At 46.8% G+C, this 60,948-nt stretch overlaps 2 protein-coding genes, 1 long non-coding RNA gene and 1 pseudogene across 3 annotated transcripts; all 4 read left to right on the top strand.

Annotated features, from left to right (window-relative positions):
• The first annotated feature begins 431 nt into the window (after positions 1–431).
• Positions 432–3,522, top strand: LOC136483150 (uncharacterized; annotated as a pseudogene).
• A 75-nt stretch (positions 3,523–3,597) lies between these two features.
• LOC136484106 (uncharacterized) lies at positions 3,598–4,061 on the top strand. Its single transcript, XR_010765764.1, has 3 exons — positions 3,598–3,724; positions 3,808–3,900; positions 3,982–4,061. It is a non-coding gene; the product is annotated as an uncharacterized lncRNA (long non-coding RNA).
• Positions 4,062–14,745: 10,684 nt separating this feature from the next.
• Positions 14,746–17,109, top strand: LOC136483149 (scarecrow-like protein 9). Its single transcript, XM_066480238.1, has one exon. It carries the CDS (start codon positions 14,844–14,846, stop codon positions 16,878–16,880), a length of 2,037 nt encoding a protein of 678 aa, XP_066336335.1. The 5' UTR covers positions 14,746–14,843; the 3' UTR covers positions 16,881–17,109.
• Positions 17,110–18,761: 1,652 nt separating this feature from the next.
• Positions 18,762–28,196, top strand: LOC136481149 (scarecrow-like protein 34). Its single transcript, XM_066478507.1, has 3 exons — positions 18,762–18,969; positions 20,399–21,509; positions 27,410–28,196. Exons 1-3 carry the CDS (start codon positions 18,762–18,764, stop codon positions 28,194–28,196), a joined length of 2,106 nt encoding a protein of 701 aa, XP_066334604.1.
• The last annotated feature ends 32,752 nt before the right edge of the window (positions 28,197–60,948 follow it).

Here is a 60,948-nt window from a genome sequence, read left to right as displayed (position 1 = left end):
CTAGTACTACAAGTACTAGTAGTACTACTACTACAAGTACTACTACTACAAGTAATCCAGTGGGTTCCTTTAGAGTGCTTTCAACTACTACTACTACAAGTACTACTATTACTACCAGTACTACTACAAGTACTACTACTACTAGTACTAGTACCACTACTTGTACCACTAGTACTACTACTTCTACTACTTATACTACTTTTTTTTTCTTGCATCTCTTAGAACAAGGCACGAAATGTCGCGAACATCAAAGAGTGCATCTCGATGCCCCGTGAATGATGAGCAGCCATCCCATGGAGAGCAAGAACTAGATGACCAGCTTACTCAGGAGTAGTTCGATAACGAGTTAGAAAAGGGTCTAGAAGTGATGCTTACTCAGGAGGACCTTGTCGATGATGATGATCTAGTGGGGGGAGCCCAGGGAAGAGAAGGCGGAGAGGATGCCCAACGCGAAGAAGGGGATGATGATGAGGATGACGACACCTCATCAGGGGGATATGTAAGTCCCGAGGATCCTTTCCCACTAGAACCCAGACGGAGGCCAACGGAGGACGAGTTGGACAAGGATTTTGATCCGAACGATGAGGTACGGATAGCCTTACAAGCTTGTAAATTTGGCTAATGCTATGGCTATATGTTACCTCTGCTAACACTTTTGACCTGCCGTAAACACAGGTCGTCCCTACTCAACCTCAGAAAAGACGACGTCGGCCTCCGGCTCATCTTGCCGGACAATACGTAGCGGGGCAAAGGAGATCAGAGGAAGGAGCCACAGATACTCACAATGAGGCCTCCGCTCCACAACCTCAGGACACAACCACGACTGAGACTGCCCAGCCAAAGAGGAAACGAGGGGGGATTAGAAAGCCAAACCAATATCACGACAAGGCATGCTATGTGATAACGGAGGTCGGGCCAGACGGGCAGATCCTTGAGCCATATACATACAGGGTGAAATTCCGTAATCACATCGGGTTTGTAGTTAGAGATAAGTTGAACCCAGCTATCCGTGGCTGGAATCTTGTACCTATGAGCCAAAAGGTAGACCTATGGGAGAAGCTAAAGCAGAACTTTGGGTTTCCGGAGGGAACGCACGAGTTGGTACAAGAAAATGCTTTTAAGATAATGGGGCAGAGCTTCCGACGTTGGCGGTCGGATCTGAACAAGAACTTTATCCAACAGAAGTTAACTCCTTTCCACGAGTATGGCAACATAACTCCTAGTCAATGGGAGGAGCTCGTGGCTGAGAAGACTTCAGAGGCATCATTGGCCCTCAGTGCCCGTAACAGCGAGCAGGCGAAGAAGAACCAACACTACCCTCGTCTAGGCCCCGGTGGCTACGCTGGCAAGCAAGAGGTCTTTAGGAAGATGGACGCAGAGGCCGAAGCTGCCAGGAATACGGAAGTGCCGAAGTTGAAGCCACGCCTCAAACAGTGGATATACGCGAGGAGTGTGGATTCATCCGGTAGTAGCCTCCAGTTTGCTAAGCCGGAGACTAGAGAGGTGGTATCAAAGATACTGAAACTTGCTGAAGACAAGGAGAAGGGCGCATTCAACCCTTCCAGAGAGAGGGACGAGCTTACCGTTGCCTTAGGAAACCCCGAGCACATAGGACGCACCAGGGGGCTAGGGAAGAGGATGTCCTGGAAGCACGGATTCGTAGAGGAGAGGCACATGTACAAGAAACATGGCAGAGACCGAGAGTCTAATCTTGAGCGCCAAGTGAAGGCTCTATTTGAAAAGATGTTGGTGGAGAAAGGACTGTCTACGATGGAGCCACAGACACTAATGGGGCCGCCCGGAGAACTGGCGGTAGTTGGCAGCCCTCCGGATGTTCCTAGCAGTCAAGGTTCCAATGCAACCGGAACCCCCGTCGATCGCATACGGGCACCAACCAGTTGCAAATTGGTGGTTCCGATGGGCAGGCAAAACATGATCATTGAGGTGGCAACGGGCGTGGCACATCCTCCAGGCGACACGTGGCACAATAGGGACATCCCGCAGGACTACACTCGGGTCGAGGTGCATACCGTGAAGCCCGAGTTCATGACTTGGAAGATAGAACACCCTACTTCCGAGGGGCTCGTGTTACTCGGAGACGTCATGAACCAGTTCATCCTCTAGCACAGACGGGACATTGTATTGACCGAGTCTTCACCAACTCCGACTGAAGTTCATCCTCTGGAGCGACCCGTCGAGGACGAGGAGGTATACTCACCGACCCATGACCATGACCACCACATGCTAGATACTTCTCCACCTCGTACCGATCAAGGGCATGATGACATGCCACATCCTTCTCCACCTCGTACCGAGCATGGGCATGATGACATGCCACGTCCTTCTCCAGCTCGTACCGAGCAAAGACATGATGAGATGCAACATCCTTCTCAACAAGCGCAGCCGATACATGAACAACAAGTGTCTCATGAACAACAATTGCCTCGTGAACAGCCGATACGTGAAGAACAAGTGGCCCCTGGAGCAGGTGATGCACAAGTTGACAAGGACGTGCCCGAATGGGAAGCTCGAAACAAAATCCCAATCAAGATAAGGCCATCGTATGTGGGCATTAATGACGTCTCGTCGGTGCACAAGTGGATGGTCCATGACCAGTTCAAGACTAAGAACCAAGTAAAAGAATTCAGAGCACCAGCTTCTGAGGAGGGCACCACTAGCAAACTGCACAAAGGGTTTAAAAAGTATCCAGCTGTTGATAACCTCAAATGGTCAAATGATTGCCCAGATAAATATGAAAAAGGCAAGAACTTCCTACCAAACCGAGTCATACAGTGCTTGCCACGTGGAATGAGAAAGTTCCACGATTGGTACTTGCGTGCTCAGATAATAGAATTAGAAATCTTACAAGCATGGATCCCTGCCGGCACATTTGGAGCCCCAGGTGGGCAAATTGCCGTTGAGTTTAAGGATATCCAGGCATGCTTCCACCTCGGACGAATGGAAATGAATCTAATTCGCATGTGGTGCCTGTAAGTCCTTGCCCTCTCTATATGATATGAATGTAATCTTTTGATTTTGTTGTAACTAACCCGCGCCGTGATTTATAGAATGCAAGCGGACTTTGTGAGAAAGAGGCCAGCTCTGAAACACGGGTATATAGACCCTTCACCTATAGCATCAACAAATTTTAATTACCCTAAAGAGTGGAAACTAGATTGCAAAGAACTAGGAGGTGGAAAGACACTTAAGGAAAAAGAGGATATCAGGAACAAGAAAATATTGGAAGAGTCCCTCAAGGTTGCGGCATACATTGCCCTATGTTTTAAAAATCTCCAACAACACGATAATATATGGATACCATACCACTTTAAGTAAGTTCGACTGTATACTTAGCTTTGTTCAATATACTTTGTTCGATGCAAAAGAGCTTATGTGTTCTTTCTATGACTAAATTCATGCAGCGATCACTGGATTTGCATAGGCGTCTGGCTCTCACATAGCATGGCATGGGTCTTTGATTCAGCGGATTCCCCAGTCGAGACATACAAAGACTTCATAGCGATTGTCAAGATATATACATATCGACAATCCTTATTTTAGCTACTATGTTTGTATACATACTTGTAAGGTTCAATGTGGGATACTAACAAGTTGCATTTGCTAAAACCATTGGAACAGGGCATTCAGGCACTATGTCCAGGAACATAAGGGGAGGCATCATCCAAATAGGAAGGAAAAGTTGTATGTCAAAACTCTATGTGCGGTAAGTGTCATTTACTTTGGTACTCCATATATTACGTGTCTGTCAATAGCATTACTTAACGTCTCCATATGCAAAACACACAGTGCCCCAAGCAGAAGCCTGGGAGTCTACATTGTGGATACTACACATGTATTATGATGAGTACCATCGGTGGCTACAACAGAAATTCCAATCTGGTAAGTTTGAACCTCTTCGCTCGTAGTATGAAAAATTCGCATATGTTGTGATATAGTAAACCTAAACTTGTTCTCTTGTAGTTGGAGAAAGATAAAGACACGAGAAGGAACCCATACAAGGATGACGAGCTCTTAGAGATGGTCGGTGACCTTTGCAACTTTATAATGGACCAGACTGTGTACCATAAAGGCACTTACCATCATCTTCTTTCCGACTTAGGTAGTAATCCTCTATACCAACACCTTCGTGAGACTGATAGGCTAGCCCTAGGCCGTTGATGACAATGTGGACTTATGGTATGGTTTGGATCAGACTTTGGAACGGTTTGGACTTTGTTTTGCACGTGGACTTATGGATTTCTTAATGGACTATGTTATAATGATTGACTTCATAATGGACTATGTTGTAATGATGGACTCTTGTGAATTATGACTTGTGATGATGTTCTAATTAATGGTCTTGTGTTTGTGGATGTATATATGTATATTTGTGGCGGCCAGATTCGAATTTGAATTATATATATATATATATATATATATATATATATATATATATATATATATATATATATATATATATATATATATATATATATATATATATATATATATATATATATATATATATATATATATGGTCAGATTTGAATTTGAATTATTTATTTTTTTGCCTGAAAATCCACTGTAGGGGCGGTTCTTGATTGAACCGCCCTTACAAATACACACAGCAGGGGCGGCTGGTGATATAGCCGCCCTTACAGAAGTCCACTACATGGGCGGCTGATATTACCAGCCGCCCCTACAGAGGTCACTGTAGGGGCGGCTGAAAACACAAGCCGCCCCTACAGAGGCACTGCAGGGGCGGCTGAAAACACCAGCCGCCCCTACAGAGTGCACTGCAGGGGCGGCTGAAAACACCAGCCGCCCCTACAGAGGCACTGTAGGGGCGGCTGAAAACACCAGCCGCCCCTATAGAGGAACTGTAGGAGCGGTCAGGAAACCGCCCCTACAGAGGCACCCTCTGTAGGAACACCCTGGGAAGGGCGGCTGGCGTAGCCGCCCCTACAGAGGCTCTAGAGCCGCCCCTACAGTTAAATTCTATAGTAGTGATTATTTCTTTTGCTAATTTTATTGCTCTGTGTTGTCTGAGCCTTGTTGATTCTTCTGTCTTTTTCCTTCCTGACTCTTCAATCTATAAAATATACAGAGTATGTGTGCTAGAAGTGGCCGATCGAGTAATATTTTATTTTATCAATCGAGATCTTTGTTGCTTTTTTAGAGAATTGTTTGTGCTCCTATTTTGTTGTCAATTGTATTTTCTATATCGTGACCAAATTATAAGTACTAATATTAATTTCTCCACCACCTATGTACATATGGGTTCAATTGGCAAATGGTCCTCCTATATTTTACTTCAGGCTCTGCCACTGGAGCCATGAGATGGAGGTTGCAAGGACCATGGAAATGAGAAGCTTAGAATGGTGATGAAGACGGAGAACACGGAAGCAAAAGCCCAAATACAAAGGTATATGGATCGGGTTTTTGTTTCACCGGCCAACGTGTTGTAGAGAAGTGAATGGTCGGGTGTAGCATAGATAATCATACTATAAAGAGTGCAAATCTTTGCTAAATACATTTATCTAGTGCCACTAGGTGAGGAATAACCTTGCATATGTGTTATACTAATGAAAAGATAATAATGAAGCAAGAGAAAACCTTTGAAAAATGTTTTGAAAATGCTAATAACTCACTACTGAAGGTGTTATTGTCTCATGGGGCACACTTTGGAGTTAGCATATTTGAAAATAATTTGAGAGAGGAGGGTTTTTACCCCACCGTAAAACTTATCTGCTAGACGCAGAAGGGGCATCAGAGGCAGGTCACCAGTTGGTATGGCAATCACGTGGAGGCAGGTGTACAATAGGACAATAAGAGATCTATGTTGAATTTGAGCAATTGTGTGAAATGTAATGAGCTCTGTGATATATTGTATTGTGATAATTATGCCTTAATATTCCCGTGATGAGTGCGAGTACTTATCTATAGAGGGTAATGGCTCTGATGGATATGTGCTTACATGGTGGTGTTAGTTATGGTATCCTACTTACGGGTAAAGTATACAACCTCTGCAAAGTATAAAATCTATCTAGATAGTTGGGTCCACAGTCTCAGATGAGTTATGGTTTGGTTTCAACAACTAGTTGGGTTGGGATGAGTGGAAACATGAGTGCGTGCGTGTGATGTAGGGACCATGAAGCCTAAGAGGAGGTGAATTAGACAACTTATTAAAATCTACTTCTAAAACTAAGGCCTCTAAAAACAACATAGTCAAAACCTATAAAAAAAATTAAACTATCTAGATGCGCAATTAAGGTTTTGCTAGGTGTGTTGCTATGTCTACCACAAAAAAGATATGCAACCTAGGTTCCAATCCTATTAACTAGCATATTAAACTAAATTAGGAAAGTAATCACACAGCCAAGGTACATAAATTAAGTGCAAAAGGTGAAGGGAAATATAGATGCAAACTCGCGTTCGACGACGCTTAGTACGTAAATTAAGTGCGAAAGATAAAGGGGAATAGAGATGCAAACTTACGTTCGACGACGTTAGTATTTTTATTGAGTTATCGAGAAGCTCCTCACTTTCCCTGGTCCTTGTTGGAGCCTCACGAAAGGATGCCCTTGCAAGAGCCAAGCTCCCGGATGGGTAACTCCGTGGACAGCTCCTGAGCCTTCCCCATATGCAAGTGGGTCTCCGAGATGCTCTCTCCTAGACCGCTCCTCACCATCTTCACTATCAAGCTTCTAGCCAAACGGCTACCGGCCTTTTTCCCTCTGTTGAATGGTGGCGGCCATACCACAAACACGGTTGGTATGGTCTCATAAGACTACAAGCCCTTTGGTGTACAAGCATGGTGCGCACAAGTATAGAGTGGTAAGAGGAATCCAAGCCTCACTAAACACTGGGCTTAAACCTAGAGCAAGCGCATTAGCGGTGGTCTAATTAGCCTAAGCACTTCACAAAGCACCTACACTAATTACCTAATGTTTTCCTAAGCACATTTTTTGGCTAGAGCACAAATGGATGAGCCTCAACTCTCCACACACCTATCTTGGCCAAATGAAGGGGTATAAATAGCCCTAACTCCATAAACTAGTCGTTACAATATTTTTTGTGAGCATCACACTTGTTTCATGGGCATGGGACTAATAGGTGTGTAGCATTGGACTAACAGGTGCCACTATTCATTTCAGTTCAGTGAACATAGGACTAAAGGTATGAGCATCGGACTAATAAGCATCAGACTATATGCTACCATGTTTTCAGCATGTCACGCTTTTATATTTTGGGCATAACTTTTAGCTATGAATTCCGATTTTGAAGATGTTGGACTTTTTGGAGAGCTTATGAAAATCTCTACAGTTTTGAGCAAATGTTATTTCAATTTGAGCAGTTTCAAAATCATTAGACAATTCCAGTTTATCCATCTCTTTGTCTCGGCTTCAGTGGCTTCAATTTTATTTATGTCTTTGCATCTGGCTTCTACTTCTTGGTGTCTTAGACTTGTAGCATGTCTTGTAGGTCTTTGACATTGATTCTAATGTATTGCTTGACATATTGATCATTCGGACCACCACTTTGCCAAACTCCAAGTCCACCTTACATCCATTTGAATTATACCTTATATACTAGCAAACGTTGTTAGTCCAAATGGTCATATTGATCATCAAACACAAAAATCCAAACTAAATCGACCATGGGGTCCAATTTCCTTACATGTGATTTTAGAAATGAAGGGTTGCCACCAATATGTTGTGGGAACAGTGTTCAGCAACACTAAATCGTGACAAAGTCGTCGAGTTGCTGCCACACCTAGTGCGCCATCGCTGCGAACCTCCGTTGGTGCCATCTTCATCTGCTTCAAGTGAGGTGACACCAGGTGTCGTCGGTTAGCCCACCTTCATCCATCATCGTCTAGTCAGAACTAGCCAATCATATGCGAGCCGACAAGATCTGCTTCCGCTTCACCGGATTCCAAAGCCTCTGTCGCCCATAGGACAGTCGTCGTCGCTTCTGCTGGAGTCCTCTGTCCCTACCATCGAGGATATCCTCATTCGCCTGAAATCCTAGGCTAGTGCCGCCCCTAGGGCCACCGCTGCCGACGGGATCCGCTCCACCTAGATTCGCCCCTTCCTTCACTCTGCCACTATTGGGGGGGGACTCCTAGGTCGCGGCCCCTAGGACATGACTGCCTATGAAACCACCACCACTAGATTCGCCTTCTCCCTACCGAGACTGGGCGTCGACACTTAGGCCGCCACCGTCCTTCGCCACATACCTGCGGCTACCACACCTCTAGGTGTCCTCGGACACTCGGATCAGCGGGGAGCACTGTCACACCCAGTTTTAAAGAACAAAACCAGGCTCATCATATGTGCGTCCAGAAAGTCGACACATACAACAACAGAGTAAATAGTATCATAACAATGTTATTAAATAACATATACATAACTATATTAACACTTACATCAGAGTATTGCGGAACGATAAAAATCTTCCGACTCTATTCTTCACAGGGATGGCTGACTGGGGGTAACATATGCCTAGCACTCCTGTTAATCTTCTGTAAACCTCTATGTCTTCATCAATCTTCTAAGCAACTTTTACTAGATGTTGGGGTGTGTAAATAGCAAGGGTGAGCACATGTCGTACTCAACAAATATAACAGGGGCGAATGTAGGCTCAAAAGGCTTGACATGGTTGAACTACGGTAAGCACTTTTAGTAGATCAAGTTTTATCATTAGAACCTGAGTTGCTATATTGTGCTTAAGCTCCAATTCCCACACAATCATATACAATGGCAATATGACAATTATGAATAAACATGAGCACCAACACCATGCTACAATAAGAACCCATAATTCTGTCAGTTTTCCAAGCCACTCGTGACCGTGAGCACGACTGTTATAACAATTTTACACTCTGCGGAGGTTGTACATCTTTACCCATGAACCATGATACATTGATACCCATATGCCGGGTTAATTACTCCCAAAACACTTCCAAGGTGAGCGGGCAAGAATCACTATAAAGTCTTTCAAAGGTTCCTCTAATAAGTTAGGGCCGCTAGGTTTCCTTGGCAAGGGAATGTAGAGCTCCCCTTCCGAATGGCACATTCCGCGTAGACTATACACATTGGGATAGAGGCCGCACTATACTCAGCTTGGCAAGCCCCACTTGAGCTATAAAGGTAACCACTAACAAGCTAGAAAATGTCCTCATACTTAACTAAAGTCAGAGCCATATAACACTCATGGTTGTACTGTAAGTCCTGGATTTTCCTAACAGATAAGTTCCTAGAATTCCATGTTGCTAAAAAACACATTTTAAACATCATTGCATGTGCCAATAGCCAATATTATGGAGCTTTCATCATTAAGTAGAGCAACTTGCAGAATTACCCATATGCATGAACCCGGTAGTAGCAAGGAACAAGATAAACAATTGCTAGGATCATCCTTAGTGGTAAATCAAATTAGACACATGCATGAATGTAGTGGCATTAATGGTGTATAGGTATCAAGGAAAGCCTCATATTATACTTGCATTAAACACTTTCTTTCCACTCAAGACAATTGCTCATACAAATTCTTCAATTTCCTTTTCTATAGCTTTCGGCCTCCGGCGCTTATGGACAACTCTTCTTCTACTCGCAGATCGTAGCAACCAAGCACACCAACAAACATACAAGCAAACAAATAAAAGCAACTAAGAACAGTACACCATACGAGAGAAAACAATGTACTAAAACAGAGCTCACCTACGGTCGTGGAAACGTCAGAAACGCCGAAAGCGAAACTACTACCGAAAGATTTATATATTATAAAACAAAAAGAAACCACTACAAGATTGATTGATTTTAATTAAGCAAAACTATGAAAAAGTTATTAGTTCAGTTTCAACAAATCATATCTAACCTTAAAAACCGAATTGAAGCTAATCATATTTTATTCTATAAACGTTGTCACATATTTTATTAAGTAGTTTAAGTTTTATCTTTGCGAAAGAAATAAACATGTGAGGACATCTAATACAAAAATTTATATATGAAATGTATTCAACTAATCAGATTATAATTAGAAACATATTTAATTTTAAAGTTCAAGTTAAAACTAATCAGGTTCTATTTATAAATATTTCAATGTCCTTCATATGCCAATTATACTTTAACTTGCAAAAGCAAAATAACAAGTGAGAGCATCTAATTCAACTTTTGTATATGAACATCCCTAAGCTAAGTATAATTAAAACATAATTAAGTATACAATTAATCATATTAACATGTTATGTATAATAACTGAGATATAAAACCTATATTACTTTTAATTACAAAACTAATTACAAACATATTAGACAATTTAATATTTAGCTATATACGGAAAAGCATGTGACATGAAAAATATTGGTACTACTGCGTAGAGCACGTCTATACGAAACTAACGCAATTTAAACGGAGCAAAACGGAATTAAAACTTAAATTTCTTTTAATTAAAAAGCTATTGAATAAACATTAATCAAATTGATATTTAAATTAATAAATTCATAATTAAGTAACATGAAAAACATTAACTCCGCTACGTAGAGCGCGACGACACGAATCTAACGCAACTTGAACGAACCGAATTGGAACTGTAACGATTAAATGGTGGAATTTACGAACCAGTGACACTTCTGTAAATAAGTCGTCTTCCTCCATGGGGTGCACGTACAGGACCAGAACTTGGTTGTGGGAAGCACAGTCAAGGGCACAGGCTCGTCGGAGGGGTCGTTGGAGTTGGCCGGCGGTGAAAGGAGAAGGAGAAGAAAAAAATCTAATTTACTATACGAGGGATTTCTCAAACCAGGGTCTCCCCTTACGATAGTTTTAGTGTGTTTTGTCTAAAGGGTTGGTACATATATATAGGGAGAAAAACTCCCCACATCCATATCAACTAGCCATATGGTACTAATTGACATTACACAAACCAGCTGTACTAATGGACCTAAATAAACATTAAAGCCCACTAGTAAATATAAAGACATGGGCCTTTAGTATTTATTAGGATTATTGAACATGGACTTTGAAAAACAAAGAGAGATTTTATTATTTTCGGAATTAATTAATTTCGTGGATAAAATAATTTTAGAAAAGTCCAGAATTATTATTTAAGCCGTGAAAAATACTCCAAAAATTTAGAAAAAATTCTCAGAGACGTTTTGGAACCTGAGGAATCCAAATAAAGTATTTAAGCTCATGATAAGATAATTTGGAGCATCTAAAAATTAGATTAAATTCGCGGAAAAGTGAGAATAAGTCTCGGAAGAAGCAGGAAAAATTCCCGTAAAGTTTTGAGAGATAGGTTGATGGCTGATAAACCCAAAAGAGGTGATTGGAGCAGAAGAAAAGAACCTTGGGAATCTCCAAACGATAAGATTAGGATCAGGAGAGCAAGGATTTGATTATGGAAAAAGATAGAGACAGGGCGACGAAAGATAAAGACTTATTAAACGCATTTTTGAAAAATTTACTTACTCACGACGCCAAGTCAAGCAACAAGCAAACCTCACATCATTCAAACACCCGTCAAAATTAGAAAACTTTAAAAATTCATATTTTTGCTATAACTAAATTTGCTCTAGTTCAAACTAAACTTGATAAATTTTATCCAAATATTAAAATCTTTTATTTTATTTACTGCTTTCTATGCACGACCCAAAACATGAAATTTGGGGGTGTGAACCTAGGCACCGGCGTGGCGAGCAGCCCGCTTCGAGCCCGATGTTGATGGTGGGTCCCACCATAGTCAAACGTACCCACGGTGGCGCGACCAGAGATGCGCCCACCCACACCCATGATGCCAAAGACGTACGATGTGGCTGAGCAAGAGAGGCGAGGCCGGGTGGGGGCAAGATCCACTGCTAATGTAGGGCCGAAGCTTGCAGCTGGGACGCAGCTCACGTGGGGCAAGCTTCGCCGCTGTCAGGCCCCTTGGCCAGGTGTTGCTGCCGATGTAGGGAGGCTAGAATGGAGACGTTGGGGGCTGCGGGACCCATTGCCGTCCGAGCAGCACGGATGCACTGCCGCCGAGGACGCAAGGGGACGCCCACTGCCCACGTAGAGGAAAGGGTGCCACCTTGCGTCCCCCGCCCACGTAGAGGAAGGAGCGCCGCCGCCAGCCCTCATGCATCGATCGTAGCGGGACCCATCGTCGTTGTGGCTCGGGCTCGAGCGGTACTCAGCCTATTCGTTTGGCTGTGACATGTGGTAAATGATCGTAAATTTTTAGTTAGAATAGTATTTTTCTCTCACACAAATGAGGTAGCAGTACTTCTTCATAAACCAACAACGATACGAACCAGCCAACCGAACAGGCTGGCTGATATTTGAAAGCAAAAATATATTTTCACTCACCTCTGGTAACACTGAAACTCGCGAAGGAAAGGTCACATCCAAGAGATGCTTCCTAGTTTTTTTTGTTGTTGTTGATATAACTTTTTTTTTAAGATGAAAGAAGTATACAATCATCCATTGGTTAGCTGCTGTGTAAATTGAGAATAATTAGTTAGGCCTTGTTTAGTTTGCAACTTTTTCCAACCGGATGAATAGTACCACTTTCGTCTTATTTGGCAAATATTGTCCAATCGTTGACCAACTAGGCTCAAAAGATTCATCTCGTCATTTCCAACTAAACTGTGTAATTAGTTATTTTTTTTACCTACATTTAATACTCCATGCAAGCGGCTAAAAATTAATGTGATAGAGAGAGAGTGAAAAAACTTGGAATTTTGAAGGGAACTCAACAAGGCCTTAGAAAGAAAAATCATAGGCCCTCGAATAATTATTGGATGCCCCCGGTGCTGGTGGGGACTGGGGATAGTCCCCCACCCAATTTTTTACTCGTGAGTGGACTGGCCACCTAAAACTAAGGGCTGGTTTAGTTTACAAATTTTTTGGCGAAATGGTACTATAACACTTTTGTTGTTATTTGGCAATTAGTGTTCAATCATAGTCTAATTAGGTTTAAAAGATTCGTCTCGTGAATTTCGTCTAAACTGTGTAATTAATTTTATTTTTTATTTATATTTAATGCTTCATGCATGCGTCAAAGATTCGATATGATGAGGAATCTTGAAAAATTTTGCAAAATGAAATGGAACTAAACGTTACCTAAAATACAGTCATTTTCTTTCTGTAGTTAGGCCCCGTTTAGTTCCACCCAAAAGCCAAAATTTTTTGCATAGTAACCGTCACATCGAATCTTGCGGCACATGCATGGAGTACTAAATGTAGACGAAAAAAAAACTAATTACACAGTTAGTCGAGAAATCGTGAGACGAATCTTTTAAGCCTAAATAGTCCATAATTGGACAATTTTTGTCAAATACAAACGAAAGTGCTACAGTAGCCAAAAGCCAAAAATTTTTGGAACTAAACACGCCCTGTTAGTGGAGTATCCAGTTTGAAGTTCTGTGCTCGTGACTCGTGACTCATACTAGACGACAAGTGCAGATCACCTCTGTTTTTCATGCTCACTGGATTCAAATTTTGCGCTGGAAGGAACGAACCTGCATTTTCTTCGTCCTTGATCCGCTGTAATGGAAGACGACAGCTGAAACGGTACGATCGCAGCCGCACCTGCGCCTTCCTCGAGCCTTCTTCGTCGTCGTCGCCTTCAACTGTGCTCATCCCATCACGTCCCATCTTCACTGTACATGGCACTATCTCCATCAAAGCTCTGATTTTTATGCACCCAGACATGAGCATGAGCTAGACAACCACTGACCCACCCATTTTTCGCTCTCGGTCCCTGCCGTGCCATGCCATTCCCGTGAGACCGTGACTCTGTCTCTGTGCTGCGAGACTGTGACCATCGGCCATCGGGTCATGGCCTCAACGCCGGAGGATGCCACGGACCCCGAGCCCTTCTCCCCTTCGGTCTTCCTCGACCTGCCTCCGACGCCCCAGCCACACCACGACGGCGACCTGGCCGCGTCAGACAACCTGCAGGTGCTCCCGTTCAGCAGGCGCATGCTCATGGAGCCCCCGCATTCGCCGACGCCTCCACCCAGTTTGTCCCTTAGTCTAATATTCTGTCCGTTCTAAACTATTAGTTGTTTAGATTTTTTTAGGTATATATTTTTTACTATGTATCCAGATATATATTTATGCGTAGATACTTGAAAAGGCCAAAACGAGATACGGTTTGGAACGAAGGCGGTACGAAACAAACAGGAGACGAGGTGCAGTGAACAAATTAAAACGGCCGTGACATTTGGCAAAAGCACGCAGCAGAAATCGCTGTGGAGGGGGTACGACGTTTCCATTTTTCATTAAATATATATAGGGCCAGTTTGGTTGCTAAATTTTTTGGCAAAACGACACTGTAGCGTTTTCGTTGTTATTTGATAATTAGTGTCCAATCATAGTCTAATTAGGCTTAAAAGATTCGTCTCGTGGATTTCGTCTAAACTGTGTAATTAGTTTTATTTTTTATTTATATTTAATATTTCATGCATGTGTTTTTTATTCGATGTGACGAGGAATCTTGAAAAATTTAGTGTTTTGGGAGGAACTAAACAGGCCCACAGTGACAGCAGAAATCGTTTCAGGCGTGATGTGTTTGAAACCGCATTTCGTCTCGGCTTTTCCACTGTCCACTGTACGTAGTCTACTGACAGGACGACGATGCTGTTCGGTAGCCGGTCACATCTGTCTGCCTTCCCCGAACCTTCTCCTCGCTGTCACAGCTCTTGACTATAGGCCACCCAGCTAGGTGGCCCGGCCCGAGTGTTGTCCCACCTCCATCGACCATGACCCATTCCATTTCCGTCTTGGTTCTTCGTCTTCACCACGGAACGCCACCTCCAGCACCAGTGAAGTGGTGACCGCCGGCCGGCAATGGCAGCCGAGCCGGAGGACATCCCCGACGAGGAACCCTTCTCCCCTTCCATCTTTCTTAACCTGTCCCCGACTCCTCCGCACCCCGGCGATGAGCAGGACCCGGCGGCAGCCTCGTCGTCCAACTCGTACCACCAAGCTCCTCAGACCTCCACTGAGATCCTGTCCATCGTCTCCGACCCGTGCGTCGCCAGCACCATTGATGTCGGAGTAGGCACATGCTTCCCCGACACCGCCCCCGTGTGGGACGGCGTGACCTGGCCCTACGACCCGGTCGAGCTCTCGCAGAAGCTCCTTTCTTCTACGACTACTCCTCCATACCCAAACAGCATTGGACGCCACGGCGGCCTCACCATGGGTGATGCCGACGCCGCCTCCTTGCTGGCGACGCCTGCTAGTGCTAGCGACGTTGGAGAGCACGACGCGCTCTTCTCCAGTGGTGGCGCCGGCGAGACGGCGGCAGCCCGGAATAGGGTAACCATGGACATGCTGAACCAAGCGTTCCTCAAGGGTATGGAAGAGGCCAACAAGTTCTTGCCCACCAACAACACCCTCCTCATCCACTTGGAGTTGGAGACCATCTCTGAGTCCGGGGACAGACACGGCCTTGCTGCTGGACAGAAACGCCATAACCGGGACGACAACAACTTGGAGGTCGAGGCAAGCAGAAAAAGCAAGGTGGTAGCACCGGAGCCAGAGGAGACAGGGGAGATGGTCGACAGATTCATTCTAGTTGGGTACCAGTCGCTGCTTGACAAGATGATGGACATGAGCATCGCCGTGGACAGCGAGGCCGAGCAGAAGAGCAGGAAGGGGAAGAAGAAGTCTACCACTCCCATGGCGGCGAGCAGCAGCAAGGAGGAGGTCGTGGACTTGCGCGCCTTGCTCCTACAGTGTGCACATGCGGTGGCCACAGGAAACCGCCTTGGCGCGACCGAGCTGCTTTGCAAGATCAAGCAGCACTCCTCGCCTACGGGAGACGCCACACAGAGACTGGCATATTGTTTCGCCCGTGCACTGGACGCACGGCTCGCAGGCACCGGAAGCCAGCTGTACAGGTCGCTCATGGTGAAGCACACCTCGGCCATGGAGTTCATCAAGGCCTATCAGATGTACCTCGCGGTCTCCTGCTTCAAGATGATGGCGTTCAAGTTCTCCAACCTAACCATCTGCAAGGCTGTCGCTGGTAGGAGGAAGAAGCTGCACATTGTCGATTATGGCGAGCATTACGGGTTCCACTGGCCAACCCTGCTTGGCTTCTGGGGCACGCAAACCTGGGACGAAGGACCACCGGAGGTGAGGATCACCTTCGTTGGCCTCCCTCAACCAGGGTTCCGTCCGGCTGCTCGGATTGAGGAGACTGGACGCCGGCTCAGTACCTTTGCTCGTCAGTGTGGCATCCCTTTCAGGTTCCGCTGCATCGCGGCCAAGTGGGAGACGGTCTGCGCCGATGACCTCGGCATTGAACCAGATGAGTTGCTCGTCGTCAATGGCCTCTTCCATTTTGGGAGGTTGATGGACGAGGGCATCGATGGCATATACACTCCAAGCCCTAGGGACGTGCTCCTCGGCAACATCCGGAAGATGCGGCCACATGTGTTCATCCTTTGCGTCGAGAACAGCTTACACAACGCGCCATACTTCCTAGGACGGTTCCAAGAGGCACTGTTCTACTACTCCTCGATGTTTGACATGATGGATGCAGCGGCGCCACGGGACAATGAGCAACGCTTGCTGGTTGAGCAGGACCTCTTTGGACGCCGTGTTCTGAATGCCGTCGCCTGTGAGGGTTTTGATAGGGTGGAGCGTCCTGAGACGTATAAGCAATGGCAGGCACGGAACGATCGAGCAGGCTTGAGGCAGCTGCCACTGGATCCTGATATTGTTAAGGCTGTGAGCGAGAAGGTTAGAGACAACTATCACAGGGACTTTGTCATCTATGTGGATAAAAAATGGCTCCTGCAGGGATGGAAGGGACGCACACTCTATGCTATGTCCACATGGGTTGCAAACGATGGTATCTCAGATCCTAGCTAGCTAGCAACACGAGTCATGTCTTTGTAATATACTTATGTGACATGCTTAATTAGCTAGGTTGTACTGTTTTTTTTTTCAACAAGCTTTCCTTGTGCTGCTTCAAGAGAGTCAAGTTGGCGTAAAGCTTCTCTCTCCGTTTTAAGCTTCACTTTAGTCTAACACCATGGAGGGCCTAAGCTGATAGAATTGATACTGATTTGTCACCGATGGTAATGCAATAAAAAAAAGTTCCCCGCAGCCCATCTACTTAGCCTGGTCACTTTTAGTACTAGTCCTCATTTTCTTCTTTTCCTTCTCTGTCTCCTGAACTTTCACAGCACCCCTTCCTGTTTTATTTGTAAGCTGAACTCTTTTGTTGTTTAATAAAAGTGCTGTAGGGGTGGAAACCCCTAAAGATGAGCATTCGGGCCACCCGGCCCGGCCCGGCATGGGCCCGTGCCAGGCATGGCTCGACCGGGCACGACATGGCAGGGCCCGGTGACGAGATCCTAACATATGGGTATGTTAAGCCTCAGGTCCAATGGTTCTCGACCGAAGAAGACCCCCCGACCGATCCCTTCAGGATCGCCCGGGGGCTCGGGGGCTTTACCCATCGGACACGCTCGCGCGCACCCTCTGGCAAAGAGACCCGGCCAAGCCTGACTTGGCCACGACCGCCCCCGAGCCCCAGGCACCCGATCTACAGCACATCCAGGCCCGGCCCTTGGCTCCTGCACGGCTAACGATGCCAGTCAAGGCCCGGGCGCAAGAAGACAAGCCCCGGGCTACCGATGCTGGGGGGCTAACTAGCGCCGCTCCCCAGACGCGGCCCTGCCAACTGCTCCCCCGATAGGGTCACGTCCGGGCGTGACACAAGAAGACAAAGCTTTCTCTCGGCCTCCCGAGGGCTCGAGGGCTTCGATCCCGCACGTTAGCCCCTGGGGCCGACCTCCTTCGCCACCAAGAAGACTCCAGAAGGTCCACCCCGGGGAGACCGGTCCAAGCCGACACAACCTGACATGCAGAGTGTCAGAACAAAGCAGCCAGACGACGCCTAAGGCTTCTTCGACACCAAGACATCGCCACGGTCCATGGCGCACCGTTGCAAGACCCTCCTGGACTCCGGCGCACGTAGACCGTAGACTAGTTCCCCCAAACCGCCATGTAGCTGACCTATCTCGTTATATAAAGGATAAGGTCGGACATAGGAGGGGGGAAGATCCTAGATCGATCACCAGACACTCCATTCCAGTCCATCCGCCTCCACTCCGCACAGGGAGCAGGGCAATCTGGAGAGGGGCACCGAGAGCTCCTCCTCCGTATCCCATCGTCTTCCTCCTCTCCGACGAGGGAAAAGGCTCCACCGGCGGCGAGGCAACCTTAGGATTAGCACCGAGCTAACCCCCTAACAAATCTCTCTCTACACTCTGTTGTAACCCCTGATTTTGAGTGCTCTTGAGTATAAGGATCATCAGCTGCTGGACGTAGGGACCGAATTAGCCGGAACCTGGATAAACCGTTGTGTCTTCTCTACGTGATTCTTGTATTCCTAAGTCCACCCGAGCCACCGGAGACCCATACTCTGACACCGACTCGAGCAACAATGTTTGCCGCGGTTTTGACCCCGCAACACCCGGCGTGCCGCCGGACCATGCCACCTTGGGCCTTCGTGCCTGGCTAACAGCCCAGGCACGGCCTGCCATGTTGATTTTTGGTCTGGGCTGGCTTGATAAGCATGGCCTGCCAAGGAGGCCGAGCCAGCCCGAGGCCCGTTTCAGTAGGGAAAGAGAGGAAGATGGTGGTGCTCGAGGCCGTGGAGGAGGCCAGGCCGCCGGCCGCGGGGTCGAGGGGGGTGTTGGCCGTCGACGACGACGGCATCAGATCCGTGTGCGGGCAGGCTAGATGGACATGGATCCGGCGTCCGTGACCGGCCATGTGGGGGGCGTGGCCGTGGAAGAGTGGAAGACTGAGCTGGAGTCCGGCGTCCGCGGCCAGACACGGAGGTGGCGCGTCCATGTCGTGGAGGTGGCATCGCGCGAAGGTGGGCGCGAGGGGCGGGTGGTGGCGCAGTGGGGTGAGGAGGAGGGTGGCCGGCTGGCCGGCGTCAGCGGTACGGGTGGAGTCAGAAGCGAAGTCGCGACTGCGAGTACGAAAGTCTGCGCGAAGTCGCGAACCAGGAGTACGGTGCGGGGGGATGGGGAACTGGGGATGCGGGAAGTGGGATACTGTGATGAAAGTCAGGGTTACGGTGGAAATGGGATGGGGATGTTGTACAACACCGGGCCTCCACCGGGCCTGGTGCATTTCACCGGGCCGAGCCAGGCCGCCCGCCAGGCTAGAGGTGCGGCCCAGGCATGGCCCGGTCTTCCGGGCCGGGCTGGCCCGAGCCCACTGCCCACCGTGCTAGACCGTGCTTGGTCCGGGCTAAAATAACAGGCCTGGTGCTGGGTCATCGTGTTGCGGGCTGCATGCCACGTTATGGCGATAGAGGGCCATGGCCCCTCCTTCCTCCAAGAGAAGTACTCAAATTAGCACATATATCTGTCATGTATTCTCGGATGGCTGCTGAAAGCATGCAAGCAACTCCACAAAACATCGATGCTGCAGTTCCATTTAGCACTTCTGTAGGTTTTCTATGCAAAACAAACGGACAGAGCCTAATCACGAGGTCTAACCTGTTACCGATCAATGGCACAGTACCCACACAGCCTTTCTTGCATGCATGCAACACCACTGCTGCCTTTCTATTATCTTCTCTTTTTTTCTCACGGATTAGCCATGCTGGAGCCTAGGTGTGAAAATTAATTTGATCTAAAGCAAGTGAAAGACTTTGGTAACTGGCCCCCTCTTGTTTTCATGTCTGGCTCCGCCACTGGCTGCATGCTCATCTTTACAAACCCCTCCAGTTTTCCTTAAAAAAAAGTTAGTTGTGTATAAGTTTTAGCCGTGAGTTCACTTTGGTAGGTGAATTCCTGAAGGTGTAACGTGTTAGAATCGACGTGCAAACGCTCAGGTTGATAGTGTCAGAGAAGACAATGAATGAACTCCATGTCAAGGCAGACCCTTTCTACATTTTCATCAGGTGCAGTAAAACGACCGGGACATTTTTCAGTAAAGAAAAAGCAGAAACCGCTGCGGAGGGGATCTTCAACGACAGAGCGTGTGCTCGGCTGCACGTGCGTTTCAGGCGTCAGTGTTTGGATTGAAACCGCATTTCGTCTTCCTTGGTCTCCATCGTCCACAGTCGTCCGCTCTGCCCTGCTCAGGGAAAAGAAAAACAAACATTTCCTGACTCTGCTGCGGTCACGGATGACCTGCTGCCCATCCGTCCCGGTCCAGCCCCGGCGTCGTCAAGGTCCAGTCCAGCTTCCCCTGTTGTTTAACGAAAAACTCTGTTCCGATCCATCAAATTCAAAGCACTCTTTTTTTAAGCTAGCATAGCGTCCCATCCCTCCCTCCCTCCCGTTGATCCATCCCATCCATGTCTCCCGTCACCAGTGCAGTGAGCGACTAGTGAGCACGCAATCGCCGGCATAAAGATTCAGTTTTTATCGCCTCCCGGCCATGGCTGCCGAGCACCACCACCACCACCAAATCATCCAGCGGCACCCTTGCATTCGCCAACACCACCTGGCCCTACGATCAAGTCGAGCTCTCCCAGCTGCTCCTTTCTAAGGCATACGCTGCCGACACGACAACATACCCCAAAACCGACTCGCTGGCCTTCTACACCTTAAACATGGACATGCTGAACATGGCGTTCCTCAAGGGCATGGAGGAGGCCAGCAAGTTCTTGCCCGCCACCAACAACAGGCTCCTCATGCCCATCGTCTCCGGAGACAGGGACGGTGACCACGAGCACAACAAGTTGTGGCGTGCCCGCCAACCGAAGAAGGTGTGGAAGCTGCAGGTGGACGAAATGTCACTGTTGCTCCAACAGAGTGGTAACCATGGCAGCAGGGGCCGCAAGAACAACAGGCATGATCATTGGGGTGATGATTCGGAGGAGGACGAAACGACAGGCAGGAGGAGCTGCAAGCTGATGGCGGCTGAAACAGAGGAAAGCGAGATGGTGGACGAGTTCGTCCAGAGCGGGTACCAGTCGCTACACGAGCAGATGATGGCCATGACCCTCAGCCCGGACGACGGCAGCAGAGACGCCGATAAAAAGAGCGCCGCCAGCAGGAAGGGTAAAGGGAGCGCCAACGAGGCCGTGGACCTGCGCACCTTGCTGATCGACTGCGCGCAGGCCGTGGCCGCCGGCAACCGCCCCAGCGCCACCGACCTGCTGAGCAAGATCCGGGAGGGCTCCTCGCCGAGGGGGGACGCCACGCAGAGGCTAGCGCACTGTTTCGCCAAGGGGCTGGAGGCGCGGCTCGCCGGCACGGGGAGCCAGGTGTACGGGTCGCCGCTCATGGCGAAACGCGCCTCCGCCGTGGAGCTCCTCAGGGCCTGCCAGCTCTACCTGGCGGCGTGCTGCTTCACGGCGATGGCGTTCAAGTTCTCCAACTTAGCCATCTGCAAGGCCATCATCGGGAGGAAGAAGGTGCACATCGTGGATTACGGCGAGCACTACGGGTTCCAGTGGCCGACATTGCTGGGCTACTGGGCTAGCCGGGAGGGTGGACCGCCCGAGGTGAGGATTGTTGGTTGATCTCCACGAATAGGCCCAACGGTTTATTGGGCCTTTATCTCTGCTCTCTGATCGGGGGAGCCCAATCCTAATCCGGTTGGTGGGCCCCTGTCGCACAACATACATAAAAGGAGGGTGGGGATGAGGGCTCGGACTATGAGGTTCGCCGTGAGCCGCCAGACCCACCTACAGTAACCCTAAACCGATCCAACAGAGATGCTTCCAGCGACGGGATGTGCCCCCCAATGGTACCAGAGCAGGTTGTCTCTGTGTGACTCTAACCCTAATCGGGTAAAAGAAAAGGGACCGGGGTGGCGGAGGTCACTGGAACCCCGGTCACCACCGCCACCGCGCGGGAAAAGTGCCGCACTGACACGGCAAGAAAGAAAAGATCCAATTCGGATCTAAGAAAGGAAAAGAATCCGGGTTCAACCGAACCCTAACCCTAACTCGAATGGAGAAAGGGAAAAGAGAAAGCCATTCGGATGAACTCCAAAAGAGAAAAGTAATCAAAGAAAAGAAAAATCCAAAGAAAGAAAAAGGACAGGGTCGGCACACGAACCCTAACCCTAGATCTTGATTTCGGATTAACTCTGAAACGAAAAGAGAGAAGATCAATCCAATCGAAAAGAACGAGGGGAAGAAGGGAAGGGCTGCCGCCTCGCCGACTTAAGAAGATGAATAGTGAAACCCTAACCCTAACTTCATACCCCAACCTCACCACGGGTTAATCCCAGAAGAGAGAAGGGGACGGGGAAGAAGGGAAAGGGGGAAGGAACAAACCTCGCCGTCGGGATGGCCCTTCGCCGGCGCGGGAGAAGAAGGGCCGAGCCGGGGGTAGCGTTTCGCCGGGCTCGGCCAAGGGGGTGCCGCGGCCAGGCCGCTCGACGGCGGCGTGCTCACCCGTCGGGGAGCACGCGCGCAGGCGAGGGGGCCAGCGACGGCACCATGGCTGCCCGCTCTGCCGTCCTCGCTCGTGGCTGCTCGGTGGCTGCTGTTGTCGCTGCTGGATGCGCTGAGGAAGAAAGAGCGGTGAAGAGAGAGAAGCAGAGCGGCCAAATGGCCTAGGGTTTTCCGGGCGGAGGCCAAGGCTGCGGTTTTGTTAGCGCGAAATCGATGCGCAGCTGTCGGATCGACATGAACGGCAGAGATTGATCGGGCCGTCGCCGGCCTAGGCGGGTGAGCGCGCCGCGGCACTTTGCCGGCCCAGGCCCAGGTTGCGGCCTGGGTGCGGCCTGCGCGCGCGCGGTGAGCTGGGCCGAGCTGGTTTTCGCCAGTTTTGGGCCGACAGAGGCAGATTGAGCCCAAGATCAAAGAAAAGTGATAATTTGAATCAGTTTTGTTTTTTCATTTTCCAGTAAAGATTTTATTTTCTAGAAAATGAATAAATGACTCAAAAGGAAAAGAGAAAAAAGTAATTTTTCCCTGTGGGTAAAATTCAAGAAATTGAGCATACGTTTTCCGCTGCTAAAGAAAAAGTATAGTCTCCAATGATTTTGAACCGACATAATATTTAACTGGAGAAAAGAAAAGTTTTTCGAGTAAATGTTTATTTCCTGGAAATTGATTAATGGATTAAAGGAAATAGAAAATAGAATTTTTCCCTGTGGGTAAATTCAAGAAAAGGAGAAGTTTTTCCACAGCTGGAGAAATTGTTTATTCTCCCGTTAATTTGTATCAACGTGGTATTTAATTGGAGAAAAAGAGATTTTTTCCGCTGCTAAAGAAAATGTTGATTCTCCAGTTATTTTGAATCAATATGGTATTTAATTGGAGAAAAAGAGTTTAGATATAATTATGATGTTGTTGTTTTCTGACCAACGTTGTTAATAACAATATCGTAATGTTAATGATTTATGCATTAATTCTACTTCTGTCCAACGGTGATGTAGAATTAGTGTATAAGAACAGATGTTAATTTTAATGATTTATGCATTAATTCTACTTATGCCCAACGGTGATGTAGAATTAGTGTGTAAGAACAGTTGTGAAAGTTAAAGATTTATGCATTAATTCTATTTCTGCCCAACGGTGATGTAGAATTAGTGTATAAGAGTAATTGTATGTTTTGATTTTGACCAACGTTGGAATCAAGGCATTCAAATGGTGTTATTTTTATGATAAGAAAAGTTTTGACCTAGTTTTCATCTTGTCTAAGGTGGACTGGGTAGTGACCTCACCGTGTTCCACTGAGTTTGTGGCACCGGTGAGGGAGACAAAAGAGAATGATGCCACTTGGGCAACTAAAGAAAGGGATTTTGAATCCCAAAAAATGTCCTATGACTTTTGAGCATAGGAAGTGGGTCACTGTCAACAAGAAATGTTTGGCTGTGATAAAGAACATGATAGAACCTACAATTGTGGGCTCAATCCCAGAATGTGACACGGTCACTGAGTACCTCGATAGAATAAAGAGTCAGTTCACTGGCTATTCAAAGACATATAAAGAGTCAGTTCACTGGCTCTTCAAAGATATATGCCACTCAGCTGATGAAGCAGCTGGTGACAGAGTGTTAATCTGGAAGTGGTGGCATAAGAGAGCTCACGATGCGTTGTCGAAATTATGGCACTGTCGTTTAGGCCATATTTCGAGGGGGAGAATAGAAAGATAAGTTAAGAAGATATTCTTCCTCCATTAGAGCTCTCAGATTTAGAACAATGCAGAGAATACATAAAAGGAAAGTATATAAAGAAGATTAAGAAGCGCAGGAATTTTACAGATTATTTACACAGACATCTGTGATCAGCTTTCCTGTAAAGAGTGTGGATGGTTATGATTCGTTCATAACATTCACAGATGATTACTCCTATTATGGCTATATTTATCCAATCAAAGAAAGAAAAGATGTATTGGATAAATTTAAGATATTAAAGATTAAGATAGTCAGGTCTGACCATGGGGAGTACTACGGTCGGTATACCCTAAAAGAATGGCAAAGTAGCCCAGTATTCTACACCGGGCGAACCTCAGCAGAATAGAGTAGCTAAAAGAATCAATCGCACCCTGATGGATATGGTGGGCAGTATGATAAGATACTCCACCTTATAGTTGAGCCTGTGGATGGAGGCGTTGAAAATAGCCATTCATATTCTCAGTAAAGTATCAAGAAAGTCGGTGCCCAAAACACCGTATGAGTTGTGGACAGAAAGAGTGCCCTCACTAAACACTTGAGTGTGTGGGAGAGCCCTGCTGAGGCTAAAGTATTTAACCCAAACATTGGGAAACTAGATCTCAAAATAGTAAGTTGCCATTTCATTGGCTACAAAGAAAAGTCAAAAGGTATTCGTTTCTACTGTCCAGAATGACATACAAAGTTTGTGGAAACGAGACACGTTGTTTTCCTAGAGGATGAAAAGATGAGGGGGAGCATGGTAGCTCGAGAAATTGACCCTAAAGTGAAGTGGGTGTATGCGCCCACTCCAATGATTCATGAGCCAATTTTCTCACTACATGCTGTCGCTGCATCGACAGTGCAAGATACTATGGTGTCAACACCTATTGTTATTCCACCTGTGGCAACAATGAATGAAAATAAGGAACCTGTTCTTCAGGATCCTATAGAACCTATTGCCACACATGAGGGGGAGCAACAACAGCTTCAAACAGAACATGTGCCAAATGTGAAGGCCCCTAGAAGGTCTCAAAGAGTTAGTAAATCAGCTATTCCAGCTAATTATGAAGTGTACAACACTAAGGAATTTCAAATGGAGGATGATCCCGCCTCATTTGAAGCCAAGAGAAATGATCATTCATCAAAGTGGCTTGAGACCATGGAAGATGAAATGATATCAATGAATGCCAATAAAGTTTGGGATTTGGAAATAATTCCTAAAGAAGCCAAAACAGTAGGCTGTAAATGGGTCTACAGAACAAAACTTGACTCTCAAGAGAATATAGAGAAATATAAAGCGCGACTTATGGCAAAATGCTATAAGCAAAGAGAAGGGATCGATTACAATGAGATCTTTTCTCCAGTTTCATGTTTATATTTTCCTTCAGAATCATAATGGTATTAGTGGCACATTACGATTAAGAATCACATCAGATGGATGTAAAGACGACATTTCTCAACGGAGACTTGGAGGAAAATATTTACATGGCACAACCGAAAGGTTTTGTCATGGAAGGAAAAGAACGAATGGGATGCCGCCTAAAGAAATCCATTTATGGATTAAAACCAGCTTCAAGACAAGTGGTACTTGAAGTTTGATCAGACAATAAAGAATTTTGGGTTTTAAAGAGAATGTAGAGGACAATTGTGCCTATACAAAGTAAAGAGAAGGTAGAGGACAATTGTGTCAATACAAAGTTTAAGAATAGGAAGTTTATCTTCCTTGTCCTGTATGTAGATGATATCTTACTTGCTAGTAGTGATGTCAGTCTACTACTGGAGATAAAGAAATTTGATATGAAAGATCTTGATGAAGCCTCGTTCGTTCTAGGATCGAGATTCACCAAGATAGAAGAAAAAGGGTATAAGGACTGTCACAAAAGGCATACATGAAAAAGATCTTAAAGAAATTCAGTATACACAAATGTAGTCCCTCACCTGCTCCTATAGTCAAGGGCGACAGATATGGGGATTTTCAATGCCCCAGGAACCAATATGAGCTCAATCGATAAAGTGAAAGTGGTTCCATATGCTTCAGCTGTCGGAAGCTTGCAACATGCTCAAGTATGTACGCGCCCTGACTTGGCATTTGTTACCGGGTTTTTTACTTGGCAAATTCTAGAGCAATTCTAGAATAGAACACTGAAATTAGTAAAGAAAGTCTTGCATTATTTGCAAGGAACGAAAGGCCTCATGATGACATATAGAAGATCTGATTCACTCCACATGGTGGGATATTCAGATTCTGATTATGCGAGAGTGAATGAATATCCAGACGTGGATTTTCTATCATCTCATAAAGGGGAGCTATTTCATGGAAATGCTCAAAGCAAACTGTCACTACATCGTCCACAATGTATGACGGTTTGTAGCGTGTTATGAGGCAACGGGTAGGTGAACTGACTAAAGAAGTTCATACCTGGTTTGAAGGTGGTTGACGACATCTATAGACCACTTAAAGTAATACTGCGATTATAATCTGGCAGTACAGTATGCTCACAACATAAGTCAAGTGGTGCTGCCAAACACATTGACATAGAGTATTATGTTGTGAAAGATAAAGTCCAGAATCAAGTCATAAGTCTTGAGCATATAAGTATAGAAAAGATGCTCGCGGATCCGCTTACAAAAGGCTTACCACCCAACATGTTCAGAGGACATGGTGTTCAGAGAACATGTAGCTAGCTTGAGTTTAAGGGAAAGCCTAAAATATTCCTGGACAAAAGAAGGCCTAAAGATAAGTATCTATTTCAGAACAGAGTAGTGAGTTGTAGCTGTTAAGTCTATCGGCAATGGACCGTGACGATGAGACAAGCTCTATGAGCTAATCTGTAATGGAATGAACAAAAGTAAATGATATGAAAGTGAAAGATGGAATGAGATCAAGGGGGAGAATGTTAGTTGATCTCCACCAATAGGCCCAACGGCCTATTGGGTCCTTATCTCTGCTCCCTGATCGGGAGAGCCCAACCCTAATCCGGTTGGTGGGCCCCTGTCGCACAACACACATAAAAAGAAGGTGGGGATGAGGGCTCGGACTATGAGGTTCGCCGTGAGCCGCCAGACCCACCTACAGTAACCCTAAACCGATCCAACAGAGATGCTGCCAGCGACGGGATGTGCCCCCCAACAACCTCCGTCGTTCCCCTGTAGGTCTACACTGGACCGCCGTCTCGCCACCGAGCCGGAGCTGCCCCTACACCGGCGTCTACGCTGCTGCTGTGCTACAACAGTGAAGGCGAGAAGGAGCTTACCCGATCCTACGGTCACAGAGGTACACACATCGATCTAACAAGGATCACCGCCATTGATCTCCCCCAGCCCGGCTTACGTCCGGCTGCTCGGATCCAGGAGACCGGCCGCCGGCTCACCAACTTTGCTCACCGGCACGGCGTCCCGTTCAGGTTCCACAGCATCGCGGCGGCAAAGTGGGAGACGGTTTCCGTCGATGACCTCAACATTGAGCACGACGAGGTGCTCGCCGTCAATGGTCTGTTCCATTTCGGTAAGCTGATGGACGAGGGCGCCGACATAGATAGCTTGAGCCCTAGGGACATGGTCCTCGGCAGCATCCGGAAGATGCGGCCGGACGTGTTCATCCTCTGCATCGAGAACAGCTCCTACAACGCGCCCTTCTTCGTGACACGGTTCCGGGAGGCGCTGTTCTATTACTCTGCGATGTTTGACATGATGGATGCGGTGGCGCCGCGGGACAACGACGAGCGCGTGTTGGTTGAGCAGGAGCTCTTTGGGCAGTGCGCCTTGAACGCCATTGCTTGTGAGGGCTCCGATAGGGTGGAGTGCCCTGAGACGTATAGGCAATGGCAGGTGCGGAATGAGAGGGCTGGGTTGAGGCAGCTGCCATTGGACCCTGATATGGTTAAGGGCATCAGCCAGAAGGTGAAGGACAAGTACCACAAGGACTTTGTCATCGATGTGGATCAACAATGGCTCCTGCAGGGGTGGAAGGGGCGCATACTCTATGCCATGTCTGCATGGGTTGCCAATGATAATCAACCTGTTCGTTTCGGCTGGATTGCTCGTATCTGGCTTATAATCCGTGGCTTGAACAGTATTTTTCTCTCACACTAAATCAGTCAACAGTACTTTCAGCCATGGCTTATAAGCCAATCCAGCTGAAACGAACAGGCTGAATACTCCTATCTCATAGTCACTGGGCCAGTGTTGTAATATACACGCAAGATGTTTGATTAGGCTCTATGCTTCTTTTGTGCTTAGGTTATTAGCTACAGGTTGTGAACAGGCTGCTGCAGAGCCTGTGTAAACGTAGTGCAAACGAAGGCCTTGTTTAGATTGAAAATTTTTTCAATCCGATGAATAGTAGCACTTTCGTCTTATTTGATAAATATTGTCCAATCGTAGACCAACTAAGCTCAAAAGATTCATCTCGTGATTTCCAACTAAACTGTGCAATTAGTTATTTTTTTTACCTACATTTAATGCTCCATGCATGCGTCCAAAAATTGATGTGATGGAGAGAGAGTGAAAAAACTTGGAATTTTGGAGTGATCTAAACCAGGCCGAAGGTTCTGGTTGTGTGTTACTACCCTCATCCTAAAACTAAAAGATGCATGCAATTCTAGAGTTTAGATTGAGCCAGTCTTCCTTGAGTTTAACTAAGTTTAAAGGAAATACTATTAATATTTATGACTCGTACTTTGAAAATATATTTTATGATTAATTTTTAACGATATTTATGTGGCCGTGTTATAAATGTTAATGTGTGTGTCTATATATATATATATATATATATATATATATATATATATATATATATATATATATATATATATATATATATATATATATATATATATATATATATATATATATATATATAGGTCTGGAAAGTGGAAACTTGCGTGATTCAGGAAGAAAGCTGCATCATACCGGTTCTACAAAGTAGTCCTGCTGTCCCAAAAGAATAGTTTTTAGGATAAATCTGTAAGTTTTTCTAAATTTACAGAAAATAAGATGTCTGCAAATATGTTTATACTATTAAAAGGGATAACATGCTGGCGATTGAAAGAAACAAGAGGCCACCTCTAGCAGCTACAACGTAACCCAAAGATAGTTGACTCCTTTGATATAATAAATCTAACTATTTAAATCATTATTTGGAGAGTCATTTACCTAAAAATCGTTTTCTATATCTTTCCACTCTTCAACCGTTTTTTTATATTTTGTTTGCACTCTAGAGATCCATTATAAAAATCGCGTTATATATTTTTCTAACGGCTGTGTTGACAATGACAGCATAACTATACTATTATAAAAATATTCATTCATTATATTCTTATGAGAACAAGATCTCCCAAATCTTCGCGCGCACGCGTGGGTGGGTTGGCTGGAGGGGGAAGGTGGAGCAGGTAGGTGCACATGTTGCTCTTCAATGCAGTCAGTGCCATGTTGCCTAACTAGCAAGAGTATTTTACTTTGTTCCTTTTAAATTATAAGTCGTTAAAGTATATTACTTTTGTTACGCATCTATATATATTATTATCCGTACGATAGAAACAATATATTAAAAAACTTACAATTTACAACAGACCAGTATACGTAATGCACCGTACTCCCACTCAGTAGCGGTGGTTCAATAAAGCGTGTAATAATCTGTCGTGCCTGAGATAAGCTATCTTTTATACGTCGATAGAGAGACAGAGCTAAACTAGTTTTTTTGTTACTGTGCTGCAGGTTCGGGTTCGCTGCCTCTGAATTTTGAAATAGTAAGCTGGCCAACGGCCCACGCCCCACTCACCTCGATCGACGGACGTGGAGGGTCCAACTGTCCACTCCGGCTGGGCGCCGCCTCCGTCCTGCCCTCCGATGATAATAAGGCAACAAGGCGATTTTTTTTTTAATTTTAACACTTTTTATAAACTAATTTTAAATTTAACATTGTTTTTTTTTTCAAAACTAACACTTTTGGTCGTGCCTATTGCCATGGCGCGGCGGGTGGCTGACGTGGCGACGATCGGAAATACTGACCGGTGACGTGGCAGGGCCTGCCGCGCCCTGATCCGTGGCTCGGCAGAGCTGAATAAAAGCCCCGCGGCCAACCCCGCCTGCCCGAGCAGCAAGCCCGCCTGACCGCGCCCGGCCACGCCTGGCCGCCAATCCCGCCACTGCGCCCGCGCCCGCCCGTGCCAGCCGCCGGCAGGACCTGCCCGCCGCCGAGCACGCCGGCCGCCGCGCCACAAACGCCGGCACGCCAAGGCCGCCGGCCGCCCGCTGCGGCCGCCGTGCTCGCACGCCGGCGCGCCACCCCCTCCGGCCACGCACGGCGGTTGCCCGCCGCGCCTCCTAGCCCGGTCTAGCGCGCCACCGCCACGAGGACGAGCGCCGCTACCGCGAGGTACTCCCCTAGTGTATTTGTTGATTGAATCGACATTGGCCCCGTTCGCTGGTCTGAATCTTGGCTAAAACTGGCTGAAAAACACTATTCTGGCTAAATTATTATAAGAGAAAAAACACTATTCCGGCTGAAAAAATAAGCCGAACAACCCGAATATGGGCTAAGCCGAACGGGGCCATTGTTAGTTTAGTAAGTTAGTAAAATAAATAAAGTTAGTATAATTTGTAAAGTATAGTTAGTTTAGTTAGTATAGGTAATATAGTAAGTTAGTATAGATAGTAAAGTTAGGTAGTTTAGTTAGTACAGTTAGTGAGTCTAGTTATATATTGGATTTAGTCTAATTAGTTGTTGTAGTTAGCCTTGTGTAGATGTTAATATTAGATTAGTTACTATAGTTATAGTTAGAATAGGTATTAATATTACTATGGACATTACGTACGACGATTTCGACGACCTGATGAAGTTTCTTGAAATACTTTTGCAGATGGATTGTTGTGTTAGAGTTTTATATGGAGGAAGTGTCAGGAGAGAAGATGGTATGTTTGAGGATATGGAAGACGAATTGGAATGGTTTGATAAACCTCCTAGCTTCAATGACCTTTGTGTCCATTTAAATACAAAGTTTGGCGGTGATTTCACACTGAAGGGGAGGTTTGATACTGGAAAGACTAGGGCACACTATGTTCTTATGCCCTTGCGCGACCCTGCTCACTGGTCCCGCTACACTAGGGTGCTCCAAGGTTCCAATATGCCCATGGCTGAGGTGGTGGTGGAGAATGGGTACAGGATGTAGGGTGTTCAGGACAGCCCGTCCATTGATGGTGTTGGAGGCAATGAACAAGAATTAGGGGGCGAAGGGGAAGCAACTCAGGATAACATGGATTTCGACGGTCAGTTGACGCAGGATCAGTTTCATTCAATTGCAGTAGGCTGTAGAAGCAATGACTTCGATGTGAATGAGTTCGAACGGAAAGAGGAGGAGCAGTAGAAGGAGGACAAGATCGGTGATGTAGTTAGCAGTGATTCAGACGATTCTGATGATGACCAATGAGGTATAGATGCTATGCCAACACCGGTTGATGCCATGCCAGTATCGGTTCATCCTATGCCATTACCAGTACCAACTGAGGTTTTGTATGGTATCCAGGCTCAGGGTAGACTAGTCACAGATTTGGTAGCAGATGATACCCCCTATGATTCATGGGCCAGAATTAGCGAAGCGCAACAGTATGTTCCACCACCACCTTACACAACGATTGAGCTTGAGCAACTAAGGTCGATGAACGTACCTTTCAGGGGCATTCCGAACTATAGGGAAGTCAGCATGACGAATATGGCAGTTTGTGACACCGGTCTCCAGATGTGTAGAAAATCATTGTATGACCATGAGAAAGAAACCCTTAGGAAGGGGATGATATTCAATACAATGTCAGAGATAAAGCTCTTCCTTCAGGACTATGCTGTGTACCATCATAGGCCGTACACCGTCACTCATTAGGACTAAGAGTTGAGGTACCAAGTGATATGTAAAAATTGTTGTATGTGAAGGTTAAATGCACGAAAGAGACAGAGTGATGGCAAGTGGAGGATAAGTAAAGTTGTCGAACCCCACACTTGCCTATCAAATAGGGGGATGGAAAATCATTAGCAACTCACTACATGTTACCTTGCCCGTCATATATTGGGGCTCGTTGATGACAATAATGACATTTTGGTGTCTTCTTTACAACAGTCCATATCTGGATTCATTAAGTACGATGTGAAGTACGGAAAGGCTCGGTGTGCTAAGCAAATTGCCCTGGCGATTCGATGGGGTAGTTGGGAGGAAGCGTACAACAGGGTACCCCGCATCTTATGTGCAATGCATTACTACAACCCTGGCTTGAAATGGTTTGTGGACATCAGAGGGATGTGTTTTCGGGACCCGTTGAGGCATGTCCTCTATCGTGTGTTCTAGTCGTTCGCACAAATGGAACTTGCATTCCAATTTTGTCAGCCAGGCGTACTTGTTGATGGCACTTTCCTGATAGGAAAGTACAGGGGCACCTTGATGATGGCTTCTGCTGTTGATCCTGAGGACCAGATAGTACCCATGGCTTTTGCTTTGGTAGAGGGAGAGAACAATGAATCATGATCATGGTTCATGCGGCTTCTACGTGTACAAGTGCTTGGCCCATTTCACACTATATATTTGATCTCAGACCATCACCCAGGGCTTCTTAATGCTGCAGCTGAGCATATAGATGGGTTCCCGCCTCTAGTGCATAGATGGTGCATGAGACACTTTGTCGCTAATTTCTGGTGGTGTCAGCGGAAGCAGGAGGTATGTGACAATGTAAAGACTCTCTGTTGTGTACGTACAGAGCACCAGTTCAAGGAGACAAAGAGAGAACTAGACAAGATGGTAAATGAAGCGGGAAAGGCCTGGTTAGAGGCGTAGATGGAACAGAAGGCTCAGTGGGCGTTAGCATATGACGAGGGGGGTTTCAGGTTTGGTATCATGACCACTAACTCCTCGAAGTCCTTCAACCGTGTATTCACCGGAGTTCGATCATTGCCTGTGTCTGGAATTGTTGAGTTCTCCTTTCATAAGTGCAACGAATATTTTGTGAAGGTGTGGGAACTTGCGCAGAGGAATGTAGCTGAGCAGGGACATTTTGGAAAGACCGAAGCTGAATATTGGAAGGAGGCCGAGGAATTGGCCAAGCAGCACACCGCCGAGCCATATGGACCCCGCCGCCATATCTTTAGTGTACGGGGCAAGGGTGGCACAAGCTTAGGTGACGAACGTTATGGTGGACGAAACTACCGAGTTGATCTTGAAAAGGTAGAGTGTAGTTGCAACGTCCCTCAGATCATGCATGCCCCTTGCTCTCATATGATCACGGCCTGCAGGGTTCGCGGGTACAACTATGAGGATCTGCCATATATGTCACCCTTATATCTCCGTTCGAACACCATTAGTATTTGGGAGATGAGCTTTGAGCCATACCTTGACCCGACACAGTGGCTACCTTATAATGGTTATGACTACGTGCCGCATCCGGAACTAATGAAGGTAGGGAAGGGTAGGAGAAAGAAGAAGCAACTCAAGGGGGACATGGACGCTATGAGAGGGTACGACGAAGACATGTACGGCGGGGGAGACTTCAACGAGACCCGTGGCAGGAATCTTTGCTTCGTTTGCAAAGAATCTGGTCATAAGGCTAGCAGCCATAGAAGACGAGGGCAGCAGGTGCTTTCATATTGTGTTTGTATTGCATAACAAGTAGTTCAAATTTTGCAATGCTACATAATGTTAATTCGAATATTGTTAATTTGAATACTCTAACCCTTTGTTTATCAATTTATAACAGGATGGCCCCTCCCACGCTGCACCAGATGTACCCCCTTCTTGAGGTGGAGTACGACGATCCCCTTCTTCCACCGGACGACGAGGTTTCCAAGAGGCGTTCGAGGGATCCTTACATTCCTGGGACTTAGTTCGTTACGTTGAACTTATGTCGAATGAATATTGTCGTCTGAAACTTGCAGACTCATGAACCAATGAAAATGTTATGTGGCAACTTGTTGTCCATTTATTTGCTTCATATTCGTTTCAACTTGCGCACGGTCGTGGCAGCACTTGTAGTTGTTTATAGCACCAACAATAGCTCAATTGAGGCTGGTCGGTTTCTGTCCGCATCACTGCCGTGCCATGGGCTATGGCGCGTCACTACCACACCGTGGACTATGGCGCGGCAGGACCTAGGGTATGGCGCGGCAGAACCAGTGGGCTATGGCGCCATATTCGAGATAATTTCACTCGATTATGTTTGTTTTAGAAATTCTCAACGCATGATACAAATGGATGGGATCACTTAAGGTCGACCATGGGTAATCCAAGTAAATGATACATGGGTACAATACATCAATAGTGAAAGGACCTAGGATGCCGCCTAGAGGGGGGTGAATAGGCGTTTCTAAAAATTAACACCTTTAAATGCGGAAACGATTAGTAAAGGGAGTTTTCAAAATGGAAACTCCAAACAAAGAGTAGTACTACCCTTCACAAGTTAGCCACAGAGTATATAAAAGATACTAAATGAATCTAGGAGCCAAACACCTGCAACCAAAGAGTTAGAACACAATACAATTCAGTTTGGCGCAGGGGCTAATACTGGACGTGTCCGGTAGGTATACCGGACGTGTCCGGTATGCACGACTTCAGTGGAACAGCCCCGAACTTGCTCCTTTTGATTTCTATCTTCAATCCAAACTGCAGGAAACTGTTAGAGATAGTAATATACACAGAGAACCTGCAGAATAGCTAGAGCAACACAAATATCAAATGAAAAGTGAAATGAGACACGATATTTGTTTTACCGAAGTTTGGACTCGTTCGAGTCCTACTCTCCGTTGAGGGGGCTGCGGGCGACCCAGCGAAGGTCAGCCCTAGAGGGTACCACGAAGGTCACTCTAGCCGGAGTCTTTTCCAACTCCTTTTCCTCCTTCCACTAAATGATTCCGAGGCGGCGGAATCGACCGTTACAAACTTTCTGAGGCACACCACAATCTTTCGGGTGCTCTCCGGCGATGCCTAGCCGTCTAGGACCGAAGAGTCCAAGAGTAACAAATGCATATCACGAGATTGACAATATGCACAAGTGCTAAAGTGGTTGGATTGCTCTCTTTTTGAATTTCACTCAACCCACAATTTAATTTGGCAAATTTGATCAATCACTCACTAAGAGAGGGTTTGAGAGTGTTTGCAAGGCTCGAAAACGTGGAGGGAGTCAGCAGAATCAGCAGCCTCCAAAGGTGGAGGCTTGGGGGTATTTATAGCCCCCTTGGAAAAACTAGCCGTTTTATAGCCGTTGTAATACTGGACACGTCCAGTATGACTTACACTGCGCCAACGGTAACTAAGTTACAGTGAAGTTGTGAGGCGTCGAAACTCCCGACTTACGTCAGAACTCCCGACCCTCAGCAAATTTGAAAAATATGTAACTGAGTTAAAGTATGTGAGGTGTCGGAACTCCCGACCGTCAGAACTCCCGACTCACGTCGGAACTCTTGACCCTCAACAAATTTGAAAACTAGCCGTTGGCCTCTGGTCGTGCATACCGGACACGTCCGGTATGAATACCGGACACGTCCGGTATAACCAGGACAGTGAACCCTCCAAGTCAATTAAAATGCGAGACGTCGGAACTCCCGATCAATGCCGGAACTCCCGACCGTCGGAACTCCCGACCTACGTCGGAACTCCCGACGAACCAACCCGAGAACAACAATTTTACCACTACTGGCACATACCGAACACGTCCGGTATGAATACCGGACACGTCCGGTATTGCCAGACCAGCAAAAATAAAGTTAGCTCTTTTGTCGCTCAAATACTCAAAACTCACATGGGTTAGCTTGAGCACTTATGAAACATTATCTATCAACATGATGCATCCCTCTTAATAGTACGGCATTCCTATTAACTCAAATTTAAAAGTATAACGGATTTAAACCTTTTGAGTTGATCTTTTTGAATCGAAGCCGTGTATTCCAATCTTCATCAAGTGAGGGTGCCAATATGTTGATATTGATCTTTTCACTTGAGCATAGCCATCTTGAGCACGTGACTTGATTCCATTCATCAAATTTGAATAATCCCAAATGTATCAAGTCACTTTCATCAAATACTTCATTATAGATTTGACCCTTCACATCAATATGACCATCTTAGCTTGATTAGTGCCTCAACTAAATGTAAGTACTTTCTTCTTCACCCTAGCTAGGTTCTTCGGCCGCCAAGCCATCGCTTGCCCTTCACCCTTGCTTAGTACCTCGAAGCCTTTCCTTACTATCTTCACCATCTAAAGCCATCAAGTCACATCTTGTGTTGAATCATCCATTCATATGTATTGTTATCTTTTTCATTTCAATTTAGCAAGCTTCAAATATGAGACCATTCCATATGCAATCCTTCATGTCTCATTAACTAATACTTACGAGCTTGCTTTCACATAATACATGAAAATCCCACAATAAATAAGCATTTACATGAATTTCATTTGCATTATTGTCTTGTGCTTGAACTAGATTGTTTATACAACAACACATTATTTTAGCTTTCATTAAGTACCTGTGAGATACCTTATTACCTGTTCACACTTAGCAAATGGGTTAGACCTTTAATCACGTTGTCATTCAATCATCCAAAACCCACTAAAGGGCTAGATGCACTTTCAATCTCCCCCTTTTTGGTGATTAATGACAACTTGATTAAAGCTTACAAAAGAATATAAACATTTGAAATTTTGGGTTCAATGATTTATGAGAGGCTCCCCCTTAACATGTGCTTGTGATTGGAATTCACAAAATGACCTCAATTTGTCAATTGCACATACTAAAACATATATGAGACTCCCCCTAAATCGTTGCATCCATGAGGTGCATGTGTGTGTGATAAAGTAAAATCGTGATGCATATGACAAGATATATCACACAAGAATAAATATAAAGACATCACATCAAATATTTTCAATCTAGCATGCATAGACCTTATAAAAAATAAATACAACACATGTATACCACACATAGCACTCATTACACATTTTCTCAAGTCGACAAGTCACTGAAATATATATTAAGATCATGTCTCAAGAGATACATAGATAAATCATAAGTAAGTCTCATCTCTCACATGATACAAACTGTCTCAAACTCAAGATACATCAATGAAGCTCAAAGAAACAAAAGAAGCTATAGCCTGCAGTACATATCATCAGGTACAAGATAAGTCAAAATGAAACAAATATCCTAACATTTTAATCAGTCTCTCTCCCCCTTTGTCATCTATCACCACAAAGGTCCAACAATGACAAACTAAGGACAAAAAGGGGCCGCAAGCTGTATCTAATCTCTGGCATCACTCATCATCATCATCTTCGTCTCTCCCAGCATCTTCGTCATCTGAACGTGTAACACCAACTGGACGAGAACCACCTACACCAGATGGGTCATAGCCACCAGAGCTGTAGTAGCCACCACCACCAGTGAGGTCACTCCACCAGTCTAAAGCATAATCGTCTGTAGTGCTGGGACGTGGCTGAGAGTGAGTAGGCATTCGAGCCTGTAGTGGTAGAGTATCAGGGTGCTCTGGTGCCTACTGCTGCTGCTACTGTCGCTAAAGGAACTCAGCATACTCTCTGTCGTATCTGGTCTGCAGCTGCTCCTTAGTCTCTGGCTCACTAGCAGCCTCATCTGATAGTGGAGACCTAGGAGGAACAAGCTCAAGTCTAGAAGCAATTTGCTTCAAAGTCCGAGTGTCCTTCCTCCTAGCCTCCCTCTCCTTCTGCTGCTGGGTTTGGATGTCTCTGCACATCCCAAATATGGAGCTAAAAAGCCTACGGATAGGCGAGGGAGGACTGCCACGGCGTGAAGTAGAATGTGAAGGAGCACGTGGTGAAGGTGAAGTTCTTGCTGGTGCACCACTCTCAGGTGCATCTGCCTCTAGTGCTGCTGCTGCTCCTCCTAGTCCTGCTGGAGGTAACCCTGTCTTAGGAAGATCTGCAACAATCTTCAGGGCCTTATGAAGCTTGTCATACTCGAATGTGTGCCCTGTCACCTGCTCGATCATATACATGATATAGGGAGCAAATCCATAGCCCTTGAGGGGCCTCTCTCCCACACTCCTGATCTCTGACCATATGAAGTCGAACACGCTGAAGGGTCGAGCATCAGGTGCCATCCTATGGAGCAGGTTCCTAGAGTAATCTGCGATGTTGCCCTTGTCTCCACTCTTGCAGTCAATAGTCTTCCTGAACATCCTGTCCAGGTATCTATAAGTGGGGTGAAGACCTAGAACCTTCCCCACTGCTCATCTCTCACTACCTGGAGGATACATATACGCGAGCTGCTCAGGAGGTAACACCTGCTCGGTGTGGATCCTGTCCCTCTAGAGATCATCCTCTGAGAAGCCAAGCTGGGCGGCAAAAACATCATAGTCAACACTATACCACTGGCCCTCAAGCATCCAATGCATCCGCCTCTCATCCTCCTCAACGAACAGAGTAGCATAGAACTAAGCTACTACCTCAATGTTCCAGTCATGCTGGAACTCCATGATCTCATGAACCCTAGTGCGCTGGCAAATAGCAATGGCATGATCAACTGAGGCCTTCTGCAACTCTCTGACGTACTTCTAGTCAATCTACTGAGACCTGGCAATAACTAGGTTCCCAGTGAGAATGACACTGGAGTAGAAGTCTAGGTGAAAAGCTGTCTGAAAGCGGTGACCAAACTAGACCTTAGGTAAGCCTCTCGGATCAATCCTTTGCTCATCTCTAGCTTTCCTAGTCATACCCTTTCCCCTGTAGTCAACTCTAGAAACATAGGAGGGCACATTGGGCAGACGTGTCTCAAGGAGACCATAATGCATCCCCTAACCAGGCTGGTGCTGAACTGGAGGAACTGGCTCCTCCTCCTCAAACTCCTGCTCCTCATCTGAGCTATCACCATCTGATCCTCTGTGAGTGCTCTTCCTCTTTCTTTCTTCTCTGGACTCCACCCTGAACTCATCAGTGTCAGTGTCAGAAGAAGAGCTCCCTGACCCCTCTGCATACTGAGGTGCTGCACTAGAGGTAGCTCTGGTAGGCCTCCTGCTGCTCGGCTGGAATTCAGGATGCATCTCCTATCTTGCCTTCTTATACTTTTCTAATCCTGGATCATGCCTGTGCTTGGACCTAGGCTCCTGTCGTCCACTCATGGCTACTGCCCTGTATCCAAAAGATTTCCAAGGAATTTTAGATACATGCCCATAGCTTAATCTCGAATTGCAATTAGACCTAGATTCTTTTATCCATGGTTTTACAATCACCTTGACATACAATTGTCAAAAAGTTTGCAAAACGTAGATACAAAAGAAGCTAAGACTAACAAATAATTCTAGGATAGGATTGAATCAAAGGAGAGCTGAGAGCCTGCTCTGCTGGGCCATACCGGACACGTCCGGTAGCATACCGGACACGTTCGATATGGGCGCCCAGCAACCCTAACCAGGGTTTCTCGATTCAAACCATCACATATCAATTCCAAACTTTGGGCATTGCTTCTATATCACCAATGCAGCATATTGACTGAAGGAATTTCAAAATCATGCATTGACCATGTAGATCGGACAAGGTCCACGATTAGGGTACCTTGAGAGGAGAGATGAGAAGGCGATGAGAAATCCAAATCCCCAGGCCTTCAATCTTGATGCAAGCCTTCTCCAATGCGATCTCCCTCTCTCTCTATTCTTGGTGAACTCAACGGTCGCCCTAGGTGAGGAGGAAGGGCATCGGCTAGCTGGTTGGAAGGATATAAACTGACTGGGCCGAAGGGGTATGCTCTGTTTTATAGTCCCGCTCATACTGGACACGTCCGGTATACGCGGGCTGGCCCAAATAATTCCAAAAAGTGTTTTCTCTCTTCCAATCCCCTTTTATGTTATTTCTCAGTCCAAAAAGGTATATAATCTTGATCCAAACTGAGTATCATCACTTTTCTTATCCAATGCCATAAATATCACTTCGCTTATCCAAATCTTTGGCATATTTAGATTTGATTACTTGAGAGAGATATTGAGATACATAGTAGATTGTGGACTTAAGAAAGCCATGTCATGTGTGATTAGCCAATCAAACAATCAAGGAGAGCTATAATCATCACATGACAAGGCTAGGTCACAAAGACCAAGATTCAAATTGTTTTTCAAATTCACACTACCTACACATGCTAGTTAGGGGTTTTGAAAAACATCTCTCCTATGTCACACAAATGCACATTCTAACATATAAAGGGCCTTAGATGCACTTACAATGCATGTATGTAAATACATACCTTTGCCTTGAGCCCACAATATCACCACTGAGATAATACATGGCATGACATCATCATGTTGACCTCACTTGTCAAATAATCATACCATATATGAAATCAACTTTCATCCAAAGGACTATAAATAATGCTAGATAAATTTGTTAGTCCACAATGGTGCAAAATAGAAATTTAGCTCCCCCTAAATAAGTGCTTCAAGTAATTTGAATGACTTTCAACAAGCACTTTTATTCTATTAAGAATTTGAGAGCCAATTTTCCATTTTGACCATGAACCTAATAAAATTGCCATATTTACAATTGAGTTCAAGAGATGCTCACAATCCACTTAGTTTTGATAAATCACAAGCTTCTGAGTAAGTTAAGGATATATGAAAATATATGGATCAAAGACTCAGTTGCAATTCAATTTGTGTTCTGATTCCTATAATACCGGGCACGTCCGGTAGGTATACCGGATACGTTCGGAATACTCAGAACAGAAGCATTGCCTTTCTGTCCCTAGCCATACCGGACATGTCCGAGAGTAATACCGAACACGTCCGATAGGTGCAAGAAAAAACCAATTAATTCGCTGCTTGTGATTCTTCGTTTACCTCTATTATTTATTGTATACTTGCATCTCAACAAATGATTTGCTTTACTAGAGAGCCATTAAAAACATCATATGGCAAAGTAAAATTCTTTTTAATTGAATCTAATTAGCCACTTTCATTATTTCACAAATGTACCTATTTGTGAACTATAGAACACGAAACGAACAAAGTGACTATCCTATAAGGTTTAGGTACTTGTTACCAATGGTGTGGATGAAATATATGATATATTCATTGAATTATCTTTGAGTCAACCATATAAGGGATTATGATAAGAATTGGTTGATAGATTGAGTGAATATTGTCAAATTGCTTGCTCAACCACCCCGAAGCATTCATCTCATCACCAAGTATCTACATCATTAACCTAAGCACACTTTGATACCCAACTCTTGTTGGGTCCTTTTGGGTTAGTCAACAAGTGCTTAGGCACCCAAATGGCTTTAGCACTAGTTTGTGGTGAACACATCACCTTGCTAGTGCTAACTCCATTTGTGGTCTTCCTAAGCATATCATTATAAACAAATGTGTTTGGCTTAGGAGTTTTACCATTTGGACATTCATAGCTTAAATGCCCCTTTCTTCTACAAGCATAGCATATGCGGCCTTTGTTTACTCTATGCTTGTTTTGCTTGTATGGACATCTATCAACCTTGTGTCTTATCTCATTGCATCCATAGCATCTTCTTGTTGCAACTTGGGCTTCCTTTCTTGCCTCTTTGTGCATTGGGCATTTCTTGGTAAGATGCCCCAATTTCTTGCCCATGAGACAAGCACTTTGTCCATCACTCTTCACTTGCTTGGCCTCCTTGGTTGAAGCCTTTTGATTGGCGGCTTCAACCTTGTCGGCCCAACTCTTGTGTGGACACATAGCCCACTCATGTCCATACAATCCACAACCATAGCACATTCTTTTTCCATGTTTCTTGCTCTTGGTTGTGTTGGCCTTGCTTGAGATGTGATTCCTTTGTTGGGTTTTGGAGGAAGCAAGGTTTGAACCCTTCTCAAGCTTCTTCACCATGTAATCACGGTTATCTTGAGAAGGTTGTGCTTTCTCCTCACCCTTCAACCGAATCACATCTTTCTTTAATCTTTTCACCTCTTCTTTGAGCTCTATGTTTTCTATAAGATTTAGCTCAATCAAAGATTGGCTTACTTGAGGAGCACATTCATTAGTACAAGAAATATTTAATTAAGATGGTGTACTAGTGAGTGAATGTGTAAGAGGTTGAGAAAATTTTATTGATGTGATCATAACCTCATGAGCTACCTCAAGCATGAAGCTTGATTCTACTGCTTCCTCATGAGAGCACTTTAGATGAACATAGTTCGCTTGTAGCACATTGTACTTGCTTGATAGTTCATCTAGCCTTGCCTTGAGCTCCAAGTTTTCCTTCTCTAGTTGTGAAACACTAGAAGAGGTGTTAGTAACTAAAGCATGCTCAATTGACAATTTTTCATACCTCTCATTTATTGCCTTTAGCTCTTCCAATTTGGAGATGAGAAACTTTTCTTGATTTTGAAGTGATTGCTCTTGCTTCTCAATCTCTTCTTCAAGCTCATCATTCTTTTCAACTATCTTCATTATGATGAACTTGTCTTTGTGGTTGAGATGATCAAGGTTGTAGTTGTCTTCAACTTCAACATCACTCTCATCTTGATCATCTACTTGTGCTTTCTCCTTTTCTTGATCTTTCTTGTTACTCTTCTTCTTGCTTTTCTTGGCCATGAGACACAAGTGATGAGTATCATGAGATACTGAGGTTGACTCATCACTTGGTCGTCACCGGGCTTGAACATCGTTGCAAACAGCTGCTTGCTGCTCTGCTGCCTCGGCCATACCGGACACGTCCGGTATGTGCAGGTAGACAGCAGGTCATGCGCTGCTTGCACTTCTTGCTCTGGCTCAGCGCTCTTAAGGTCTTGTGAGGCTTCTTTGCTGTATGAAGACACAATGGACATGCTTTCCATTGACTCAATCTCAAGTGCATCATCACAATTGGATTTTCCTTATAAATCACAAAGTTGAGTCCAAATGAGATGAGCACTCTCCGGAGGTGGTTGTCCATTAAATATTGCCTCATCTTGAACCTCTACACTTAATGTACTCAAAATGACATTAATAGCTTGAGCATTGAGTTGCACACATATCTCTTCCTCTTTTGATAAATTTTTGTAGTTGCTCCATTCAACTATAGGAAGAGGTATGCTTGCATCCACAATATGCTCAACAAGAGGACTAATATCTCTAAAAGCATTGAGTACATGTAATGACCAAGGTAGAAAGTTTGAACCGTCATTTTGGAGAAGCACTGGCTCCAACTCGATAGGCGTCGACATCCTTTTCTCATGGCGGTGAAACTTTAGGTGAGAACATCACTCTGATACCAATTGAAAGGACCTACGATACTGCCTAGAGGGGGGGTGAATAGGCGTTTCTGAAAATTAACTCCTTTAAATACGAAAATGATTAGTAAAGGGAGTTTCCAAAATGGAAACTCCAAACAAAGAGTAGTACCACCCCTCACAAGTTAGCCACAGAGTATATAAAAGATACTAAATGAATCTAGGAGCCAAACACCTGCAACCAAAGAGTTAGAACACAATACAATTCAGTTTGGCGCAGGGGCTAATACCGGACGTGTCCGGTAGGTATACCGGACGTGTCCGGTATGCACGACTTCAGTGGAACAGCCCCGAACTTGCTCCTTTTGATTTCTATCTTCAATCCAAACTTCAGGAAACTGTTAGAGATAGTAATATACACAGAGAACCTGCAGAATAGCTAGAGCAACACAAATATCAAATGAAAAGCGAATTGAGACACGATATTTGTTTTACCGAAGTTCGGACTCGTTTGAGTCCTACTCTCCATTGAGGGGGCTGCGAGCGACCCAACGAAGGTCAGCCCTAGAGAGTACCACGAAGGTCACTCTAGCCAGAGTCTTTTCCAACTTCTTTTCCTCCTTCCACTAAATGATTCCGAGACGGCGGAATCGACCATTACAAACTTTCCAAGGCACAACACAATCTCTCAGGTGCTCTCTGGTGATGCCTGGCCGTCTAGGACCGAAGAGTCCAAGAGTAATAAATGCAAATCACGAGATTGACAATATGCACAAGTGCTCAAGTGGTTGGATTGCTCTCTTTTTGAATTTCACTCAAGCCATAATTTGATTTGGCAAATTTGATCAATCACTCAGAGAGGGTTTGAGAGTGTTTGCAAGGCTTGAAAACGTGGAGGGAGTCAGCAGAATCAGCAGCCTCCAAAGGTGGAGGTTTGGGGGTATTTATAGCCCCCTTGGAAAAACTAGCCGTTTTATAGCCGTTGCAATACTGGACACGTCCAGTATGCATACTGGACACGTTCGGTATGACTTACACTGCGCCAACAGTAACTAAGTTACAGTGAAGTTGTGAGGCATCGGAACTCCCGATGAATGCCGAAACTCCCGACCGTCGGAACTCCCGACTTACGTCGGAACTCCCGACCCTCAGCAAATTTAAAAAATATGTAACTGAGTTAAAGTATGTGAAGTGTCGGAACTCCCGACACATGTCGGAACTCCTGACCGTTGGAACTCCCGACTCACATCGGAACTTCCGACCCTCAACAAATTTGAAAACTAGCCGTTGGCCTCTGGTCGTGCATACCAGACACGTCCGATATGACCAGGACAGTGAACCCTCCAAGTCAATTAAAATGCGAGACGTCGGAACTCCCGATCAATGCCAGAACTCCCGACCGTCGGAACTCCCGATCTACGTCGAAACTCCCGACGAACCAACCTGAGAACAACAATTTTACCACTGCTGGCACATACCGGACACGTCCGGTATTGTCAGACCAGCAAAAATAAAGTTAGCTCTTTTGTCGCTCAAATACTCAAAACTCACATGGGTTGGCTTGAGCACTTATGAAACATTATCTATCAACATGATGCATCCCTCTTAATAGTACGGCATTCCTATTAACTCAAATTTAAAAGTATAACGGATTTAAACCTTTTGAGTTGATGTTTTTGAATCGAAGCCCTGTATTCCAATCTTCATCAAGTGAGGGTGCCAACATGTTGATATTGATCTTTTCACTTGAGCATAGCCATCTTGAGCACGTGACTTGATTCCATTCATCAAATTTGAATAATCCCAAATGTATCAAGTCACTTCCATCAAATACTTCATTATAGATTTGACCCTTCACATCAATATGACCATCTTAGCTTGATTAGTATCTCAACTAAACGCAAGTACTTTCTTCTTCACCCTAGCTAGGTTCTTCGGCCGCCAAGCCATCGCTTGCCCTTCACCCTTGCTTAGTACCTCGAAGCCTTTCCTTGCTATCTTCACCATCTCAAGCCATCAAGTCACATCTTGTGTTGAATCATCCATTCATATGTATTGTTATCTTTTTCATTTCAATTTAGCAAGCTTTAAATATGAGACCATTCCATATGCAATCCCTCATGTCTCATTAACTAATACTTACGAGCTTGCTTTCACATAATACATGGAAATCCCACAATAAATAAGCCTTTGCATGAATTCCATTTGCATTGTTGTCTTATGCTTGAACTAGATTGTTTATACAACAACACATCATTTTAGCTTTCATTAAGTACCTGTGAGATACCTTATTACCTGTTCACACTTAGCAAACGGGTTAGACCTTTAATCACGTTGTCATTCAATCATCCAAAACCCACTAAAGGGCTAGATGCACTTTCAAATAGTTCAAATGGAATATAAGAGAACACAATGGAATTTCTAGTACATAGCAACATTGATTATTAATAAAGCATGGAACTAATAGACGGCGCAATAAAAAATCCTCAGTCAGAAACATACTGAGTAAGCAACTCATTGTCCAAGTATCAATCCTCAACCACAACCCTGTTGTTGTGGCTAGGCTCACCTGCATTACCCTGATCTACCTTTTGCCTGTAGTAAGCGGCCTCTGCTTCATCTGTGGCCTAAGACAAGAATGCATTCTATTCCTCCTCGTTCATGTGGCTAGGCTCACCTTCATGGCTCTGACCTCCGTGTCGCCTGTCGTAAGCGGCCTCCGCTTCATCTGCGGCCTGAGTGAAGAACGCGTCGTCATCCTCCTCCACCTGCAAGCCCGCCTCTGCTAGAGCGATGAGCTCGCTTAGTCTATCAGTGTCGTCCTCGGCCTTCTTCGGCTGCAAGCCCACCTCTACTAGAGCGATGAGCTCGCTCAGTTTACCAGTGTCGTCCTTAGCCTCCTCCGCCTGCAAGCCCACCTCTTCTAGAGCGATGAGCTCGCTGAGTTTGGTAGTGTCGTCCTCATCCTCATCCCCCTCATCAGACAACACAATCGGTGATTCAATGGTGCGACCAACTCGCTTTCTATGCTCATCTAACTTCTTTTCCTCGTACCTTGCATGAGCCACCTCTGTAGTATGTTCCTTGCTGCATCCAATCCCTTCATGTATAAAATACAATCAGTTAGCAACGCAATTATATTATATTTAAAATCAGGCAATGAAAAAAAGGCTTTCAAGCACTCACTAGCACATAATGCAACAACATGCTCGTTCAAGACCTGCATCTGTACTCTTGTCTTCTCTCTTGCCTCCTTCCTTGCCCTCTCCTCCTCTAATGTCATCCGTCTCCCCAATCCCCATTTGTCAAGCCCAACATCGATCGGGTTACAAATATCACGCTGTCTAGCAAACTCACGTATCTTGTCTTTGTGATGTTTAACGAATAGGTTGATGTAGTCAGGTCCACATCCCCTCTTCCATGCAATTACTTGCTTCCCCTTTAGTTCATCCAAGAACTTAGCTTGACCATCATAACATTCCCACCTACATTTTCTAGTGCTCTGTTCAAACGAAAAGGTATATCATATATGTCTTAGCAAAAGAAACAAAATACGATTTCATAGTTACCACAAAAATAACCAACCTCATCATAGTCAACCATATGGACGCAATAATGGCCTATTCCAAGCTTCGAAGGGACTAGACCATAGTTGGATTTAACACCACATTCGCACTTGACTGGAGGTGCTTTGTAAATTAACCTTTCTTTCTTCTTTTGCTTTGCCTTTGGAGGTTCTTCTGGTCATTGGTTCTTAGGACCATACAACCACTTCTTGAAACGACACTTCGCCATTGAATACACCTAAATAAGGTGACATTAGTACATGAACACATATAGCTCAACATTTCAACACATACACTTTGCACTTACTTCATGCTTGTTTGGACAAACAAACTCTAACGTATTCTCAGGGTTTATCATAGCTCGATCTTCGCAATTGCACAGAGGAGGTTCCTCGAGCCGTCTAACTGTGGCTAAGTGCTTCTCCTTAGCCGTCATTAGAGGGGGGGTTAGGGGGAGGTGGAACCCACCGCTCAAAGTGCTCTCATGGATGTCGCCCTCTCCACCAATCGTCGAAAAGGAGGTACCTGGGGTCAAACTTGTCTGCACTGTCGATCCACTGAAAGAAAAAGCACCTCTCATGGGACTACACAACAAAATTCTAACAAAATATTAGTAGCCTAGTAATACAAATGAAGAAAAAAAATATACAGAAACAATTACTTACATTAAAATGACTGCATGTGTAGAAGTAACGAACCGCTGTGTCCGGATGTCTCGATTAAAATACATCGGCCGGACGACCACAGTCACAGTTAGGGACTGGGAGTTCAGGAGGGACGGGGGCATCTTTGCTAGACTCGTCGGGGTACAATTCTCTAGGACGACCCCGTTTTTGCCATAACTGCTCCCGAAACATGTCTTCCATCTAATAAAATGGTTCAAATTAAACATCAATCAAAACAACACAAATTAATATAAAATATAATCATTTGCATTGCAACTAAAATAATATAACCAACACTTATAGCAACAAAAATATACATAGTAAGCATACTTCTAACTAAATAATTAACCTTAACATTGACAAAATCAAACTAATATCTTCCTCTAAACCATAGCCCATAGTTCCCAAACATAATTTTCCTCCTAACCTCAACTCCCATTCATAATATTCCTATCCACCATTCAAACGAAAATAAAAAGTGCGTCATTACCTTGAACGAGGACGAGGAGGGAGGGAGGCGGCAATGGAGGACCGGGCGGGCGGCGGGCGCAGCGACCAGGCACGGGCTGGCGGGCTTGCTGCTTGGGCAGGCAGGACTGGCCACGGGGCTTTTATTTGCCTCTGCCGCGCCATAGATCAGGGCGCGGCACTACCGCGCCAAGATCGGTGGCACGGCAAGCCCTGCCACGTCACCGGTCAGTATTTCCTGTCATCGCCACATCAGCCACCTGCCGCGCCACCATGCATGGCGCGGCACAGGCTTTTTGCCGCGCCATGGCAATAGGGGCGGCCCAAAGTGTTAGTTTTGAAAAAAAACAGTTTTAGATTTAGAATTAGTTTACAAAAAGTGTTACAATAAAAAAAAATCGACAAGGCATGGTAGCTGCCTGGAAAATCTAGCCAGTTAAACTTTGCTTTTGTTGGTTGAATTGCTGGCCAGCACGAAGGATAGGATCATCAGCTGTGACGTGTGCAAGCAGGGTCCAGCAAGCCCATGCGCCGCCTCCGAGTCTCCGACCTAGCACTTGCCTGGAAACTCCGGCGAGCCCACCTCACATAGCCAGAGCCCCCACCCCCACCGACCACCGCCGATGATGAAATGTATAAAGTCATTGAAAGTGGGGACATGACTTGCATTGGGAGCTGACCATTCTCAGCCTCACTCACATACAGCTCCACCATACGTGGTGTGGTACTCCCTCCGCCGTATCCCTCTTCCTCATCGATTTTTTTAACACTCTTTGTAAACTAATTTTAAATCTAACACTGTTTATTTTTTTTTTTCAAAACTAACACTTTTGGCCACGCCTATTGCCATGGCACGGCGAAACGCATGTGCCGCGACATGCATGGTGGCGCGGCGGGAAGGGTGACGTGGCGACGACTGGGGCACTGACCGGTGATGTGGCAGGGTCTGCCGCGCCATAGCCCACGGCGCGGCACTGACACGCCAAGGCCCACGGCGCGACAGGACCTGGACACAGACAGAAGACTAGCTGTTGTCGGTGAGGATCAGCAGCGATGCGACCATAGACCCTGGCTTCACGTCGCAGCTGAACGACACCTGCAGCTCTGACTCCAACGCCTTCGCCTTCCTCGACCCCTCACTGGTGGGCTTCGACAACGCCTTCTACCGGAACCTGTAGGTTGGCAAGGGCCTCCTGGGCTCCGACCAGGTGATCTACTCCGACATGAGGTCACGCAGCATGGTAAACTACTACGCATCCAACCAGTTGCTAGTTAATCTTCAGTGATTTCGTGGCGGCGATGACCAAGCTACGGGAGGATCGGGGTCAAGATCCTGGCCACCGGCGGCGAGATACGCCGGGACTGTCGGTTCCCGAACTAGTTGCTAGTTAATCTTGCCGGTAGTGCTGCCGCGATGCATTGAAATGAATATGAAGCAAATAAATGGAGTCCGTGCACAAGTTGACAAGTTTTGGACATAAGTTCGACATTTGTTCGACATAAATTTCGGACGACATAAGTTTTGGATGTAACATTTGTTCGACATAAATTTCGGACGACAATATTTGTTCGACATAAGTTCGACATAACCAACTAAGTCCCATGAGTGTAAGGAACCCTCGGACGCCTCTATCTCTTTGAATTTGTAGGCAACTAATTGGGAGTGTAGCCAACGTCAGTGTAGTCACGTTGTCAGTGTGTACGGCTCGTACCCTGCAAGCATATGATATGCACGATTACTTATAATCTTTATGATCGTTAGTTCATGGAGCCTACGTATTTAAAGAAACTACCTTTGTTACTACCTGTGAGGCTCCTTGGGTAACAAGCGGGGCACCACCTAGCTAAGTCATTCCGATCTCGTCCTACGACCAATCGTCCCACTGGTGGTACTGTCTGTGGAAGCCTAGGGGTTCATAGTCGTCGTCGTCGTCGTTGTCGTCATCGTCGTCCTCGTCGTCCTCGGTTGCAGTGTCCTTCCCAGCGCTATGATGTGGTGGTGTACGCACTGTGGAAGTGGCACCTGTCACCGGCTGAGAAGAGCCGGCTGGTGTCCTCAAAGAGCCAGAAGACGTGCCACCCAACCATGCCAGGACTGCCGGTTCCACCCGAGGAGTGTCCATGCAGCTCAGCTTCTGAGCTAGCTTCTTATAGCTCCGCTTCACCTTTTGCATAAATAGACGTTAAAGTTAGTGCATTTCCCAAACACATATACACTAAAGAAACATTTTCGGAATGGACAAGTTTATGTTTACCTCCACAAAAGCCTCGAGAACGCCTGGCCCCTGCCCTCTAGACTCATGAAGCCGAAACGCTGCTGCGTTGGACATCCTTGACAATTGTGTTGCCTAGGTACAGAAACGCGGTTGGACAGTTTTAGTACACATACTTAATACCAAATGGATAACAAATTGTATCATTCGAGTATCTTACCACGTATCTTTGAAGCGGGGCTCTCTGTAGTTGTGTGTTGTCCCTAGTGGCAACATCGTACACATCTTCGATCACATCTTCCTCGTCGTCCTCAGTGTACGGGGGCTTGATATGTGTCCCCGTAGACCTGTGAAGCCACCGCAGGTACTCATCGAAGGTGTGCTGGTCATATGGGGGACCCGCATCGACCGGCTGTTGGTCCCTGTTCTGCCACAACTAGATGTACGCGTTGTGTGTTACTCGCCAATCCTTGGTCTTGTACCTCATACTGCGGTCATACCTGCAACAAAATGATTGTTAGTTGTACCATACACACCTCTGAATTGTAGCTTTGTTATTAATTGATAACGCAACCGTGCAATTCTTGGTTGGTGGAGTAAAGCGATGGTGGGTAGCCTATCATTCTTCCAAACTGCCTGCAAACCCTGATGGGCAAGTGAATCTCGACCACGTGGAAGAAAATAAGAGGGACGTTGTAGCGATACTCGTCTGACTCATCCCTATTGACAGGACTCAGATAGTACTCGAGCTCCAGAGCATCCCAAGGACACCAATGCACCTGAACATTTCATAATTAAGTTAGGTTGTGATATAGTGTACATTGAACAAGACACATGTATGATAGTAAAGAGAGCGTAACCTGGTGCTGTGTCAGGACGTTGAGACCGTCCGTGTACTCCCTGTACTTGCGCCTCGCATTCCCTCTAACTAATTCTGCTTGCATCCAGATATACAGAGCTATAGGGAGTGTATCTTGCCCGTTCCATTACTGCATTGAACACGATAATGAATTAGACATTAATAATTTCATCATATGTAACTGCCTCGAAGAATATAGTGAACCGAAGGACTTACCGGTAGACCAGTAGCAAGGGGCCTCCCAACGGGCCATCGTTACCAACACCATACCTGGAGTAGGTAGGAGCAACCCCCAAGGTTCGCATACCCTGAGGTGCGACGGCAGGCAACGCATAGCTGTCGATATGTCCATGCTAGGACTGCGCTGCCCCAGCTGTACGTCGCTATGTTCTCCCACGACTAGCGTAGTATGTCAAGAAAGATCCAGCTGATGGTGTTGCCCGAGGCATCTGGGAATAGGAAAGCACCAAGGAAGTGTTAGAGCCACACTCTAGCGAACCTATCGATCTGAGCCTCATCAACCTGTGGGTCCAAGTAATCAAAGCGCTCTGTGATCCAGGACGACGAAATACTAGAACTTTTCTTGAAATTCACCAAAGAAACTGAAACCCGATGGCTGCAGGAAAGCAATGCAAGTATTAAATAGGCTTGAATTGCTCACTTATTTTTCTTGGAAACCTCGTCATCCAATGAAAGAAAGCCAGTGAACTGAGCCACCAGCTCCCTCTAGTGATCGTTGTCAACTATACCTGTCACTGGAAGCCCTCCCCAACCGAAGGCCAAAGATAGCCTTCACGTCCTGCATGGTCAAGGTCATCTCGCCACAAGGTAGGTAGAACATGTGCGTCTCAAGCCTCCACCTGTTATAAGAATAGAACGACTGTTAGTTGCCTCAAATTTGTTATAAGAAGAATGTTTACGTACAAAGAAGGCACTCGCACCTATCTACAGCTGCAGTAAGTAGTGCTGGGTCAAGGGGCGGAAGACCATAGTTAACAACACGGACAAGCTCGAGGAAGCCGGCACGCCGTATGTACAGCGCGTAACGCTCGTCCCACTGGTGCGCCCTATGTGCGTGCGGGGCCTCAAAGGAGGCAAGGCCACCTCTGCGTCGATGTCACTCAAGATGTGTACTCGGTGCTGCTCGTCGTACTCCACCTCAAGAAGGGGGTACAACGGGTGCTGCGTGGGAGGGGCTATCCTGTTATAAATTGATAAACAAAGGGTTAGAGTATTCAAATTAACAATATTCAAATTAACATTACGTAGCATTGCAAAATTTGAACTACTTATTATACAATAGGAACACAATATGAAAGCACATGTATATATTCAAAGTAACATTAACAGACATATTAAACAACTTCACTAGGAAAATAAGCAACTTCTATGTATGGATCTGCTGCCCTCGTCTTCTATGCCTGCAGGCGTCCGTGGCGCAGAGACCACGCGCGCACATAGCAGGGCGGCGGCGTGGCTCCCTTTTGTGGCCGCCGACGAACTCGTGAAGGAGCCCGACAGCGCCATCTTAGTTCTTAAGGTAAGTGAAAAGCGTCTTACTGATCTTAGGGTTGGGGATTGTTACCGGATTTGGGTAATTTGCATTCCTAGGGTTCGGATTTGGGAAAAAACTGGGGCTTAGTGTTGAAGCGAAAGCGAAACCCTATATTCTCGGTGCTTAAGCGAAACCCTATATTCTGATTTGGCTTAAAGAACTTTGAATCCGACAAATCCGAGGCTATTTAGATCTTAACCAAACACTAATCAGGTCTTAGGGTTCAAGAATTAGGCTAAGCGACTTCTCGGATACCAATTGTTAGAACTTATACTTAGACAAGATCTTAATTAACCTAATTACAGGAACGCCTAAATCAAAATTAGCACTTAATTAGGACTTTAATCAATCTTACTCGCTGCCAGCGTGCGTCGTCGTCGTGGTCGTGCGGGCGTCGTCATCGTGGTGCCGTGCGGGCGCGGCGGGCGGCCGGTGGCCATGTCGCGCCGGGGTTCGTGGCACGGCCGGCGCGGCGGACGCATGCGGGCGCGCGGCGGACGGCGTGTGGCCGGCGGTTGGCGTGCGGCGTGCGGCCGGCGGCGTGCGGCGTGGGGCGCGGCAGGCAAGGCGTGCAGGCATGCGGACAGAGGGAGGGCGGCGGCTCGCGAGCGATATTTACCTAGGACTGCCGCGCTGTGGGCTATGGCGCGTCAGTGCAGCGCCAAGATCGGTGGCGCGGCAGACCCTGCCACGTCACCAGTCAGCGCCCCGGTCGTCGCCATGTCACCCCTCTCGGCGCGCCACCTTGCATGGCGTGCACAGGCGTTTCGCCGTGCCATGACAATAGGCGCGGCTAAAAGTGTTAGTTTTGAAAAAAAAAAACAGTGTTAGATTTAAAATTAGTTTACAAAAAGTGTTAAAAATAGAAAAAAATTCTCCTCATCAACCATCAGCCTGTTCACTTATTGGTTTTAGCCAGGGCTTATTAGCCAGCCAACAGTGTTTTTCTCTCACAACAAACCAGAACCAGTCGGGCTTATCAGCTCAGAAACCAACCAGCGAACAGGCTCCATGGTCGCCGGGCCACTGCCACCGGAGGAGCTGGACCTAGACTTTCTCCTCCATCCTGACCCGCCCTCCCCCTCCGTCTTCCTCGACCTCCCGCCCACACCTCCACCACCCAACTACTTGGACGACGACTAGTGCTCCCCTACATCTCCCACATGCTCATGGAGGAGGACGCCCACGCCCACAGCTTCTACCAGTACCCCAACCACCCCGCGCTGCTCAACGCCCAACAGCCCTTTGCTAACATCCTAGCCGACGCTGCTGGGTCTCCCGCCTCCCGTCGTGCGCTGCCTCTGGTCTCCCGTCCCCTTCCTCTCCCCCCCTCTCTCTCTATATATATCTGTCGATAGGCATGCAGTGGGTCTCGGGCTGCCCCAACTGTTCGAATGTGATTTCAGGCCAACATATTTGTTTCACCAATATTTATTAGGCCCACCTGTCAGTGCGAAACAGTTAAGTTATTTGCCGCGATTGGCGACAATCCTAAGGGTTATCTGGAGTTGGCTCCGGCCCCCACAGCGCGACTCCTTGTTCCAGGAATCTAGGAGGCTACATATCGGATCTACATCGAGTTCTTCATCAAGAGAGAGCACTAGCTCTCAGATTGGTGAAGATAAGTTCATCTACATCAAGTACACGAACACAGATGGCATCTACCGACCCTGGTTAGTATCTGAGATTAATTTCTACATTAAGATGAGTTAGTGATCATGCTTAGGCTAAAATTAAGATCCTGTTTAATCTAAGTTTTATTTCAACACCGACCCATTAGTCGTGGCGTGCTTTTTGGCCTGCTCGCCGTACCTGGGCCGCTGGCCAGGCACGAAGCGCAGTTTGGCACGGCCCGGCGATCCGATGTGCCGTGCCGGGCGGCCCATTTGCACATCTATAGCGGCATGTTCCCTCCGCTGCCGCACACACAGCATCCTGACGACCCAACAACAGCATCGTCAGGCCTCTACGGAGCAGGCTACTAGCACTAGCGCTAGAACGTGCTGACTAAGCAGATACTAGTGATGATGTGTGATACTGATGGATGCAGAAACTCAGCTCATGTGCTGTGCATTGTACACAGCTGCAGATATTTTGACAAATCATCTTCTCCGTGGAAATCAAAGTTGCTTCTTCCCGGCGGCGGCGGCTTCATTCTCTGTTCCCTCCAAAGTCTAAACAGTTTCAATAGTTGCTGCAATCCTATTCCTACCTAGTACGTACGAGTACTAGCTGCTAGCCAGCAGCCCAGCACGAAGATTCCATCTCTACCTGCCGTTGCAGTCCGTCCATGTCCATGGCGCCCATGCCAGAGGAGCTCGACCTCCTGGGTGAGCAAGACCGGCGAGACGTGCTGGCTGTGGCTGACCCTGAGCCCGAGCCGTTCTCTCCCTCCATCTTCCTGGACCTCCCGCCGACGCCCAGCCGTCCCGACTGCCACGACGACGACCTGGCATCGGCGGACGACCTCGTCCTCCCCTTCATCTCGCGGATGCTCATGGAGGATGACATCGACGACGCCTTCTTCTACAAGTACCCCGACCACCCCGCGCTCCTCCAAGCCCAGCAGCCCTTCACCGACATCCTCTCCGACGCCACCCCTCCGGACGCCGTCGCCGATGCTGTCACCTTGCAGCTGGAGGACCCAGCGGAGCCGCTCTCACAGTCACAGCTGCTGCTCCAGCAGTCCCCTGAGGACGTGCTCAACCTCGCGTTGCTCAAGGGCATGGAAGAGGGCAGCAGGTTCTTGCCCACCAACAACGGCCTCCTCAACAGCATGACCCAAGTGAATACGGGTGGCAAGCTTAAGAACATGCGTAGTACTCTGCAGCAGGACGAAGATGAACCGGACGAGGCCGAGACGAGCAGGAACAGCAAGCTCATGGTGCCTGAGCCGGAAGAAACCGGCGAGATGGTTGACCAATAGCTCTCAACATGTTCAGCTCGTGCCTCGGTGAAATACAGAGCTTGCGCTGGACTATCGACGGCGAGCAGGTTGAGAACAACACCCGGACCGGGACCGGGAGCAAGACGACGACGACGAAGAAGAACGGCAAGTACTGGGCATATGAGGCTGGGACAGACTTGCACACCTTGCTCATTCACTGTGCGCAGGCGATGGGCATGAACGACCGCTGGAGCGCGACGCAGCTGCTAGGAAAAATCAGGAAGCACTCCTCGCCAAGGGGAGACGCCAACCAGAGGCTGGCGCACTGTTTCGCCCAGGGACTGGAGGCGCGGCTTGCCGGCACGGGCAGCCAATTGTACAGGTCACTCGTGTCAAGGCGCACCTCCGTCGTGGAGTACCTCAAGGCCTACCAATTGTTCGTAGAAGCGTGCTGTTTCAAAACAATGGCGTTCAGGTTGGCGCGGCGGGAAGGGTGACGTGGCGACGACTGGGGCACTGACCGGTGATGTGGCAGGGTCTGCCGCGCCATAGCCCACGGCGCGGCACTGACACGCCAAGGCCCACGGCGCGACAGGACCTGGACACAGACAGAAGACTAGCTGTTGTCGGTGAGGATCAGCAGCGATGCGACCATAGACCCTGGCTTCACGTCGCAGCTGAACGGACACCTGCAGCTCTGACTCCAACGCCTTCGCCTTCCTCGACCCCTCACTGGTGGGCTTCGACAACGCCTTCTACCGGAACCTGTAGGTTGGCAAGGGCCTCCTGGGCTCCGACCAGGTGATCTACTCCGACATGAGGTCACGCAGCATGGTAAACTACTACGCATCCAACCAGTTGCTAGTTAATCTTCAGTGATTTCGTGGCGGCGATGACCAAGCTACGGGAGGATCGGGGTCAAGATCCTGGCCACCGGCGGCGAGATACCGCCGGGACTGTCGGTTCCCGAACTAGTTGCTAGTTAATCTTGCCGGTAGTGCTGCCGCGATGCATTGAAATGAATATGAAGCAAATAAATGGAGTCCGTGCACAAGTTGACAAGTTTTGGACATAAGTTCGACATTTGTTCGACATAAATTTCGGACGACATAAGTTTTGGATGTAACATTTGTTCGACATAAATTTCGGACGACAATATTTGTTCGACATAAGTTCGACATAACCAACTAAGTCCCATGAGTGTAAGGAACCCTCGGACGCCTCTATCTCTTTGAATTTGTAGGCAACTAATTGGGAGTGTAGCCAACGTCAGTGTAGTCACGTTGTCAGTGTGTACGGCTCGTACCCTGCAAGCATATGATATGCACGATTACTTATAATCTTTATGATCGTTAGTTCATGGAGCCTACGTATTTAAAGAAACTACCTTTGTTACTACCTGTGAGGCTCCTTGGGTAACAAGCGGGGCACCACCTAGCTAAGTCATTCCGATCTCGTCCTACGACCAATCGTCCCACTGGTGGTACTGTCTGTGGAAGCCTAGGGGTTCATAGTCGTCGTCGTCGTCGTTGTCGTCATCGTCGTCCTCGTCGTCCTCGGTTGCAGTGTCCTTCCCAGCGCTATGATGTGGTGGTGTACGCACTGTGGAAGTGGCACCTGTCACCGGCTGAGAAGAGCCGGCTGGTGTCCTCAAAGAGCCAGAAGACGTGCCACCCAACCATGCCAGGACTGCCGGTTCCACCCGAGGAGTGTCCATGCAGCTCAGCTTCTGAGCTAGCTTCTTATAGCTCCGCTTCACCTTTTGCATAAATAGACGTTAAAGTTAGTGCATTTCCCAAACACATATACACTAAAGAAACATTTTCGGAATGGACAAGTTTATGTTTACCTCCACAAAAGCCTCGAGAACGCCTGGCCCCTGCCCTCTAGACTCATGAAGCCGAAACGCTGCTGCGTTGGACATCCTTGACAATTGTGTTGCCTAGGTACAGAAACGCGGTTGGACAGTTTTAGTACACATACTTAATACCAAATGGATAACAAATTGTATCATTCGAGTATCTTACCACGTATCTTTGAAGCGGGGCTCTCTGTAGTTGTGTGTTGTCCCTAGTGGCAACATCGTACACATCTTCGATCACATCTTCCTCGTCGTCCTCAGTGTACGGGGGCTTGATATGTGTCCCCGTAGACCTGTGAAGCCACCGCAGGTACTCATCGAAGGTGTGCTGGTCATATGGGGGACCCGCATCGACCGGCTGTTGGTCCCTGTTCTGCCACAACTAGATGTACGCGTTGTGTGTTACTCGCCAATCCTTGGTCTTGTACCTCATACTGCGGTCATACCTGCAACAAAATGATTGTTAGTTGTACCATACACACCTCTGAATTGTAGCTTTGTTATTAATTGATAACGCAACCGTGCAATTCTTGGTTGGTGGAGTAAAGCGATGGTGGGTAGCCTATCATTCTTCCAAACTGCCTGCAAACCCTGATGGGCAAGTGAATCTCGACCACGTGGAAGAAAATAAGAGGGACGTTGTAGCGATACTCGTCTGACTCATCCCTATTGACAGGACTCAGATAGTACTCGAGCTCCAGAGCATCCCAAGGACACCAATGCACCTGAACATTTCATAATTAAGTTAGGTTGTGATATAGTGTACATTGAACAAGACACATGTATGATAGTAAAGAGAGCGTAACCTGGTGCTGTGTCAGGACGTTGAGACCGTCCGTGTACTCCCTGTACTTGCGCCTCGCATTCCCTCTAACTAATTCTGCTTGCATCCAGATATACAGAGCTATAGGGAGTGTATCTTGCCCGTTCCATTACTGCATTGAACACGATAATGAATTAGACATTAATAATTTCATCATATGTAACTGCCTCGAAGAATATAGTGAACCGAAGGACTTACCGGTAGACCAGTAGCAAGGGGCCTCCCAACGGGCCATCGTTACCAACACCATACCTGGAGTAGGTAGGAGCAACCCCCAAGGTTCGCATACCCTGAGGTGCGACGGCAGGCAACGCATAGCTGTCGATATGTCCATGCTAGGACTGCGCTGCCCCAGCTGTACGTCGCTATGTTCTCCCACGACTAGCGTAGTATGTCAAGAAAGATCCAGCTGATGGTGTTGCCCGAGGCATCTGGGAATAGGAAAGCACCAAGGAAGTGTTAGAGCCACACTCTAGCGAACCTATCGATCTGAGCCTCATCAACCTGTGGGTCCAAGTAATCAAAGCGCTCTGTGATCCAGGACGACGAAATACTAGAACTTTTCTTGAAATTCACCAAAGAAACTGAAACCCGATGGCTGCAGGAAAGCAATGCAAGTATTAAATAGGCTTGAATTGCTCACTTATTTTTCTTGGAAACCTCGTCATCCAATGAAAGAAAGCCAGTGAACTGAGCCACCAGCTCCCTCTAGTGATCGTTGTCAACTATACCTGTCACTGGAAGCCCTCCCCAACCGAAGGCCAAAGATAGCCTTCACGTCCTGCATGGTCAAGGTCATCTCGCCACAAGGTAGGTAGAACATGTGCGTCTCAAGCCTCCACCTGTTATAAGAATAGAACGACTGTTAGTTGCCTCAAATTTGTTATAAGAAGAATGTTTACGTACAAAGAAGGCACTCGCACCTATCTACAGCTGCAGTAAGTAGTGCTGGGTCAAGGGGCGGAAGACCATAGTTAACAACACGGACAAGCTCGAGGAAGCCGGCACGCCGTATGTACAGCGCGTAACGCTCGTCCCACTGGTGCGCCCTATGTGCGTGCGGGGCCTCAAAGGAGGCAAGGCCACCTCTGCGTCGATGTCACTCAAGATGTGTACTCGGTGCTGCTCGTCGTACTCCACCTCAAGAAGGGGGTACAACGGGTGCTGCGTGGGAGGGGCTATCCTGTTATAAATTGATAAACAAAGGGTTAGAGTATTCAAATTAACAATATTCAAATTAACATTACGTAGCATTGCAAAATTTGAACTACTTATTATACAATAGGAACACAATATGAAAGCACATGTATATATTCAAAGTAACATTAACAGACATATTAAACAACTTCACTAGGAAAATAAGCAACTTCTATGTATGGATCTGCTGCCCTCGTCTTCTATGCCTGCAGGCGTCCGTGGCGCAGAGACCACGCGCGCACATAGCAGGGCGGCGGCGTGGCTCCCTTTTGTGGCCGCCGACGAACTCGTGAAGGAGCCCGACAGCGCCATCTTAGTTCTTAAGGTAAGTGAAAAGCGTCTTACTGATCTTAGGGTTGGGGATTGTTACCGGATTTGGGTAATTTGCATTCCTAGGGTTCGGATTTGGGAAAAAACTGGGGCTTAGTGTTGAAGCGAAAGCGAAACCCTATATTCTCGGTGCTTAAGCGAAACCCTATATTCTGATTTGGCTTAAAGAACTTTGAATCCGACAAATCCGAGGCTATTTAGATCTTAACCAAACACTAATCAGGTCTTAGGGTTCAAGAATTAGGCTAAGCGACTTCTCGGATACCAATTGTTAGAACTTATACTTAGACAAGATCTTAATTAACCTAATTACAGGAACGCCTAAATCAAAATTAGCACTTAATTAGGACTTTAATCAATCTTACTCGCTGCCAGCGTGCGTCGTCGTCGTGGTCGTGCGGGCGTCGTCATCGTGGTGCCGTGCGGGCGCGGCGGGCGGCCGGTGGCCATGTCGCGCCGGGGTTCGTGGCACGGCCGGCGCGGCGGACGCATGCGGGCGCGCGGCGGACGGCGTGTGGCCGGCGGTTGGCGTGCGGCGTGCGGCCGGCGGCGTGCGGCGTGGGGCGCGGCAGGCAAGGCGTGCAGGCATGCGGACAGAGGGAGGGCGGCGGCTCGCGAGCGATATTTACCTAGGACTGCCGCGCTGTGGGCTATGGCGCGTCAGTGCAGCGCCAAGATCGGTGGCGCGGCAGACCCTGCCACGTCACCAGTCAGCGCCCCGGTCGTCGCCATGTCACCCCTCTCGGCGCGCCACCTTGCATGGCGTGCACAGGCGTTTCGCCGTGCCATGACAATAGGCGCGGCTAAAAGTGTTAGTTTTGAAAAAAAAAACAGTGTTAGATTTAAAATTAGTTTACAAAAAGTGTTAAAAATAGAAAAAAATTCTCCTCATCAACCATCAGCCTGTTCACTTATTGGTTTTAGCCAGGGCTTATTAGCCAGCCAACAGTGTTTTTCTCTCACAACAAACCAGAACCAGTCGGGCTTATCAGCTCAGAAACCAACCAGCGAACAGGCTCCATGGTCGCCGGGCCACTGCCACCGGAGGAGCTGGACCTAGACTTTCTCCTCCATCCTGACCCGCCCTCCCCCTCCGTCTTCCTCGACCTCCCGCCCACACCTCCACCACCCAACTACTTGGACGACGACTAGTGCTCCCCTACATCTCCCACATGCTCATGGAGGAGGACGCCCACGCCCACAGCTTCTACCAGTACCCCAACCACCCCGCGCTGCTCAACGCCCAAC

Source organism: Miscanthus floridulus, chromosome 9 (genome assembly GCF_019320115.1).
Source record: "Miscanthus floridulus cultivar M001 chromosome 9, ASM1932011v1, whole genome shotgun sequence".
Taxonomy (NCBI): domain Eukaryota; kingdom Viridiplantae; phylum Streptophyta; class Magnoliopsida; order Poales; family Poaceae; genus Miscanthus; species Miscanthus floridulus.
The sequence above is the reverse complement of the archived record's forward strand: the minus strand, read 5'-3'. Positions and strand labels throughout refer to the sequence as shown.

Coding starts and splice junctions, on each gene's coding strand:
- LOC136483149 (XM_066480238.1), top strand. CDS start 14,844: ATGGCAGCCGAGCCGGAGGACATCCCCGACGAGGAACCCTTCTCCCCT.
- LOC136481149 (XM_066478507.1), top strand. CDS start 18,762: ATGGACATGGATCCGGCGTCCGTGACCGGCCATGTGGGGGGCGTGGCC. Junction 18,970..20,398: donor CCGGCTGGCCGGCGTCAGCG/GTACGGGTGGAG, acceptor GCCGGCATAAAG/ATTCAGTTTTTATCGCCTCC. Junction 21,510..27,409: donor CCCGAGGTGAGGATTGTTGG/TTGATCTCCACG, acceptor AAGGATCACCGC/CATTGATCTCCCCCAGCCCG.